We start from the raw sequence: 72,089 nt of genomic DNA on the forward strand, positions 1-72,089 counted from the left end.
TACTAGGATGAGCTCTTGGCAAGGGTGAGTGAGCATTCTTGCTGTAGGTCGTCTCTCCCCTTCTCTGGATTGGGCAACTTTGGCCACTTCCCCTGATCTCTGCCACAGACGTGCCGCTGTGCCTCTGACAGAGCGGACCACATCCACCAGGATTTAGCACATGCGAGAACAGACTCGTAAAGCTCATTGTCTTTCTCTGGAAACTCTACCAGTCCCCTTGAATGGGTAGAGGGAAGCTGCTGAGGACACAGACTAAAGACGGCCAGATCGCAGCCAGAGGCAGGAGCTAAGCCAGGAAAACTGCTCAGGAGCAATTCAAACCCTCCCACCCTGGTATTTCCAAGTCTTTATGTGTCACGTCACCAGATGAAGCCAGTGCGCCAGCAGGTGGCATATCTCTGTGAGCATAATCGACTCTCCGTTTGGTCACATTCCTTGGGCTGCTGTCTACTGCCGCAGTAGATGGAAAGACAAAGCTCATCCAGCCCCATCTCCCTCCACACCCTTCCACAGAGCCTGCATCCCCAGCAGGTGCATCTTGGATCAGAGATTCATCAGAATCCCTTCCACCTCTTATGCTCTCTGACTATGGGTTTTGATCGAAAGATCCCACCTTTAGAGGACATCCTCCAGGGAGGAAGATCTGTTGTCCAGGTTTTCTTCTTTGAGGGGTCCTCTATCCAGCCACATCCCTGACTTTGGGCGCGTACAGAGCCCATTCCACTGCATGACTAATCTTCAGATTGTGTGACAGTATCTCCAGAGACCACAGGCACATTGCTGAGGGGTTGAAGCCCAAGCATCCAGATGCTGACATGCCAAGCCCACATCCTTGGCCTCTCTGAGTCCTGATGGCTTTCCGGGCCCTTCTGGTGCTGACATTCCATTGTTCAGTTCAGCACATTCAAGCATGCTGTCTCCTATTACTAGCATAGCTTGGCACACATTCAAAGCACTGCACCGTCACCCCCAAGCTTCCCCTTCCAGACACCATGTCCTCTTACATCTAATCTTTTTTGGTGGAAAGGGAAAGGCCCTTCTCAGGGGGTCTGGGGACCTGCCATTGGTGGGCTGTTGGAAGAGTATTGATCCTCCAAGTATACAGCAGTCCTCTTAAAAATTGCCAATGTCTTCTACATGGAAGGGAACTTTTGTGGACACTCAAAAGTTAAAGGAATAAACAGAGCTAGGAAGGTTTGCCTAGCAACACCAGGGCTGCTCCGTTGTACCAACCTAGGTGGTACCACTCACATGGAATTTGCTGGGATTTGCACTCTGTGGAGTTGAGCCCTGCTACCTGCTGATTCTTTCCTAATTCTTCATCTGGTCTCATTGCCCTTTGGGACACAATGCCCTACCTCTTTGGCAAACTTCAAGTTAGTCTCTTAGAATGGGAGAGCCAGAAGGGACTTAGGGTTTAGTGTCACACTATTACCTCATTTTGAGATGAGGAGACTGTAGCCTGAAGAGGTGAAGTAACTGTGCAGACATCCCAGGAGGAAGAGGCAGGAGTGGCTGCCAAGGCTCTTGACTTCCCCTTTACCTTTGCTCCCAAAGGATAGTCTAGAGACCAGCAGCATGAGCAGATCCAGGAGGCTGCTGCAAAGGCAGTGTCTCCAGCTTCAGCCCCAGCTGAATCAGAACCTGCCCTTAAGACTTCCTGGTCACTTGCATATGCACATCAAAGTTCACCATTACCCAAGAAGGAACAGTGGAGACCTCTAAACGTACTCTCGTTTTCAGCATAACTCAAATCCCCCCACTCTGGGAGGAAAAGGATGGATGTTGTATGTGGAGGAGGAGGGGCTAAGATGTGTGCATTTTAGGAATCTGCTCATCTGGAGAGGCTTACCCTTCCAGGTAGATGGCCTCAGAGGGGACATCTGTGGGACATGCTCATGTAAGTCTGGGGAGTTGTGACCTCACGTCCTCGCTCATTCTCTCACTTGAGCAGGTTTATGTTTTGCCTTTTGGTCTGCCTGACTGAACAAAGGCACAACCTCTTGGCTCCTCACCCTCTTGATGTCAAGAACATGACCCTTTGCAGAGGGGGAGGCCCTAGAGAAGCGAGGGGCCTGGGATTTGAAGCAGCTCAGCTACTGTCTCCTGGAGCCATTACTCTGCAGGAAGAAGCTGCAGCTCCTGGGGTGCTGTGGACTGAATATTTGTGTGCCCCAAAATTCATAAGCTGAAACCTAACCCCCCATGTGATGGTGTTAGGAAGTGGGGCCTTTGGGAGGTGATTAGCTCAAGAGGGAGGAGCTCTCATGAATGGGATCAGTGCTCTTATAAAAGAGACCCCAGAGAGGGATACCTGGTTGGCTCAGTCGGTTGTTTTTAAGCCACCCAGCCTGTGGAATTGTTATAGCCACATGAATGGACTAGGACATGAGGCACACCCCGCCCTCCCCACCGAACTCTGTAACTCTTTGGACCTCTCTTTAGGTTCAGTTTGGTTTATAGAAGTCAGCCCCACATCTCCATTATATCGCAAGCTGTTTTGAGGAGGGACTGCTTCCAATGCATTGTAGCCTTAATTGCATTTAGTAGATAGGTAGTGCTGACCACAGATTAGTGGAGAGGGACTGGTGAAGAAAACACGTCTGGAGGGTGGAGGCAGCCACCTCCTGGAGGCCAGCATCTGGGGGCTTGACCAGGTCTGCCCTGGGCCTCCCTTGGTTCCGGGAAGACTGGCCCATTGTTATGGACTGAATGGTGCCCCACTCACACTCATTCATGTGTTGAAGCTTTAGCACCCCAGTGCCTCAGAATGTGACTGTATTTGGAGATAGTACCTTTAAAGAGGCAATCAAGTTGAAAGGAGGTTAGGGTGGCCCCTAATCCAATCTGACTGTAAGCCTTATATAAAGAGGAAATTTGGACACACCAAAAGACACCAGAGCATGCAGACAGAAGAAGTCTTACCAGAAACCAACCCTGCTGACACTTTGCTCTTGAACTTCTAGTCTCCAGAGCTGGAGAAAGTACATCTCTGGTATTTCAGCCACACAGTCCGTGGTATTTTGTTATACTAAGTCTTGGCATACTAAGACACTCACGAACATGCATAGCGACCCAGATCCTGAATCACCGAGAACTAAGTATCTAAGCACTTACCATATTCCATTTCCATGAAGAACAGCAATTTCTAGGCTCCAAATGGAAAGAATTACTTTGATATAAACAAGTGATAGTAGGAAGTAGAAATTTGTGGACAAAACGTAAAATGTTCTCTCCACCGGAAAAGAATCTGCAATGTATCTGACTGTCTTATGGCTATGGTCTTTATTAGCATATTTTGCAACAAAGAGTGTATATGCTCCCTTTTCCAGCATAATTAGATTTCCTTTAAAGCTGGAAAACCTACAGTCTGGATCTGATTTGATGTTTTGCTTATCAGCCCACCACCACTATTTCTAAAACTCTATGCCTAGGAAAACAACACTTAAAAAAAAAAAAGCTAGTTTTAGTTGCATGCAATCTCTTAAGTGCATGCCTGCATTCGAATATGTAAATATGTGAGTCATATTTGTATGACCAAATTATTTTTTTTTAAGATTTTTAAAATTTATTTATTTGAGAGAGAGAATGAGAGAGAGAGAGAGAGAGCACATGAGAGGGGGGAGGGTCAGAGGGAGAAGCAGACTCCCTGCCGAGCAGGGAGCCCAATGCGGGACTCGATCCAGGGACTCCAGGATCATGACCTGAGCCGAAAGCAGTCGCTTCACCAACTGAGCCACCCAGGCGCCCTGTATGACCAAATTATTATCCTATTTTGTGATTCTATCTTATTTCTGTATGTCCCTCCTTAGGCTTTTCTTTTTTTATTTTTATTTATTTTTTATTTTTTATTTTTATTTATTTTTTTTAGATTTTATTTATTTATTTAATTGACAGAGAGAGACACACACACAGTGAGAGAGGGAACACGAGCAGGGGGAGTGGGAGAGGGAGAAGCAGGCCTCCCGCCGAGCAGGGAGCCCGATGCGGGACTCAATCCCAGGACCCTGGCATCATGACCTGAGACGAAGGCAGACGCTTAACCGACTGAGCCACCCAGGTGCCCCTTTACTTTTTATTTTTAAAGATTTTATTTATTTATTTGACAGAGAGAGAGAGTGTGCACGAGCAGGGGGAGGAGCCGAGGGAGAGGGAGAAGCAGGCTCTGTGCTGAGCAGGGAGCCCGTCGTGGGGCTCGATCCCAGGACCCTAGATCATAACCTGAGCCCAAGGCAGATGCTTTACTGACTGAGCCACCCAGGTGCCTCAGGCTTTTCTTTTTTTAATCAACAGTCATATTACAATGTCAAAGAGGCTCCCCATCCCTATTACAGAAGGTCAGTTCTTGCAAACCTGGAGCTGTTGGCGAGTCCTGTATTCATGGCCCCTCCTTAACCACCTATTTGTAGATACCAGTTGTGATTCCAAGGTAATGGGGGTCACCTCTGGTTTCTTTCCTGACCCAAGATTCGAAGTTTCCCCCTTTCTCATTCCCGTGTCCTCAAGTGGGGGCAGACTTTGAGACTCAAGAGACATAGCACTGATTTTCCTAGCAGGGGAAGAACACAAACTCCAAGCCCCAAGAAGATGCCTGTCACTGAGGGAGGGGACCCCTCACCCATACATATGGGTCAAACAGAGTGCTTTTGTCCACCCACGGTGGCTGGGTCCTGTAGCCAGCAGCCCCCTCTTCTACCCTGTACATCCCTGCTCAGTTATCCTCTGAATCAGTCTCTCTGGAGCCGTAACCCACACCAGCCATCAGAATAGAAAGAATTTAAAATAAAGACTTGCTTACTAGGTATAAATTGGTAAGTGGGTAACGGAAAGGGAAAAAGAAAAACCCTCACAGCCAGTTGCCATCAGTATGTGTGTGTGTCTGGGGGAGGGGGGGTCCTTCCCCTTCTCTTCATGTCTGTGGGGTAGAGTGAAAGCCCTCTCCTTCCCCTCTGCCTCAACTCAGCTCTAGTCTCTGTGAAAACCTACACAAGGCCTGCCCTCTCCATCACCTGCTGGAAATTCCTCTAAAATTGACCTCTGAGGATAGATTTTTTTAATAATCACTGCTACCTAATGGTGGTTCCACCCAATCTGGGCTCGAGTAGGAATGTTTACTGCATCCTGAACTCTTTCTAAGACACAGGTAGTTCCAGAGTTTCAACTGTTCTAGGTTTTTAAAAACTTTTTTCTACTACAGGTTTTAATTTCTGGGAGAGAGAGAAAAGCAATTGCCTTGGACTTGTCTCCCAGACAGCAGTCCTCAGCTTTCTTTCTACCATCTATATATAGCCATACGGCCTTCTCTTATCTTCTAGCTCGAGGCAAAACCTGCCTTTTCCTCCCTGTGATGCCAAAAGATAAAGATCGTGGTCATATAACTTGTCCCCTTTCCAGCAGCAAGAACCCTCATGTTTCTTGCAGGGTGAAAAATAAATGAAAGAACTTTTATATAGGCTATGCAGCAAGGCTTTAAAATAGAGATTTAAAGTGTTTTTTCTCACTGATGGTATCCAGGATACAGTCTTACCCAGATTTTGTGGATCATTATCGATTTTCTCTTTGTCCCTAATGAGATTAAACTGTGAGGTTAGGAGAAGGGAGGATATCCTGAGTTTTGACATGGTACTTAGATAGAGGAAAATAAACCAGCACAAATTCATACTATTCCGGGTAATTCAATTGGAAGGGAGAGAAAGGCAAAAGAAACAAAAGACCAAAATGTCAGTTGATAACACTGATTGCATGTGATACCACGTTTTCAGAGAAAGTGAGGAATCGCTTCTCAATGGTCTTCTTGACATCAAAGTGCCGATGTTGTTGTATTTTGATAATAATAACACCTCATTTATCCAGCATCATCAGGCATGAAGTGCTCCCCACACAACACATTCCCTGATGTCATTGGGCACAGAAAATGTTTTATTTTTACAGTTTGGATGCTGTGCATTCTAAAATGAGCATTTCCCTGTTTTCTTAAGCAGAGCTTACTAGCTATAATTTAACATTTTTAATGAATCAATCACCACTTATGACGATCGTAACGTCATTCTGGCAGGATACATCCCCCAAGGAAGAAACCTGGGGATAGGAAAAAAGCTACTTGAAGTTGGCATGACCCAGCTGAGATGGGTGTAACAGAGTCTGTCTCGGGCTTTAGTGACATCAGCCCAGAACTGGATGGTGTACAAGGGCCTTAGTGCAATCATGCCAAGAAACAATCCAAAAGTAAGCTCTCCTCCTATGAGACAAAGCAGTGTTGGGTTCAAATAATTAATAGTAATAATAATAATAATATTTGCTTTGGAGAAATGTGCTTGCCCACAGATAATGTGCAAGGCCACACAATTCTGGATCTGAGTATAAGAGCATTTTAGTCTCAAATTGTTTTCCAGAAACACCGTCTACTTACTAGCAAGAATGAGAACTCCTGTGATGCTGTTTTTTGTCTTTTAACCAAAAATGGATATTATTCTTTTCTATAGTAGGTGAATGGGATCAGATTATTAACATTACCATCTTGCACTGCTTGCTTTCTTTTTGCCATTTTTCCTTTCACTTTGAAAAAATTTCAAACTTGAAGAAAAGTTGTAGTAATAGTAGCTGGGTGATTCAATCGGTTAAGTGTCTGACTCATGATTTCAGCTCAGGTCATGATCTTAGGGTCGTGAGATTGAGCCCCATGTCAGGCTCCGCACTCAGCAGGGAATCTGCTTGAGATTCTCTCTCTCTCTCTCTCTCTTTCTCTGCCCTGCCCCTTACCCATGCTCTCTCTCTCTCAAATAAATAAATAAATCTTTAAAAAAATTATTCTAAAGAAAAAAATCAGAGATAGGGACAAAGATATCTATATAAGAATATTCTCTACAATGTTATTTATAATGGAAAAAAATAGCATCATCTAAATGTCTAATAATAGAATAATGGTAAAATCAATGATAGTGCATTTATACTTAGAATACTACGTAGGCATCTAAAGTTGTGTTTTCGAAAACTATTGTATTCTCTGCCCACTTCACAGTCTTCTGAGCAACACACCTTCTTCCCTGCTCTCCTCTAGAACTAAGTCCTGCCCTGAACCAGTCTTGCTGTCTCTGCTGGTAGCATCCTGCCTAACCCTTTCCTGGGAAGATGGATCTGCTGTGACTTCAAACCCGTGATGGAGCCCATTGGCTAGACTAAGGAACATGATGAAAGACTGTTTCTCCTAATATTAACCTCCCAAACCAGTAGCTCTTATTTCTGAGTCTCCTCTAGTCCTCTTGAGTCTACCCTTGGTGTTTAAAGTTTTTCTTTTCTTTTGGGCATCGATTCTGATTTTCTTTCCTGGATTCGTATTAGTATCAGCCTGAAGCCTCGTGCAAGGACTCAAAACTCTGCCCCAGCTTCTCCCCCATTTCTTCTACTCCACCAGTGTTGGTGCCTTCCCGATGGACAGCTCCGGGTTACATTCTTCAGGCAGTTACCATATCGCCCCATGTCAGTGCCAGCTCTGACTAACTTTCTAAGCTTTGGCTGTAGTTAACTCCACTGCTCCTGATAATAACAAGGTAATTTCATCTGGGCAAAACTAAGGTTTAGAGGAGAGAGATATAAATCCAGCAAGATGTTAATGAACAGCCCTTACTTGCTGTCAAGGTTATATAGAATTATGTTGTTTACTTTCCAAATATTCGGTGATTTTCCAGATTTCTTTCTGTTATTGATTTCTAATTTAATTCCACTGGGATCAGGAATAAACTCTGTATGATTTCAGTACTTTTAAATTTATTGAGATTTGTCTTGTGGCTCGGGATCTGGTCTATCTTGGTAAATGTTCCAAGTACACTAGAAATGAAAGTGTACTCTGATCCTGTTGAGTAGAGTGCTCTGTAAATATCAACTTGTAAAGTTGGTTGATATGTTGTTCAAGTCTTTTATATTTGCCTGAGTTTCTCTACTTGTTTTATCAGTTATCAATAGAAGGTGTTGAAATTTCCAACTATAATTGTGGATTTGGCTATTTTTCCTTCAAGTTCTATCAGCTCTTGCTTTATGTATTTTGAAACTTTGTTGTTAGGTAAATAACAAAGTTGTTACGTCCTCTTGATTACTTAACCACTTTATCACTACACAATGACTCTCTTTACCCCTGGAAATACTCCATGCTCTGAAATTTACTTTGCCTGATATTAATATAGCTACTCTTTAGGTTAAGATTTGCACTTACGTATTTTTCATCCTTTTACTTTTAACATACATGTGTCTTTACATTTAAAGTGGGTTTCCTGTAGACAATGTATCATTGGATCTTGTTTTTTAAAATTGAATCTGGGGACACCTGGGTGTCTCAGTCAGTTAAGCATCTGCCTTTGGCTCAGGTCATGATCCCAGGGTCCTGGGATCGAGCCCCACGTCAGGCTCCCTGCTCCGCGGAGAGTCTGCTTCTCCCTCTCCCTCTTCTGCTCCCCTTGCTTGTGTTCTCTCTCTCTCTGACAAATAAATAAAATCTTTAAAAAATAATAATAAATAAAATTGAATTTGATAATCTCTGCCTTTTAATTAGTGTTTTAGACCATCTACACTTAATGTGCTTATTTATATGGTTGGTTTTAAATCTACTATCTGGTGTTTTTTGTTTTTTTTTTTTTCTATTTTACCTTCTGTTATTTGTTCTTTTTTTCCTCTTTTCCTGAATATTTAGGATTTTGAGTTTTTTTAATATTCCATTTATCTTTTTAAACCTAAAACCTTAGGCCCAGGGTCATCTCCTCCAACCTCCTGAAACCCATGTGCCCCTGGGCAGGGGACCTCTTTCCCTCTGACTACCCCTCTGCACCCCATTTTTATTAGATATATCTCTATTTGTTTCTAGTGGTTGCTCTATGGTTTATAATATACATCTTTAACTTATAACACTCTACCTCCAGGTAATATTATATCACTTTAAGTATTGTATAAAAACCTTACAACAATATACTTCCATTTCCTCTGGCCTTTGTGTTATTGTCATATATTTTAATTCTACATGATATAAACCTCATGTTATAAACCTCATTGTTATTTTTGTTTTAAACAATATTTTAATTCTCACTCACCTCCCTCCATCAACCCTCAGTTTGTTCTCTATCATTAAGAGTCTCTTATGGTTTGCTTCCCCCTTTCTGTCTCTCTCTCTCTTTTTTTCCCCTTCCCCTATGTTCATCTTACAACATTTTACAATATGATGTTTTGGTATGATTTCATATACGTATACATTATGAAAGAATTTTCTTCCATCAAGTTAATTAACTAATATATTGATTACCTCAAAGGTATCAATTTGCCTTTTTTAAACTAATATTTTCTTTTGTAGTATCTATTCTATTGTTAATCCCATCTGAACATTAAATCTTGAATCTCTAGAAGTTCTCTTTGGGTCTTTTTAAATTTTTTCCATTTCTCTCCTTATGTTAATGCTTTATCCTATCCACTTTAGTGTTTAGAGTAAATTTATAATAGCCATTTTAATATCCTTGTCTATTAATTCTATCACCTGTGTCATTTCTGGGTCTCTTCTATTGATTTTTCTCTTCGTTATGGGTCATATTTCTCTGTTTCTTTGCATGCCTGGTAATTTTTCTTTTGATATTATATATTGTGAATTTTCCATTGTTGGGTGCTGGATTTTTTTATTCCTTTAAATGTTTTTGTGTTTTGTTCTTGGATTCAGTTAATTGTAAAGACTTTGATCCTTCTGAGGCTTGTTTTTAATCTCTGTTAGGTGGGTGGTCTAGGACTATCTTGGACCCACTACTAAGGCAATATTCTCCTGAGGACTCTACTTGATGCCCCATGTGTAGGAAGGTTTTTCCACTCTAGCTACTCCTAGCTTGATGTGAGATTTGGGGATTTTTCTGCCTGCTCCTTTCCAGTGGTTCTTTCTTGGTAGTTTCATGTATTAATCAGTACTCAGTTAAAGATTTGAGAGAATTCTGCTTCATATCTCTGGAGCTTTCTGTCTGTATAGCTCTCTTCTCCACAGTAATCCACCCTATGAATTTCAAGCATCTTGGATTCCCCAAACTCTGAACTCTCTCTTCAACTCAAGGAGACTGTCAGGCTCTGTTTGGATTCCCTCTCCTTGTACAGTGGCCTGGAAACTCTATCTAGGCAGCAGGATGGGGCAATTGTAGGGCTTACCTTGTTTGTCTCCCTTCTTTCAGGGATCATTGTCCTATACTATTTTCCTATACCTGAAAACTGTTGTTTCATAAATTTTGTTTGGTTTTTTAGTAGCTTAACATCAGAGGGTAAATCTGGTCCCTGTTACTCCATCATGGCTGGAAATAGAAGTCCTCCACATCCCTCACTTGAAAAATAAACAGTGAAACTACGCAAACTGCAATGTGTGTGTTTAGAAGTTTAAAATGAAAAGGACCCGAGACCCACTGAGACCCATCTACATGGATGAATACTTTTTTATCTTACTTAGGCAGAAAACATTAAAATAAAAATGGAAGGATTTTAAATCCTAGAATTTCAATGCAGCAAAAGACTTTTTTAATCATCCAGTTCACTTCCTTCTTTTGGTACATGAGGAAATGAAACCTTAGAAATGTTAAGGAACTGTCAAAGGTCATATTAGTACTAGGTAGAGGTGGGATCAAAACTCAAGTCTTCTGACAAACAACCATTAAAACATGCCGCCCCTATTCTGCCCCAAAATAACCATTTATCAAGTGCCATTAAGTACCATGTGTCAATACTTTTTAAGCATGATTTCAAACTTCCTGACAACTCTAACAGTGTCAAGGTAGGTATTACTATTATTGCCATTTTACTTACAGATAAATAACCTGAAGCTCAAACAGTTTAAATAATTTGCCCGGTAGTTCTCAAAGTGTGGCCCTTGGAACACTTCTGGGGGTCTCCTAGGCCAGACTATTTTTATGATAATATTAAGATGTTGTTTATCTTTTTTTTTTTTTTTTTTTACCATGTTGACACTTGCACTAAAGATTTAAAAACAAAGGTGGACAAAACCACTTGCACCTTAGCATGAACCAAGGTGGTGGCACCAAACTATACTAGTAACTATTATTTTTTTTCACTGTGTACTTTCAGTTTTTAAAAAAGCAAGTTTCACTTAAGAATGTTCCTAATGAAACAGTAGAAGTTATTAGTTCCATTAATTATTGATCCTTAAGAAGATGCTATTTTGTGATTTTGTGTGACAAAAAGGGCAGTGCACTTAAGACACTTCTACTACCTCAAGGGAAAACACTTGTATGATTGAGTTGTCAGCTGAATTTGACTTTTCCCCCATAGAACATTATTTATACTTGAATTAATAACAGACAGACAAACTATGGTTAATCAAAATGAGCCTACCACTTCAAAGAAAGTAACTGACAATATTTATTGCCAATCATAAGATAAACTTTTAGGAAAAAAATTAGAATTTTATAAAACTTGTATCTGCCTCCATGAACTTAACAGCTTCTTGAAGAATACTTCAAGACTTCCCTGATTAAGTTGGTAGAGATATTAACAAGTATGATTTTTTAGGATATTATATAATGAAATATCAGAAGATCTGCTTAATTCAGTGAACAAATATTTTCAAAATGACTGATGCCACAGAATCACGCATTGGTAAAGATACATTCAAATTGTGAGATAGAAATGTATTTTAATGTAACAGAATATAAAAAAGTTCACCAATATGATTTCAGATTCTATACTGTAACTAGCCTTTAAGAAACTATCTTTTGTCAAGATCATAGTATCAAAGAACAATATCCAGAAATTATTTGAAAAGGCTATTAATAGTCTTCCACATTCCAACTCTATATCTGTGTGAATCTGTATTTTCCTCGTATACATCAACCAAAAACATATCGTGACAGAATGCAGAAACAGATAAGAGAATCCAGCTGTCTTTTATTAAGCCAGAGAATAGATTTGCAAAAGTGTAAATAATGTCACTCTTCTTGCTAAATTTTTTGAAAATAGTTTTTTTCATAAAAATATGTTTTTATATTAATATATAGTAAGTTTATTTTAAATGAATTAGTAAATAATTGCTTCCAATTTTTGTCAGTTTTAACTTTGAATACAGTAAATATCAACCCACATCAACAAAAGCTCTTTAGAGTTCTCGATAAATTTTCAGAGTGTAGGGTCCTGAGATCAAAATGTTTGAGAAGTACTGATCTTAAATAACACTCCTGGGAAGTGGGAAAGCCAGGTCTCTCGTCCATCTGGCTTTAAACCCATGTTGCTTCCATGGCACAATGTTACCTCCTCACCCAAAAGTCTCATTAGTATTAAAACGGGAAATAGAATTGGGTCCTTAAAGCTTTATTTTGCAATGTTTTTTTTTTTCCATAATATTTATTTTTCAATGTTTAGATATTTTTCTTTGCTGAAGCATGAGTTTCTTATCCCTAAAACTTTAGAACTCCATTAGGGACTCAAGATCACTCTTTTTGGCTATCAAATAAAAATGAAATGATGTTGCTCAGCAGTCAGCTGATGCCAGAAGTAACAATATTTTGAATTTTATATTGTATATAAAGTCCAAACGGTTGGAAGATGTTCTTTATTAGATTTTTAAAAACAGAAGTGATTCTGGTTCTTTAGCATCAGGCTTGTTTTTCATCTACTTGGTGCTAAGCCCTAAGAATTAAATTTATGCTTTGGGGGGAACAGCTTTGCTTGGGGACATTCTCAGAAGGAAATCTTGCATGCCCCTCCGCAGTACTGCATTCTCAGCAACCTCCCTCAGGCTTCTGTGTAGCTTTTCCATCTCCTTGTATTCACTTTTGACATCTACAGAAGAGCAAAAGTATGCATCAGGAGTTAGTGTCATTTTCAGAAATGTCCCCAGAAAACAAATTTCCTGAGGACCTCATCACTTCTCCCAGAATGTGATATCTGGAATGAAACTTAGAGATCAGATAGTCCGATCAATTTATTTTACAAAAAAACCTGATCAAACTGGGCACTCTTGCTCTTACCTTAAGGCTTATCTCAGCATAGGGGTCACCCTCAAAAGAAACACAAACCTACACATAAAAAGATCCAGGAGATCACTGGGTCATTACTAAGTCTTCACAAGAGCTCAGTGAAAGGAGATCCAAAGCCCACCACACAATAAACCTCCCTAAGTCCTCTCCAGGCTTCTCTCTCCTTCCCCTGACCCTCTGCTCCTAGCAGTTCTCATTCTAGGTAAATTTGCTCTGTTTTGGCCTCTTGGGTTTTCACCTCATGAACGGCAATCAAATTATATCCTTATGATGGTGAATTTTAGGTGTCAACTTGTCTGGGCTATGGTGCCCAGATATTTTGCCAAACATTATTCTGGAAGTTTCTGTGAGCATAGTTTTGGATGAGATTTACATTTAAATCAGCAGACCTTGAGTAAAGCAGACTGTCCTCCACAATGTGGGTGGGTCCCATCTAATTAGGTAAAGGCCTGGCCAGGTCAAAAGTTGGTGTCCCCCAAGCAAGAGGGAATTCTCCAGCAGACCACCTTTGGACTTCATCAGCAACATTAGCTCTTTGGACTTCATCAGCAACATTAGCTCTTCCTTCTTCTACAGCAAACTGCTTTGGACTTGAACTCAAGTCTTTCCTGTGTATCCAGCCTGTTGGCATCCCCCATCAGATTTTGGACTCAGCAAACCTTCACATTCATATGAGCCAATTTCTTAAAATAAATCTACCATCTATCTATCTATCATCTATCTATCCATCCATCCACACATATTCATATCCTATTGGTTCTGTTTCTCTAGAGAACTCTGATTAACACAGTCCTCTTTGAAGGAACACTTCAGACTGACCCTGAGGTTGGTTCTGGCATTGCTCCTGAATGTCTTTCCAATCCACCTTGGCTCTACACGTTCCATATCATTACCTAGACTCACCTACCCTGAGCCTGGCCAGCGATGGCACTCATGACCAAGGAGGGAATCAGAACCTTGAGTCTATTTGTCTTGCTTCTGAGTCTGGAAAGTCTCCCTTCTCCTCACTGCTTCATAAATCCAACCTATCCTTTCAGGCTCTACTCCAGGACCCAGATTACATGAAACTTCCCCAACATCCTGGCCCTGAATAACCACTGTCTTCTGAATAATCTGGTGGTCAAGTGTGTTCCTTCTGTCAGGTTTTTTTTAAATGTCACATTCCCAGTGAGACCTTCCCTGATCACCATGTCTCCCACTCCCAGCCCTCCCTCTCCCCTTTCTCTGCTTTATTCTTCTCCATTGCATTTATCACGTTTTGCGTGCCACATATTTTATTTATTGTTCTGCTTAGTGCCTGCCTTCTGACCACTGGGCTGTAAGCTCCATGAAGGCAGAGATTTTTGTCTTTATTGGTCCACTGCTGTATCCTCAACACCTAGAATACTGCTCAGTACCTAGGAGGTAATTACCATCACTTATGCAGTGAATGCATACTATCTACTAATTTAATTTACATGCTCACACATCTTGTTTTACCAAGCAGGTAAGACTCAGAGCAGGGACTGTTATAGACCTCTTTGGCCCCTGGCACAGTACTCCCTACATAGTATATATCTGCTGTCGATGGAAAGAAAGGGAAATGATCTTAAATTGTGGCAGGAGCAATTTACATCAAATTCAGGTGAACATTTTCTGTGTGGGAGATTTGGACAGTTGGAAAACCTTTGGTGAGTAGGAGTTCTTTACTTTTTTTTTAAGATTGTATTTATTTATTTATTTGAGAGAGAGTAAGAGAGCAGGGGGAGGGGCAGAGGGAGGGGGAGAAGCAGACTCCCTGCTGAGCAGGGAGCCCAATGCGGGGCTCGATCCCAGGACCCTGGGATCATGACCTGAGCCAAAGGCAGACACTTAACCAACTGAGTCACACAGGCACCCCAGGAGTTCTTTAAAGAGGACATAACTGGATGACTATAATCTTGTAACAGTTTCCTGTGAAGTCCTAGTCGGAAGGTCAGGAGATAGTTCAATAAAGGATAGGGTGAGGGAGTTATAGCACCTTCCTGAGAGATCATTAGGAACAGGTTAGAGGTCCGTCTTACCAACCAGAGATGGGAAATAATAAGTTCCAGGGCAAGAGACAAGTGTAGGACAGATGCTTAGAAGCAGCAATGTGGCTTTTACTCTGGAAATAGCTCTGACCACTTTCACTCTGACATACAGCAATGACATCAGATCTATTTTTTTCCAGCAGGCAACTGTGCCCACAGTTTAAAGTTTAAAAGGCACAAAACAGGGGTGCCTGGGTGACTCAGTCGGTTAAGTGACCAACTCTTGATTTTGGCTCAGGGTCATGATTTCAGGGTTGTGGAATTGAGCCCTGCATTGGGTTCCACACTCAGTGCGGAGTCTGCTTGAGATTCTCTCCCTCTCCCTCTGCCCCTTCCCCTCCCCCCCACACTCATGCTCACGCACGCATGCTCGCTCTCTTTCTAAAATAAATAAATAAATCTTTAAAAAAATAAAAATAAAAGGCACAAAACATACAGAGTGCAAAATAAGGACCCTCCCTGTCCTTCAGGCTCCAGGTTCCTCTCCTTAGAGACAACCAGTGTGGCCAGTTTCTTGTGTATCTCAGGAGATTTTTATGCATATACATATGTGTTTCCTTTTCTTCCCTCACAGATGGCAACATACTACACACAGTTTTTCACTCTGCCTTTTTTCACTTTACAATATATTTTGGAGATGGTTTCATACAGCTACTCTGCATAAAAAAAGCCGCTTTATTCTTTCTAACAATTGCATGGTCCTCCACTAGTTGTGTACCTAAGTTAACTTAACCAGGGCTCTACTGATGGAGATTAGAGTTGTTCCAATGTTTGACATCATAAGCAATGCTGCCCTGAATAACTTCATCCATGTGCCATTCTGCACATGTATGAGGGTACCATGGGATAAATTCCCGGAAGTAGGATTGCTGGGCCAAAGGATATGTGCATTTTTAATTTTGCTAGGAATTTCCCGATTGCTTTTTGCACTTTTTTACACTCTCCGGTTTACACCAGGAGGTCTGGGGGAGCACACAGCATGGAAGAGAGATGATTACATGCAACAAGGCATGGGCAGCTGGTAATGCATCCCCAGCCTCCTAGTAGACAAAGAGAAACCCTTCTCCACCACCACCAGAAAATGAGGCTTTTCATGAGAAGGTATCTACTTCGAAGAATGGGTTTATGGAGACTGCAGAACGGAGTTATTGATTTGAATTTGCCACTTTCCAGCTATGGATCCTTGGGCACGTTATTGAATCTGAGTCTCTGTTTCTGCACCTGCAAAATGCAACATTACCCTCTGAGGGCTAACATGAGAATGCTATGAGATGCTGCACACAAAGCCTGAGTATAATGCGTGGTCTCCAGTGAGTGCTCCGCGAGGGCGGGGCAGTCATGATCCTCTCCATTCCATGCCCTGGAAATTCTTCCTAACTTGATTTCTTTAAATCCAGCAAAGGGCAACCACAGCTAGGGGTGTCTGCAAGGTCACTGCTTATGCAAAAGTTTCATGAATTTACCTGCAAGCTCCTTGTAGAGACCATCCCCCTGGGATGAAGCAAGGGTCAGCATGGTGGCAATACTGCCCTTCACCTTCTCCGTGATTCCATTCTGTACAATAAAGCAGGGTCATTCTGTTAGGATGGCACAGCCCAAGGGAAAGGTTAGCTTATGAAAGGGACCCCACTAATCCCCCAACCAGAGAGTGTACAGACTGGGGTTGCCAAAATCAAAGTCAATTCCAAGAGTGGGCCACCTTAGAGTACAGGGAATGGCTCAGGAGTCATCAGGGCAACATTTCTGGGGGATCCCACTTGTCTCAGCATCTCCTTTCCCGCCTATCAAGACTCATGTGGGATTGGACCTCTGGTGCTGACCAAGTGAGTCAGGAGCTAAGGAGGCTTCATGGAGGTGGGGGAGAGAACAGCAATTGCAGAGATGGAAAAAGAGGAGAAGTGCTGGTCACTAGCCACCATCTTATTGTTCATTTAGTCACGAGATAGATGTTTATTGAGTACCTGCTTCGTGCAGCACACCACACTTGACCTTCCTGATTCTCCGTCTCAGCTGCCTGAGATACGCCTTCTTTCTGATTTCAGTCCTACAACCAATGAAAACCCTTTTCCCTCTTCTAACCATCTCTTGACTACCTTTGAAAAATACCTGACTCTTCCCTCTAGCCTGACACAGCCTCGTTTTAAGCGTGGATCTACTGACTCTTGCTTTTTTTCTTCAACACACCAGGCCAAGAACCCTAAGCTCTAGTCTCAGCTCTAGTTGTGAGCCTTGAGCTAGTAACGCAGGCCCTCAGCCCCCTTGTCCATAAGATCAGGGAATGGGGACGCTATGTGGCCTTGCCCAGTTTCAACTTCCTACATTTCTGTCATTTACGAAGCATTTGTACATGGTCAATGTACAAATCACTTTTTTTTTAGTGGAACTGTTTTGGGGGGCTCCTTAAGGGCCAATTTCTATATACTCAATGGGGACTGGGTGCTATAGGGTTTGGCCAATTATCTGCAAGTATTTGTAGACTGTGACAATATGTTAAATGACAGAGAGTAAACTGCTACTGGCAAACGAGATGCCTCTTAGCCTATTCCAAGAGAACTTATATGCTTCATATTGTGGAGAAAGGTGTTTTCCAAAATTGCAGTGGGGCGGGGATGGAGGCACAGGGCTGAGCAGAAGCAGGTTGGAAACATTTCAGGAAGTAGGTTGGTTCAGAGGTGAATGGAAAAACTAGCCAGGTTCCTTAGCTGCTTAGGAGAGGGTCAACTAAGTCCCAACCGAGGCAGAAGAATTTGGGAACACACATGGCCAGGAGGGGCCAACAGTGGCTTGGACTAAAACAAAGAATTTTTATTACTTGGGAGGGTGGTGGTGTGGAAAGAGACCCAGAACTGAGACAAGATGGCCCAAGGGTCCTTGACAGATGCTTTAGGTTCAAGGAAATTGTTAGGAACTGTTTTCTGAGATAAACAGAATCCAACATAAATCTCTGCTAGGTGTCATAACTGACTGACCTATAATAGTTCACTGGCATTTATTTATTGATTGATATTTTATGTAGACTAGACATTTCCCTCATTAAAAAAAGAAAATTCTGTCTAGAGATTATGCTATTGTTGGAGACCCTGGAGCCAGGTTATCTAGTCCCAAATCCTAGCGCTGCAACTTCGTAGCTCTGGGGCCTGTTGCTACACCTCTCTCTCTGCCTCAGTTTTCTTATCTGTAAAATGAGAACAACAATAGTCCCTACCTCACAGGCTTGCTGGGGGAGTTAAATGAGCTAATGTATGTCAAGAGCTTAGGGACCCCATCTGCTATCACAGTGGTTCTACTGATGACCCAGTAAAGAGGAAAGACGTGAGAGAGAGGCGGAGGGGCTGCATTCCTGAAGTCACAGCCCCACAGAGACCCCAACACCAGCATGCAGGGGCAGTGAAGGGACAATGCCCAGTGACAATTGGCCTTCTCTCCTGGCCATGGCCATGGGCTGGGCCCCCTCTGCAGAAGGCATCGGCTCTACATGGGCCCCAGTGACTACTACTTCACCCATCTTCTGTACCTGCTTCTTTGGCTCCCCCAAGGGGCCCAGACTATGGATGTAGTGTACCTTCAGTTGCTGAAATTGGTGCTGCATCCTTTCTTGAGCCCTTTCAAACATGCCCTCGTCCACCTGCCGGTCCACTCCTCTTCTGATGACATCTTTCATTCTCTCACACGCTTTTTTGCCAGCGATCTGAGCTGCCTCTGGCAAAAATGATAGCTGCGGTCACACCACAGTAAGGACTTGCTTAGAAATCTTTAGCATCAGAAAGAAAAGCAAGCAAACAAAAAATATATATACACAAACATAGGTATACATCCACAAACACACACACACGTATTCATATATATAGCACCATTTTCCACACAGTGGAAATTGTTTAATAATCACATGATAGAAAAAAAATCAACACTCTCAATATTTAGATAACTATTATTCAGAAAATCTAATGAGTGAATTAAGCAGAAGTTTACAAAATTCCAGTGCCCCCCACCAGAAAAAAACAATGGGACGCCAAAACGCGAAGGAGCTGGAAAGGGGGTTTACAAATAATTAAAGGGAATAAGAATGAGAATTGGATAAGGGATTTTATAGTTTAATTAGCTGAGATGCAGCAAGGAGAGGAGAAGCAAGATGAATAGATAAAGAAAGGGTGGACAGAAAGCACCGGAAACACACAGATAAAAAATGACTCACGGATCACTTCTCCCCCCACCCTTGCAATTACTTGGTTTTCAATTTGTGGAGTAAGAGTCTGAGAGGGACTTAGGATACAGGAGGACAAATACTCTGAGGGGAAAGCAGAAGAAAAGGATGCCGAAGAAAAAGCTGACCAGAAAGACTCCAGAAGGAGTGGACAGGTTGCCCTCTGGAGCCCCCACCTTCATAACAGGGCTTCAGGTCATTCTGGACAGAGGTGGTGAGAGACTCATAGATCCTCCTCTTCTTTCTGAGGATGTAATCCTCCAGGCCTCCCAGGATGGCGCTTATCTGCAAATCCACATTAACAAAAGGCCATTTGTGCCAATTCCTTTGATAGAAGCAGGGAACACCTGCTGTTCCCGTGCGTGGTCACCATTTCCCTCTGCCTTATATTATGCTTGGCTGTCCACATGTCATTTCCTCAACTAGGCTGTGAGCTTCTCATAGGCAGGAACTTTGTCTTAAGGGGGGAGGCACAGGACTGTTCTCTAGTGTTGCCATATAATTCGGGCTGGGCCTGTGCCATGGGATGAATACCTGTGTCCCCCAAAATTCATATATTAAAATCCTAATCCCCAAGGTGATGGCATTAGGAGGTGGGGCCTTTGGGATGTTATTAGGTCATGAGGAGGGAGCCCCCAGGCTCTCTTTACAGAAGAGATTCTAGCAAATTCCTTTGCCCCTTCCACCATATGATTTGACAGTAAAAAGACAGTCATCTATGAACTGGGAAGGGGACCCTCACCAGACACCAAATCTGCCTGTACCTTGACCTTGCACCTCCAGCCGCCTACGAGGAATACAGGTTGTTTATAACCTGCCTCGTTTATGGTATTTTGTTACAACAGCCTGAACAGACTAAGACAGCCTACAGGAAAATGGCTCACAGACAAGAATCTTGACTACTCAAAAATTAAAAATGATCTGCAAAAAATGACACGTCTTTAAGCTTCACTGCTTTAGATAATACTTCATAGTATTGGCAAAAATGATAGGTTAGTGAAAGTGTTACAAGCACATTCAGACATTTGTACATCTCAGGATTCTTTGAAGATTCTTCCTAGGCACCGAGTCTCCTTCCAACCTCAGCACTTCCTGCCTCCCGTGGCACGGAGCCGGCCCGGGGTCCCACCCCCCCCCCCCCCCCCCCCCGCCCCCGGCGCCCCCCCCCTCCCCCCCCCCCCCCCCCCCGCCATCCCACCGTGCTTTGTGTCCTGGAGCACCTGCTATGAGACATGCCCAGACCTGGGCACTCCAGGGGCACAAGGGGGGTGAGACCCATAACACCTCCAAACTCATGCTGGGAAGAAAGCCACTGCCCAACCTCACTGCCCTCTCTCCCCTTTACAACCATCTCACCTCCTGGATCAGGAAACTTTTTTTGTAGCTATCATATTTCCAGCCATTTCTTACTCCAATTTCCATCATTTTCTCCTGCAGAGAGTCCTTAAAAGCTTCTATGTGAGGCAGCAAAGTGGAGCCCGTGGGCTTTCCAGTCCTACGGAAGAAACAAAATAAAATGTTGAGACAACAGCGGCTACTGTGGGGCTAAAACGAAGAAGGAACTAGCTGGTGCCCCTTTTATTCGCTTTTAAGCCAGGGGGAGGAGAACGAACAGTTAATCCAATTCCTATCATGGGCCAGGCACTGTGCTGTGCCAGGTCCTGGACATCAAAACCTATGAAACCAGTCTAGTGATGCCCATTTTACAGACAAGAAAACTGAGGTTCAGAGAGGGTTGCTGATGGGTGCACAGCCACACAGCTAGTAAGTGGCAGAGCCAGGCTTTGGACACTGATCTGTTCAACCTCAAAAGTCAGTCTCCCCACGCCAGGGGGTTGCCACTTGAAAGGGTGAGACTTGAACTACATCTTAAAAGATGGGGAAGTTTTGGGGAAGCAAAAAGGAGGAGGAGTTATTCCCCATGGGGACAACATAGCTAACAAAATTTCAGAACCTCCCAACAGTAAGAAGCAGCAGGTTATAGAGGAGACGGCATAGGTTTGAGATCTTGGCTCTCTACCTGTGAGCTGAGTGACACTGGAAAAGCTGCATCCAGTCCTCTGAATCTCAGCTTGTTCCCTTGTAAATAGAAGCTACTTCAGAGGGTTATTGAGAGGATCTGATGAGATCATGCATGCACAGTGCTTAGCACAGCTCCTGACACATCTCAGTTCCTCCCTGCTACCCTCCAGGCTGGCTGGAGACGGAGGCTGGCACTGAGAAACAGGATGGGGAGAGAGTGGGAAGGCCACTTGGAGGCAGGTGGAATGTCTTGAATTGCATTCTTTTTTTTTGTTTATTTGAGAGAGAGAGAAAGAGAGCTGGTGGAGGGGCAGAAAGAGAGAATCCCAAGCAGACTCCCTGCTGAGCATGGAGCCCAATGTGGGGCTGGATCCCACGACCCTGAGATCACAACCTGAGCTAAAATCAAGAGTCCAGACGCTTAACCAACTGAGCCACCCAGATGCCCCTTGAATGCCATTCTAAGGAATTTGGAGTTTATGCTATAGACTTGTAAACAGGGGTAGAGTAGATGGAATGGCATGATCCCAAAGGAGTTTAAAGAAAGATGGGGGCAGGGCAGGGGAACACTGAGTAAGAATCTAGCAAAGGTAGAACTGTTCAAGTAGCAGCAGGTGGCAAAATGCCAGAGGCGAAAGAGGGGGCCTGGGGGTAGGCTCCTGCACTGGGGGATGAGGAGAGTCTGCTTCTGTTGATCGAGAAAAGGACTGAAGGTCAAGGAAGGAAGGAGGCATTGTGAAGCTCACACAGCTAGTAAGTGAGTGAGCACGCAGTATATCAAAAACAAACACAAAGTCATGGGTCAGCCTCTTTGCCTTTTTGCATTCAGGAAAATTTATAAAGCCCATGTGTTTGCTTAACTCCACACTCTCCAACCAAAATAACCTGCCCGGGGCTCTGAGCCACAAGAAAATGTATCCCTTGCTGCATGTATAAGATATTTGAAAAATACTGGAAATCACAATATTAGTCTGAAAGCAACATCTCCATCTGCACTCCAGGTCACCGTGAGGAATTAAGTAAACCAAACCAAGAAGGCTTTTGTGTTTTGCCAGAGACTAAGCTTTCCTCCTCAAGTTGCAAGCTACTCTTTACACTTCCAGATCCAAAGTACAAATTCTTCTAGAGATGAGACTTGGGCCCAATGCTCTTCAGTTGTTTGTTCACGAAGGAGCAAGAGAAAGAATCCTTTACCTAAAAATGCCTCCAAAAACGGGATCGATCTGGTCATAGATGGGCTGAGTGATGGCTTCGTTCAGATCTATTCTTGCGAGGGTCCTGGAGGCATAGATGCCATTCTTCAGGCAAACAGCTTTCAGAGTCTGGTGAAAGCCCTGGTTTCCTCTACTCCTCTAGGTAATTAAACAATAAGATAGTAGAGTTAGTACATTACTCTAGTTAATACACGTTAACTAGAGTGTCACGGGATCAGAATCAGATTGCCTTTGGCCAAAGCCTATGACCAAGGATCACAGGGAAGAGGAGGGATGACATGATCTTTTAACATATGCTTAAGCTAGACAGAGGGCACAGTGGTCATGCCTCAAGCTCCAGAGAAGCCTTTGATCACGATCTCCTCATACAGCTTATAATTGTCTGTTTACTTATTGCGCTTCTCTGCCTGAACAGCAGCTTGTTGGAAGCGGCACGGTGTCTTATCCATCCTGATGTTCTCACCATCTGGCGTATTTGTTAAAGGAGCAATTTTTAAATGAAAATGTGCTACGACCCTACTGGGGTGTAGGTTTCAAATTTTCCAAGCAAGCCCAAAGTTGTTTTTTAATACTTTTTGTTACATGTCTAATGAAATGTAATTTGATTTGTACATCTTCATAATACTTCTTTCCCAGAGAAATAAATTCACAAATCAGAGGCAAAAAAATACGATGAAGTGAGAGCCACAGAGACATTGATAAATCTTACCCAGATGGCGATCCTTAGTAAAGAGAATAAAAATATATAGGCACTGACCAAAATTTCAGTAGAGGTTCTTGTGATCAATGATATATGCTTTAAGGAACTCTGTTTCAAATGCAAGGCTGTGTTGCAAGATATGATTGGCATCATACCATATATGTTTTAATATTCTGTCCTTTTCACTTAACATGGGCATTTCCTCAATTCATTGCAAATACTTTCAAAAATTATTTCAATATCCACAAAATATAATATCATGTGGATATAACCTAATTCATGTCACCACTCTCTTATTATTACACATTTTAGGTTATTTTGCTATGTTACATAATGATATGATGTCAGCATATAAATGTTTGCCCAAATTTCTGATCATAGAGGAAAGTGGCCTATCAAAGACACCTTAGACATGTTTGTAGTCACCGAGAAAAACGCCATTACAGAACTGATGAGACAGGAGAATTCATGGGAAAATTTGTGAAGGCCTGGAGATGGCCGAACTGCTCCTTCCTTTCATGGAGACCAAAGGAATGGTCTCCATTTTGTGTCTTCACCTTCGCAGAACGCACTTACTCACTTTTGGTGATCTGGGGTCTTTTAGCATCATACAGAAGCCGTTCTCCCCCGGAGTGACTTACTTATCTATTGCTATGAAACAAATTACCTCAAACCTAATGGCTTAAAACAACAAAAAACATTTATTGAATACCGCTCACTAGTGTTGTGGGTCAGGAATTCAGATATGGCTTGGCCGCTGTTTCGCGGTTCACAAGATAGCCAGGCTGTGCGTCTAAGATTAAAAGGCAGAGAAGAGACGAGTGCATGATTCAAGGTCACCGAGAACAGACAATCTGCACACTAGGCTCAGGTGGTACAGCGTTTACTGACAGCAAGAGGAGAAAAAATGTGCACAAGATCCAGCCTTTGCAATGCATGGGTCCCCTACGGCCAGCAGACCCACACCACAGCTACTGCGGGTGACGCTCCTGCACACATCCCACATTGTGTGCAGTACAAGGACCCGGGATCTGAAATACAGAAAACTGGGAGCTTGCCTAAGGGCCTTGGACGCCTATGCTAAGCAGAACAAAGAAGTACTCACTGAGCATAAAGCAGAGAACAATATTCCCAAGCAAGGCGATAAGCCCAGCACAGGCTGAGGGCTCTTTTATCTCTCGGTAAGGAAGTGTTCCAGGCCCAAAGCCCATTTTTATGTGGCCAAGTTATGTTTGTGTGTGTGTGTGTGGGGGGGGGGGTGTCGAAAGACTTCATGCCCGGGCTGACCTTTCCCCACAGCTGGCCAGTGCTGGCTCGGGGCTCCGCCGTGAGTCTCCATCAGACGTTGGCTGGGGTTACAGTCACCTGAATGGGGCTGGAGGTTCTGCTCCCAAGGAGGCTCACTATGGAGCTGGCAAGGTAATGCTGGCTATTTGTGGACCAAGCTTCACTACTTTTATGGGGATTGACAAATTTTAAACTACATGACTGGTTGGCAATTACAAGTAGCTGCAATAGTTTGCAGAGCACAGTTGGGGAGGTGCAATAGGCAAGCGTAGGGCTTGGGCATCCAGGCTCTTAAGACAGGCCTGTGGTAGATATGGATCCCATATGTGGCCACAGAAAGCTGTTCAGCCACTGTAAGGCTGTAAAATTAAAATAATAATAAGAGTGGTTACCACCCAGAATTGCTATAAGGACTGAATCAGGTAATGTACAGTATCTGGCACCAGAGTAAGCATTTTATCCACGTTTGCTGAATGCATGAGTGAATGTATGTGACATACTATATTCATGGACACTCAGCCACCACCCCCCCAGCCATGTGGAAGGCACTCCACCTCTCATTCTCCTGTGTCAAAATTCTAACAGTCCTCTCCAGTGACCCCAGAATCATTCCCACCTCTATACTCTTTTAGCCCATGGAAATGTAGAGCTCCATTACACACCACCTCCTCACTGCTAACATTCTAACTTTCCAACTCATATTACAACAATGCCAACAACATGCAATCTATGCACTACTCCCAGCTCTAGAGACTTCTGTATCATCCTTGTCCCGTGAGCAGTGTTGTTCATCATTCCTTACTCTTAACAGGTGTCATGGAGTGACCTGTATCCCTCTGACTTGACATGTTGAAGCTCTGAGCCCCAGTGTGACTATATTTGGAGATAGGGCCTTTAGGGAGGTAATTAGGGTTAAACGAGGGCATAAAGGTAGGTCCTAAGCCTATTGGACTGGTGTCCTTATAAGAAGAGAGAGATGCCAGGGATGCACACAGAAAAAAGACTGTGGGAGGACACAGCTAGAAGGTGGCCATGTGCAAGCCAGAAAGAGAAGCCCCAGGAGAAACCAACCTTGCACTGCCTTGATCTTGGGCTTCTAACCTTCACAACTGTGAGAATAAATGTCTGCCCTTTAAACCACCCAGTCAGTGGTATTTTATGTTATAGCAGCCCTAGCAAACTGATACGAGAAGCCTCTTTTTTCACCCCTTAGCCTTAGATAAATACAGCCTGGCACTTACATCTTTATCCTTCAGCTACCTCATATAAGTAATTAAGAGATAAAACAACAATTTGCAGGCCCCTTGAGAGGTTACAAGATGTTTCCTTATTATGTAATCTAATTGGCATTTCTATCAACCCTAAGATAGGTAGGGTGAGTATTTAGCATCCCATTTTACAGAGGAAAAAACCCACAATCTTAAATGGGTTGAAGGTCTCATCCAGGGCTACGCCGTGCATGATGGGTAGAGCTGGCACTCAAAACAAGACCCTCAGTTCTCTCCTGGGTCCTCGCGATGCACAGTCGGACAGTTCCCTGTATGGGCTTTCCTGTATACAATTTTCACTCTCTCCTACTCTCGTTTAGCTCTTTATTTCCTTCAAAAGCCATGGAATAGTGCAAAAAGAGCATGGAGATAAGGCAGATGTCACCGAATATCACAGGTCCTCCCTGGAGAGGGTCACTCACCACCAGGCATGCCCCAAGGATCCGTCGGTAGGAAGTCCTGGCATTTTGGACTCCTTCTTGCAGAGGCTGCTCTATGTGGGCAAAGCACTGGTCAATGGCCTTCTCCAGCAGCTGTATCTTCTCTTCCACAAATCTCCGCAGTCCACTCATGTGCAAGTATTCGTTCTAGGGACAAGGGCCATAAGAAGCATGAGGCCACCCCCTCCCTAAGGGCACTCTCTCTTCAAATTTTGCTTCCTTTATGCTTGTCCACCAACACAAGGTTTGGCTTGAGCTAATCACCCTCAGTTGACTTCTTTTGTCCCAGTAAAGCATCCCTCAGTGGACAGACCTCCTTAAGCTTTGTGGGTTGGAGAGCACAATATATATATGCCTCCTGCAACTTACTTTAGGTGTCTAATCCATTAGGCTATTTGAGGGAATAACTAGTCAAATAAAAATCCAAATGCTGTTAAAACATATTTTTTCAATGACATCTGATTCCACAAACATTTAGTAGGCTTTGTGCACAACGCAGTTTTTGAGAATCTAGTTTCTCAAACTTTAACATGTGTATAAGTCACCGGCAGAGTTTGTTCAAATCCGAGGACCTGAGATTCTACAATTCTAGCAAGCCCCCAGGTGATGCTGATCTTCTGGGCCCTGGACCACACTTTGAAGAACAAAGCTACAGGACGCAATAATAAAGACATGGTCCTTTCTTCAAAGGAGAATACCATCTAGTCGAAGAGGAAAAGATCTACTCAATTAATACAAGGGAGAGACAGCCTTGACCTCTAGATTTCAAACTGGGAACTCTGTAGTGTTATTCCCTGTGTGAGAATCTTGAGAATCACAATGCCTACAGCAGATGGAAGCCACACTACTTAGCTCAGCACTGAAGGGCTCATCACAGCAAGGACTCAGCCAACTTCTCCAGCACCACCAGCTCTTTGCCCAAAACGTCATCCCATCCCAGGGTAGCTGCTCCTGAACTTGCTACCATTCTCCAAATGCGTCATCCCTTTTGTACCCCATGCCTTTACACATGCTTCCCATCCTTCCAGACAAAGCTCAAAAGCCACTCCCCATGTGATGCTTCCCCTGACCCCACTGGGTGGAATTGGGGCTCTCTTTCCTGTGCTTCCACTGAATCTTGTACATCCCTGCATTACAGCCCTCCTCCTGCTGTGCTATGTCTGTCTCACTCCATATCTCCTTCCCTGGACTAGGAACTTGCTGAAGGATCTGCAGACTGTGTTATTCATGTTTGTTTATTCCAAGGCATGGCACAGAGTGCGCAGTTGATAAACATTTTGGAGTGAATGAAGGCCACCGAGAAACTGCTAGATAATGTGGGGTTTTAAATTCTATTCCAAATTTGATGACGGAAATCGCTCTCAAATTGATGTGTGACCTTACACAAACGACTTAGATCTTTTCTAGATCTTGACTGCACTGAAGTGAATGAAGCTGAATCTTCCTGAAAACAGCCTCAAACCCCCATACTTCTCGAGACTTAGAATACATAAGTTTTAGAGTTTATGGAGACTATTCCACGGATTCTCATAGTTTTTCACTGGTAAGAATTCTATAAGTCATACTTTTCTTTCAGAGTGCCCTCTGGATTCTTCTGAGTTTGTGGTGTTACTGGTGATCAAAAGGAAATAAGAAAGATGTCACCAACAGAAACTCTACGGGCAAGATTCTCACAAAGTCTCATACTCAACAAATCGTTGTTAAATAAACAAAAGAATGATAAGAAAGGGCAGGTCTGGGAATAAAAGAACAGTAAGAAGGGGAAAGACTTACATCTCCTACGAATAAACGCAGGGCTCATTTGACATTAAGATGTCATAATCAGCTTCCTACTGATTCATAAAAAGAATGACTAGATCCCTGTTCATTTAGAATCAATAACTACCCAGTCTACGACCATACCACCCTGAACGCGCCCGATCTCGTCTGATCTCGGAAGCTAAGCAGGGTCGGGCCTGGTTAGTACTTGGATGGGAGAATAACTACCCAGACTCTATTTTTTTTTTTTTTTGGTCTGAATCATAATCTTAAGAATTGATCAATCACCACATTTTGTCAGAATGCAAAGGAACTGACAAAACTCTTGCCTTCCAACTTCCCATCAATGAACTAAGACTGAGACCAATATCTGAGGCCAAAGGGTTTTGAGGAAAAGTGCTGGCTGACGCCCATGTGAAGGGCTACCCCAGAAGTGCTAACCAGCCCCCTCCTCTGTGTTTTCTGTCACCTACAGCCTGGCCCTGAGGATGGCACAGAGTCCCTCCACGGGCTGCCCCTCCCCCTTAGCCGAGAAGAGCACCGGGCAGGCACTTCTCTGATTGCAAAATGCCTTGTCCTTGTGTTTGTAAAACAAACCAACCACACACAGCACCACATCTGATTTGTTTTCCATTAGCACTTCCAAAAGCAATCTTTTGCTGGGCAGAGAGGCAATTTTCACCCTGAAGAACATTTTCGGGAAGTTAGAAGGTCAAATGCTTCCCTGATATTTCAGAGGACAGTTAAGTTAGAAAATCTCAAGATTCCAGCTTGTTGCTGTTGTTTTTGGTTTTCCTTCAAAGAACTAGGCCAAAACAAGGCATAAGAAATATGATAAAAAAGACAGGGAACCTTGGTCTCTATGTCACTTTTATATAGAATTTTTTAAATGCAGACATTTGACCAAAACTGCAAAGACTGTCAACAGTTGGCATTACTTACTTTTCACATTGAAGTCAGGTCTCCATTATCTGCCTCCCCTGGCCACGCCATAGGGCCAGCCCAGGGGTACCCTCCCACAGTCTCAGAACCAGCCCCTTGAACCCTCAGGGAGCCCTTTTCACTTTCTTTGCCCCTTCCTTGTTCGGCATAACAAAAAGTTGGACAATCTGGTGGGGCAAATCTGATGGTTGATAGCAAGTATGGAAATAAAGACCAGCCAGATGAGAACAGGCGAAGGCTCTTTATCCAGAGCTTGCTAGAGCAAGAGAGTCAGCCACCATCACTTGTGTTTGGCAGAGATTCAAAGGCAGGCGGAGGAGTGGGAAGGCTCCAGGCACGCCCCCATCAGAGGCCACTGGCTTAGGGGAGCTGTGGGTGGGCTAATTAGAAGCGGGGATCCTATGTGATTCATTAGGGTGCATTAGTAGCCCATTCGGGTCTGATTGTTACAGACATCATTGCTTAGCTTCTTGGATTGTTACTAGAGATGGCAGTCTGACTCCCTATGAATGTAACTTACAGCAGGCTGCCCTCCTGCACTGTTTGTTGTAGATAAGAGGTTGGTTTCCTAGGCAGGTTGCTGCAGGCTGTTTTAATATATGATTGCCCGATTGTATATTCAAATGCAATTCAAATGCAAATGACTCACAGAGAAGCAGTATAGTTGGTGATTGAAATGACAGATTTTTTTTTCGAAAACTCTCCCCTGCCTCTAATTTAGCAGCCAATCCATCTTATTTTAGAGTAAAAAAATAAATCATCCTGGGGTGCCTGGGTGGCTCAGATGGTTAAGCGTCTGCCTTCGGCTCAGGTCATGATCCCAGGGTCCTGGGATCGAGCCCTGCATCGGGCTCCTGGCTCAGGGGCAGGGAACCTGTTTCTCCCTCTCCCTCTGCCTCTCCCCTTGCTCATGCTTTCTCTCTCTCTCTGTATCTCTGTGTCTCAAATGAATAAATAAAATCTTTAAATAAATAAATAAATAAATAAATAAATAAACAAACAAATAAATAAATAAATAAATCATCCATCAAAGAGATAAATTTGCCCATTCCTGTGAGAAGAGTATTTGGAACTGGTCATTTGGAAGGCCAGCATTCGAGATCGTGAAGATATATATCTAAACTCTTTGCTGAATGTCCCTGCTAGCTCCCTTCCTCTCCCACATTATTGTACCAGGCTGCTCTGAGTTTGAGATTCTGACAGCACCAGGGCATAAAGGAAATGCAGAGACAGATGAAACGTTTTGGACTGTGTGCCTAAGCACGCCTCTGCAGGATAACCAAGAATTGCTGGTATTCTACGAGGGTGAAACAAATCAATTCTGTTATTGCTTAAACACATTCCATCTTATTCAAGGTCCCAGGAGAGGTGAAAGTAGCTGCTGATCGTTTCTACATTTTCCTCTCAAACCCTCTGTCAGGCAAAATATTATTCCTTTCTTTTTTACTCAAACGTCACCATTGTAACCCTCAAATTATCTCTGTCTTCTTTAGATATTCTGAGCTTACTATCTTCCTTTGATATGAAAAGAAAAAATATTGTAAGTTATTTTCCAAACTTGGTAAAAGGGAATGTTCTGCCCAGGCTGGGAGGCAGAGCACACACATAAGTATCTCCCATACCGGCAGGTTTTCCGTGCAGTTGAAACTGTCTGTGAGGAGCAATAAACCAAAGGCTTCAGTCACATACTTGGTCACCATCCTCCTCTTCTTGTCCAGGAGCCTTTTCCTGATATAGCCTCTTAACCTGGGGATTTCTGGAATTCACAGGCAGCACAAACAATTTTAAAAGGCCAGAGTTCACAGCAAAGAGAATTCACAAAAATGAACAGATCGGAATGGCAGTCTGAATTAGCTACAGCTGAGGTCCTACATGGGCTGACTGCCCGCTACACCAACTTTTCTGGGGGATGTTTTTTTCCATGTCTAGGATCAACAATAATGAATGGGCAAGTCAGCAATGATGAATATTAATTTTATTTAGTGGTACAAGTCCAACTAAGTAGAAAAGTGCAGGCTGGTTAGAAACATTGGTGCTTCCCTCGGGACTGCTACTTACAAAGGGTTGAACAAAAGGTGCTCACAATCCCAGAGTCTCAGCTCTTCCGTCCCCCTAGATTTTCCATGAGAATCTCTGCTGAATGGGATTTTAGATTAGAAATTCCTCTTAGTCCTAACCTTTTGTTGGTCAGAAGATAACAGGTGTCATCCTACTTTTCTCCTTGTTATTCCCATAAGAGGAAATTCTTCTGTATCATTCCTTGCGTATATTTCTTTTATATCCTCATATATTTCTTTTATATCCTTGTTCAAGAAGTTCCCCCATTTCTAGGAACACTTTACACCTTCTGGCCCTTCGCCTCCTCTCCCACGCAGACACATCAGGTAAAATGCATGCCCGTCTTAAGCCATTTTAAGCTCGGATCAAAGTCAAGCTCAGAGCCTGCCTGCTCGCCCACTTCACACTGAGTGCTCCAGTCACACAGACCTCTAGGTTCTCTGGGCTTCTATTGTATTCACAGCACCATTTAACTAAGTACTTATTTGTACCTTGATTTTTACACATGCCTTAGTACTAGCTCCTCGTCTAGATTTTAAGTTCTGTGAAGAAAGGGGTCATGTCTTCTGCTTTTTCCTCCTCAGAGACAAAGCATACAATAGATGCCGGGTAAATACGTCTAATACTTGTAGCTGGGTGAGTGATGAATTACAAGCCAAATACTTAGGAAATGACAACCCAATCTCTGACCTCTACCAACTCTTGGTAAAATTTGGATGAAAGAGAAACTGTGGTCTCAGGCACCACAACAATGCAGAGAGAAAAACAGATACATCTGCTAACAGGTATAGAAACTGCGACAAGCTGGAAATGACACAGAGAATTCTAGAGAGGTAATTCAATGTGCCGAGCTTCATCTTGAGAATTCTAGCGATTGAAACAAAAAATATATATAAATTACCGGTTTCCTCCTCAGTGAGGAGAGCCTGCTGCCAGTACTCCTGGGCGCTGACAGTGTACACCAGATCGGAAGCCTCCAGAACCTTGGAGTCAGCGGGCAGCTTTCTCTGAAGTGAGAGAGACACACAGGGAACAGAGTAACTCAAACATGGTGAAGGAAACAACGCGCAGGCCTTATAAGAACCTCCAGCAAGCTTCCGCTCACTCACTTTCAACCCGGCAAGAGCCCCTTAAAGAACACAGCACACCTGTACCTCAGGTGTTCCCACCTGTCCGCACCTCACAAGGATGGACATGGTAAGAAAACCGCTGCATAGAAACTATTCTCTTGGGAGTTAAGAATAGCAATTCTAGAAGGAAATGTGTAGAGAAAATAGTTCAGAGTGTACTGAAATGTTCAGAGAGAGGAAAAGTACCAGGATGCTTTATGGAAAAAACACAAAAAAAGCCCAACTCCGGCAAAGGCAGCAACGGGCTAGAGCCGGCTGCACCTGTTCCTAAGAGCCCATTCACAGCTCTCCCCGGCTCCGCCTTTAGTGACATCACCCTGGTAGCTTGAACTTGGCAATGGCGGGAGTATTACACCTTGGGAATCAGCAAATGCTAGAAATCAGGGCTTTTTTTGTTTGTTTCTTTTCTTTTCTTTTTAAACAGAGGGCTGGTTGTTAAATATTTACCTACACCACACAACACGGGGCAAAGGTGCTGTGAAAATGCAAGTTTCTTAGCTGGGTGCTTAGTGAGTAATCAGACACATTTAAAAGCAGAGCGACGTTTAAGTAAATCATGGTTTTCAATGTCAAGGACTTAAGAATGTGAGGAAATCTTTTTTATGATTAGAAAAATCATGATCACAGAGAAGTCACACTGGGATTAGACACAAATATTGTTCCATAATCTTTCATTATTCTCACTTAAAAGAAAAGAAGGGGTGCCTGGGTGGCTCAGTCAGTTAAGCGTCCTACTCTTGGTTTCAGCTCAGGTTGTGATCACAGGTCGTGAGATCGAGCCCCGCATCGGGCTCTATGCTGAGCACAGAATCTGCTAAAGTTTCTCTCTCCCTCTCCCTCTGCCCCTCCCCGCCTCTCTTTCTCTCTCTCAAATGAATAAATCTAAAATAGAAAGAAAGAAAGAAAGAAAGAAAGAAAGAAAGAAAGAAAGAAAGAAAGAAAGAAAGAAAGAAAGAGAAAGAAAGAAAGAAAGAAAGAAAGAAAGAAAGAAAGAAAGAAAGAAAGAAAGAAAGAAAAAGAGAAAAACCATAAAGGGTTGTGTGTGTGCATGAGTGTTTGGGGGCAGCAGAAAACTGTAGAGAGTTGTCAATCTCTTTCTGATGCAAAGATACAAAAGAGCTGAGTGAGTAGTCCACTGGGAGAGGCGAGAGACCACATGTCTGGCAAGCTGTAAGCCCATGCAGTCAAGGCTGGAATAGAGATGCCTGGGTAAGCTTCCAGCAGCCCCACACACTACAGTCAGGGCTGAAATTATACAAAGGATCTGCCAAGATTAACTTTCCCCCCCTTCTGATAGAATTTTGACTCTAGCAAAAAAGTTTAGGGAAAGTTGAAACTGTTTTCTTTTTTTTTTTTTTTTTTTTTTTTTAAAGATTTTATTTATTTATTTGACAGAGAGAGACACAGTGAGAGAGGGAACACAAGCAAGGGGGAGTGGGAGAGGGAGAAGCAGGCTTCCCGCGGAGCAGAGAGCCCGATATGGGACTCGATCCCAGGACCCTGGGACCATGACCTGAGCCGAAGGCAGTTGCTTAACAACTGAGCCACCCAGGCGCCCTGAAACTGTTTTCTATTGGGAGATAAAACTGATGTGGAATTAAATTTAAGTAGGGTTTTAGAACAATTGAAAGAAAGGAGTATGCCTCACTGTGTCTAGGTGTTTACATTATTTAAAATCTTGCTCTAAATTCTGTATACCTCTTCTAAAAATTATTGACGATTAGTTAACACTTATGTTTGTTATTATAGTACAGAGAAATATTTTTACAGTGCCAGTGAAGTGACTACAGTATGCAGGTTCCGTATTATTACAAAAGAGATGTAGAAACAGTTACAGCTAGAAAGTAGGATCCAAGAGGTGAGTGGATATTCATCCAATTATCCCATGGAAAGATGGGTCACTGTTACAATTTACACACATGGTTGGTTAGGACAGTGTATAACACCACAGATATTAAAGTTTGTAAGAAGATATTATATATGAGAGAGGAGAAAGCCTGTACTCAAAATAGAAGGGATACTAGATAAAAGCAGAATCAAAGGGGGATAATAAAGCTGGAGTTAGCTTGAGATCAGTAATATAAATCATGACCCCATTTTCAAAAAAAAAAATCTATCTTTTCTAGCTTTGTCATTAAAATACTTTTGCAGTGATATCACCCTGCCCACTTCTTTTGCTTGTATGAAATCATTTGATATGGACCCCTAGCACCCCAACTTTTATTTTTAGTATTATTTTTTACTGAAAGAAACCCAAGTTTCTTTGAGAGTAGTAGGTCCATATCTTGGGGCAGGGAAAAAATAAAAGGAGCCTGAGTATCTTGTTGTTGTCAAAGAGCAAAAATATTTTTGAAAATCTCTGGGTAAGGCTAAAAGGAACCAGCTTAAATTACAGGCTCCCATTGGCCAAGAGGTGAACTGGAACATCAAAAAGAACACAGTAATTCTGTGAAAAGCCATGAGTCTATTATAATCCTCAAACTAAGTAAAATAAGTAATAGTAATAAGAAAAAAAATGTATATGTATTGGTCTCTTCCCCCAGTTTCTGACACAGGGGGCTCCTAAATTCCTTATAAATCAGGGTGCTAGGACAATATTTGGTTCTAACATTAGTCTTTGTCCCCAGTTCTCAGCACAGAGCTCCTAAAACCACTGTGATTTCCTAAGTGATAAGAACACTAGAAGCATCTCTTGTCCTAATATTTGGTCTTTGACTCAGTACCTGACACAGATCCTAAATCCCTTGGAATTTCCTAAGTGATAGGAGTGTCTTCTTTTTCTAATGAGGCAACTCTGGGTGAGCTCCTGAATGGGGGCTGGTCACAGATCAGGTCATTAAAAGTTTGGAATTTTCAGCCCCACTCCATCCCACCCCCATTTTCCAGAGAGGGTAGAGGGGCTAGAAATATAGTAATTGATGATGCCCCTGTGAGGAAACCTCCATAAAACCCCAACAGTATGGGGTTAGGGAGCTTCCAGGTGGGCGAACACATCCGCATAACGGGAGGGTGACATACTCCAACTCCATGGGGACAGAAGTTCTTGCATTTGGACTCCTCCCAGGCCTTTCCCTATATATCTCTTCATCTGGCTGTTCATCTGTATCTTTTATACTTTATTATATTTTTAAAAACTGGTAAATGTAAGTGATTATTTCATTGCATTCTGTGAGTCATTCTAGCAAATAATTGTATCCAAGGGGGAGGAGGTCATGGGGATCTTCAATTTGTAGCCAAGTCAGAGAGAAGTTGTGGGTAACCTAGGGACCTACTATTTGCAGTTGGCATCTGAAGTAGGGAGCAGTCTTGTGGGACTGAGCCCTTCACCTGTGGGATCTGATACTATGTCCAGGAAGATATTTTCAGCTTGGGTTAAATTGTAGGATGCCCTACCCCATGACCCAGTAATTGTACTACTAGGTATTTATCCAAAGGATACAAAAATAGTGATTCAAAGGGGCACATGCACCCCAATGTTTACAGCAGCAATGTCCACAATAGCCAAAATATGGAAAGAGCCCAGATGTCCATCAACAGATGACTAAAGAAGATGTGGCATATGTATACACACACACACACACACACACACACACACACACACACACACACATGGAATATTACTCAGCCATCAAAAAGGATGAAATCTTGCCTTTTGCAACAACGTGGATGGAACTAGAGGCTATTATGTTAAGCGAAATAAGTCAGTCAGAGAAAGACAAATACCATATGATTTCACTCATATGTGGAATTTAAGAAACAAAACAGATGAACATAGGGGAAGGGAAGGAAAAATAAAATAAGATAAAAACAGAGAGGGAGGCAAACCATAAGAGACTCTGAACTATAGGAAACAAACTGAGGGTTGCTGGAGGGGAGGTGGGTGGGGGGATGGGGTAACTGGTGATGGGCATTAAGGAGGGCATGGGATGTTAATGAGCACTGGGTGTCATATGCAACTGATGAATCTCTAAATTCTACCCCTGAAACTAACAGTACACTATATGTTAACTAAAAAAAAAAAAAAAAAAAAAAAATCGTAATGTCACAGAGAATTGCTTAGGGTGGGAAAAAAATCCCAACACAGATGTCAGAAGTGTTGTTAAGTGTGTTAGCATGGATTGGAAGGATTAATATCATTAAAATGTCCATACGGCCCAAAGCAATCTACAGATTCAAGGCAATCCCTATCAAAATACCAACAGCATTTTTCACAGAACTAAAATAAATAATACTAAAATTTGTATGGAACCACAAAAGACCCCAAATAGATAAAGCAATGCTGAGAAAGAAAAACAAAGCTGGAGGTATCATGCGTCTAGATTTCAAAACATATGACAAAACTATAGTTATCAAAACAGTATGGTACTGGCACAAAAACTGGCACATAGATAATGGAAGAGAATAGACAGCCCAGAAATAAACCCATGTTTGTATGGTCAATTAATCTACAACAAAAGAGGCAGGAATATATAATGGGGAAAACACAGTCTCTTCAATAAATGGTGTTGGGAAAGCTGGTCAGCTACATGCAAAAGAATGAAACTAGACTACTTTCTTAAACCATATACAAAAATAAGCTCAAAATGGATTAAAGACCTAAATGTAAGGCCTGAAACCATAAAACTCCTAAAAGACCAGATAGGCAATAAACTTTTGGACGTTGTTTTTGTTTTTGTTTCTGTTTTGTTTTGTTTTTGGATCTGTCTCCTCAGGCAAAGACAACAAAAGCAAAAATAAACAATTGGGACTACATCAAACTAAAAAGCTTTTGCCCAGAGAAAGAAACTGTCAACAAAACAAAAAGGCAACCTACTGAATGGAAGAAGATATTTGCAAATCCTATATGTGATAAGGAGTTAATATCCAAAATATATAAAGAGCTCATGCTTGGGCACACCCCCAAAAAAACAAATAATCTGATTAAAAATGGGTAGAGGAACTGGATAGACATCATTCCAAAGAAGACATATAGATGGTCCACAGACACATGAAAAATGCTCAACATCACTAATCACCATGGAAATGCTAATTACAACCACAAGATATCACCTTACACCAGTCAGAATGGCTAGTATCAAAAAGATAAGAAATAGTTAAGTGTTAGTAAGGATGTGGAGAAAAAGGAACCCATGTGCACTGTTGGTGGGATTGTAAATTGGTGCAGCCACTGTGGAAAACAGTGTGGAGGTTCCTGAAAAAAATTAAAAATAGAATACCATGTGATCCAGCAATTCCCCTTCTGGATACTTATCTGAAGAAAATGAAAACACTAATTTGAAAAGATCTATGCACCCTCCTGTTCACTGCAACATTATTAATAATAGCCAAGATATGGAAGCAACCTAAGTGTCCATTGATGGCTGAATGGATATTCCACATACAGTGGAATATTACTCGGCCATAAAAAAGAATGGAATCATGCCATTTGCAACAACACGGATGGACCTACAGGAAATTACACTAAGTGAAATAAGTCGGACAGAGGAAGACAAATACCATATGATTTCACTTATAAGGAATGTAAAAAACAAAACAAATGAACAATCAAAACAAAATGGAAACAGACTCACAAATACAGAGAACAGACTGGTGGTTGCCAGAGGGGAGGGGGATAGAAGGATGGGCCAAATAGGTGAAGGGGATTAAGAGGTACAAAGTTCCAGTTACAAACTAAACAAGTCATGGGAATGTAAAGTACAGCATAGGGACTATAGTCGCTAATACTGTAATAACATGGTGACAGATGACAGACTTATTTTGTGGTGATCGTTTTGTGATATATAGAATTGTCAAATCACTATGTTGTACCCCAGAAACTAATATAAAATTGTGTGTCGACTGTACTTCAATTAAAAAAAAAGAAGTGTTGTGAGTGTGTTAATAGCATGAAAGGAAAGGAGAGACACACAGGAGGAGTAGGATGGTTTTCGTTAAAGGTACCCTAAAGCAAAGGTAAAATGCTATGTAATAACCAGCTCCAAGCATGTATCTGAGAATGTAAACACCCAGCTCTCTTTCACCTGCCACATACAAGTCGTCATCCAGTCTTGTGGATGTGAATTCACTAACATCTCTCGAACACATCTCCTCTCCTCTAGTCCTATGGTGACTGCCTTGTTCAGCTCTTAGCACTTCCAGCCGGATTATAGGAGAAGCCTCCCGAATGGTCTCTCTGCATCCAGTCTTCACTCACCCCTCCCCGCATCCATTCTCCTTAATGCTGAGAAAATAATCTTTCTAAAATATATAGTATTACTAGACTGAGGTCTACAAATGGAGTCTCAGGGGTCTGTCATGTTTCTTACAATATGTTTTCCTAATTTTTATTTTTATAATAAAAAATAAGCATAGGAGAGACTATGGACTCTGAAAAACAAACTGAGGGTTCTAGAGGGGAGGGGGGTGGGAGGATGGCTTAGCCTGGTGATGGGTATTAAAGAGGGCACGTTCTGCATGGAGCACTGGGTGTTATACGCAAACAATGAATCATGGAACACTACATCAAAAACTAATGATGTAATGTATGGTGATTAACATAACAATAAAAAATTTAAAAATAAGCATAGACATCTATATGAATGATTGCTTTATAATCAACTTCTGCCTCACATTTCTTTTTTTTTAAGATTTTATTTATTTGTCAGAGAGAGAGAGCACACACACAAGCAGAGAGAGGGAGAAGCAGGCTCCCCACTGAGCAAGGAGCCCGATGTGGGACTTGATCTCAGGACCTTGGGATCATGACCTGAGCCGAAGGCAGATAAGTAACCGACTAAGCCACCCAGGCGTCCCTGCCTCATATTTTCTATGATTAAGATTAAATTTGCTCCCTGCAGTACAAGTGAAGGGTTGATTCAGACTGAAGTAAAGTGGTTGGAGAATTAAGGTATCACCTGGCCCTCAGAGGTGTAGGTGTGTAGACCTAAAAAAGACTTATATGATAATAGAACAATAGTCCCCCTGCAAGCTGACTCACTCTTGTCCAGACCCTATCTCATACACACCAAAGCGCCATATTTATTAGTGATATAGTTGTGAATTGTATATTGAAGTATTTTGTTTTTGTTTCCAGAAACAATATGATGAGGTACTCATTAAATGCATATTTCTTGAATGCCAACAAGAACAACTGAAGAGAATAAGAACAGCTTTGCTCAGTTATTGCCTCATTAAAACCAGCATTTAAGAATTGGTTGGTCAAAGCCTTTGGCTTAAGTACGAGGTCTGATTATTCTGAATTAGAGACAAAAGCTTTGAAATTTTCAATTCCACTTTGTACATCAGACGTTTTCTGCATCAGTGTAATTGAATTCAAACGACAGAATGCAATTAAATATAGAACTGGACATCAGGCCATATGTTTTTACTATTACGCTGCACCAAAGATTTAGTTTCAGCAAAACCAAAACATCTATCACATTATACTAACCCTGATACATCTCTTCTATGTTTTGTTTACAGCTTATCTTAAAATTGGTTTCAGTTTTATCCTTGTATAAGACAATTATAGTAAGGAGTTTTATGTCTGTAACTATTTTAGTGGCAGAATAACAAAAATAATTTAAGAAAATGCCAAGATTCCCACAGAACAATTTCTCAAGCTTGAAAAACACAGCTCGGGGGGGCGTCTGGGTGGCTCAGTCAGTTAAGGGTCTGACTCCTGATTTCGGCTCAGGTCATGATCTCAGAGTTGTGAGATAGAGCCCTGTGTCGGGCCCTGCACTGGGCGTGGAAACTGCTTAGGATTTTCTCTCTCTCTCCCTCTGCCCTTCCCGCCCTCCCACCCCCATCCCCCTGCACCTCCCTGCTCAGGCTCTCAATCTCTCTCTCTAAAAAATAAAAAAATAGCTCAGGCCTTATCTCCCAAGGCTCCTGCAGAAGGCCCTTTCTCCCACTTCCTCACCTTACTAAAGACTACTGGTTCTTTAAAATTCTTCCCAGGAGCATGAAGAGTTTTCCCTGCACCTCTCTGCAACACCCCTCCCCGCCTGCCAGCACGATCTGAGGAAGATCGTGGGTCCCCACAGCACCCTATGCGTTCCTCCAGCGAATCACCCTCAAACAGTGTGGTGATCTCTGATTTTACCTGCACGTATTTCTCAGTGGACCATATGCTCATCCCATCCTTCCAGGAACCACAGGAGGTAGATGTTATCATTTCCTCATTTTACAGATGAGAAAGTGGAGGCTCAGACAGGAACAGTAATTTGCCTAAAGTCACAAAGTTATTAACCAGTAGGACTAAGTTAACTCCAAACTGTCTGCTCCAAAGCTTTTGATGTGGCTACTACACAGAACCCAACAGACATTTGTTTCTGAAAATTTGAGTGGTTGAAAAGCCGAAAAATACATAGGGAAATCTGTTAACTCACCTGGAGTTTTTCCTTGAGAATTCTATTCCATTGTAGTTTTATCATTTCATTTCTTTCTAGAACAGCCTCCCGCTGACTTGAAATAGTTCGCTAGATTGGAGAAAGAAATGAAAGCATGGCAAAGGGTCCAGGGTTATCAAGAGTGATATGGTGATAAGCTGCACAATTGTTTTTGGCATATCTTCATTTGGGCCAGACAAATGTGTATGTATTTGAATTTTATAATATTAATCATAAAAAGTATTATTAAAAATAACTAGTTCATGCATATGTCCAAACTCATTAAGTTGTTACATGAAATGTGTGCAATTTTTTGTATATAAATTATCTACCAATAGAACTTAAAAAAAAAAGTAACTAGTCCATACTTACATTTCCCACTTTTCTTTCCCTGAAATGAAAATTGTAACAATTACTTACCTCATTTTATGTGTCACAGCAGCCTCAACGTTCCCTAAAAGCAGCGTATACAGTGTGCTTTAACACCTTTACATAAGCTCTCTTTGGTCCAAATGTCCTCTCTTCTTGTCCACCTGCAGCGTCCACTTGAAACAAGTGTCTTTATTTCTCAGTGCTTTGTTGGTGGTGGAATTTTCTGTGACCCCCGCCCCCCTGGCCCAATCAAAATGCAGCCCCCTCTCTCTGGATCCCCATAGCCACTTTGCTTGTTCCTCTTTTATAACCTTTAACCTTCTTATAAGACAGTGGTCTCAGTGACTAGGCTCTATGCCCCTTTGAATCTGCAGTGTTCAATAAAGGTTTCATAAATCCCACTGAATCATGTTCAGTTGCAGAGCTGACACTGGAAGGGAGAGCTAGCGATACTATTCTGGGGCAGGGGACAGGGTGAAGGGAGCCTGCAGGTGAAAAAAAAAAATGAAGCTTTAGTTCCAACCTAGCCCATGAAAGCAAGAAGCTGGGGGAAAATCCTTGGCCTATTTCTTTACCAAGGAAGTTGTCTCTGCTTAGTGAATTCGTGGAGACACGGATTCAAGTTTCAGTGGGTGTGGGGGAAGGGCAGAGATGACTGGTGACCAGAAGGATGCTCTTATTAGAGAAGCATTAACACGTTATATCTGGTGACTATGTGCCCCGTGTTCCCAGGACAGACCAGTTGATACTTGCAAAGTGTGCCGTTAGAGAAGAGAAGTTACAGCTTTCTTGGTTATGGAGGTACAGAGATCCATGCAGAAACCAGCATATCTTAACATCTATTAAACTCTAAAATGCTTACCTTCCACTAAAATTTTGTCAGAATTTGACTCTGTAAGAATGCTGTTACTTTTGGTCAAATTCTGAAACATCGAGAACCTTGCTCCAAATGGGTTTAAAATCTGAAACAGAATCTGACACTTCAAAGCTGTGCAGTGCCAGACAGTATTATAGAAAGTGTCTACCAGTTGGGGAGGCGTCTACACATCCCATATCTGCAGGGGCGGGCACACCTCCAGGAGGTGCTCTTTGCATCTCATACACACGAGTGGCACCCTGTATAGGGTCAGCCTACTGGGTATTGAGCAGCTACTCTGTTAGAGGGGCCACAATGTTCAGATTCCCAAGACAATCTACCCAAGGGTCCTAATGTCCTAGGAAGTTACCCAGACTTCTCTTTCATCCCCAACAGTCATTTCCCTGGGTCTGGAATGTCCAGGGGTCAAAGCTCTGTTGTTGCGGAAGTCGGGACCCACGGAGGAAAGCCCACAGGTCCGCGAGCCCAGCCCAGTACCTTAGATATTCCGGCAGGTGGAGTTTGTCGGTCTTAGTGACCACCAGGGCAACGTCCCGGCAGAAGCCCCTTTGGCAGGCTTTGATGCTCTCACTCAGAAGGTCTGCATGGGCTCTCCCTCCAGAAACTCTTTCGATGTCACTGATCACCCAGATCACTGAGCATTTATCAATGGTCTGTGGAACATAACCACAGTAGGTTTAGGAACATAAGTGGCGTCTCAGTTGTAGAGGACGTGACCCCTTAATGTATCATTCATGTCCTCTGTGCTCTGCCCCATCTCTCTTCCAGTCCTACCTCTCAGCTCTCCCCACCGCACTCTCCATGTACCAGCTCAAGGCTGAGCTTCTTGAAGTTCCTCACATGTAACTTGCTCTTTTATCCCTCAGGACCTTTGCACTTGCCACAACCTCTGCATGACCTCCGTTTGCCCTTTGAGACTCTGCTAATGACCACGTGAGGATGGATTGGACACCCCACCTCTGCATCCTGCAGCACCTGGACTTACCTACTTACCTCTCAGAGTTATTGTATAGGATCGGCTCTCTGTACCACCCCACCCCACCCCACCCCTAGATTGTGAGGTACTTGATGGGAAGAGGCTGCACTTTTCAGTGGAAAATTCACAACACCTTAGGCACAGTGCTTGGCCCCTCTTAAAGGATTCATAGATATTTGTGGCATTAGTGATTGATAGAATTCAAGAAATCAGACCTTCAGCCCCAGATCCATCACTGGCTTGCTTTACCTCAGTTGTCTTCTAGAGAAAATTATTTTTTTTCCAGAACTAGTTCTGGTCATGCATCCAGACCACAAAGTTATCAGCAGAGGGCATCATTTCCATGTTTGACTGCCCCTGCATATTCAGCACACTGCCACCATGTGGGGGCAAGGAGCCAGGACCTTAGGATTCAAGTTGCAAAGGGCAATGGACAAGAAATTACAATTGATTAAAATCATAAAGATTGCTCTATTAGATATGCAACTTTTAGGTGACAAGTAATCGTGGGCTGCCTTGTGACATTTCTCTTACTGTACTGTTTCACTTGTTTTACCTCTCCATATAAATGAAAAGCTGGTCCAGCTCAGGGATTGAGTTTTTTCTGAGGTTCCTCAGGACAGCACTTTGCTCATAGGGGTGTAACAAGTTTGTGACTTGCTAATTAAACCATTATTTTACTTTATGCCAATGGTTCTTAAGTTGAGGCAATTCTGTACCCCAGAGGACATCTGGCAGCCTCTGGAGACATTTTAATATATTTTTTAAAGACTTTATTTATTTATTTGAGAGAGAGAGAGCATGCAGGGGAAAGAGAAAGAGAGAGAGCATGAGCAGGGGAGGGGCAGAGGGAAAGGGAGAAGCAGGCTGCCTGTCAGCAGGGAGCCTGATGTGGGGCTCGATTCCAGGACCCTGCGATCATGACATGAGTGGAACGCAGATGCTTAACTGACTGAGCCTCCCAGGCACCCCTGGAGACATGTTTAACGACTTGGGGTAAGCTAGTGGGTAGTGGGTAGTGGGTAGAGGACAAGGATGCTGCTAAACATCCTTCAGTGCCCGGGTCAGCAGCCCCACAACAACGAATTACCTGGCTCAAAATGTCAACAGTGCTGAGGCTGAGAAATCTTGGGTTTCAAGTTTGTTTTTGCAGTGGACCCTTTTCAAATGAAATATTAGGAAGATTTCCAATTGATTTTTAAAAACTGAACTGCTTTAGTTGAACTGGAGATGGAGGGTTTGGAGCCCCCACCTGCTCAGTATCCTCAACCCTCTGTCCATGGATCTCTTGGCTTTATGGATCATTATTTTAAAGCCATCAATCTTTAGAGTTAGACAAACTTCACTGTTTTACAGAGAGGATAATAGACCCCTGAGAAGCAAAAGATTGGTTTAAGGCCATACAACTATGGGTCCTGAACCTCCTCCTTACGTGGATGGATTCACATTTAGGCAGGAAAATAAAAACAACTGCTCCCTCCCACTTCCCAAATTATAATCTATCCAGGGAAGCTTCTTGCTATTCAATCAGGTTGTGGAAGATCGTAGGCTACCAGGCTGCAAGCTCCCCCAAGGGCAGAGCCTCTTTCACCTTCGTATTCCCATGGTCCCGGGCAACTGCAGGTGCTTCCTAAATGTTTATTGACATGAGAAGAGGACTGCAAATTTCAGGCCCTACACAAGGCTCTGACTGCCAGGATTTGGTCAAGTTAGAGTGGCAGAAGACATAAAAAAGCTTACCTAGAGCAACCGAATTTAGGAGTGGGTGGGGTGGCATCCCCGCCCCCCCCCCCACCGACTCCCTCCCATGATGAGAATGGGACCTCAGAGAGTTCAGGTGGCATGCCTAAAGTGTCATGACTTCAAGGTGGCAGACAGACAGACACGTGAATTCATAATAGTCTTAGCTTAGGGAAGGCATGGCTGGCAGCTAGAGAGACGGGGGAGGGGGCATTGTGCTCTGTTCTCCCTAAAAAGTGGGGAGTCTTTAGTCACTCCCTGTGAGAGAATCTCACAAAACCGCAGGAATGCAGGGGAGCTGAGGCCAAGCAGAGGAGGCTGGAAACCATCCCTTCCCTATAGCCCGACCTCCTCAGAGAGGGTGCTCTGAGCCAGATCTGCTGGCTCCTTTGTTCTGAGTGGCCTTTGATAGGCTGCCCAGCTTATCATAACTGGCAGTGACCATGGCTCCATCCAGGGAGAGAGGCTGGCTGCCTCCCTAGGCTGTTGCTCTCCGGGCCTAGCCTGTACTAGCCAAGGCTGGCGATTGCACTCCCAGAGCTGAGACCCTGGCCCTCATGTCAGGACCTGAGCAGACTACCAAGGGGAAGGACATTGGGACTGCCTTTATCTTAGAGAACTATTAGGGGAGGTGCTGTGGGGAGAGATAGAGCCTCAGCCGGGAAGGTAGGAACCTGCCCTCTGTTTCAAATTCTGCCATTCAGTAGCTGTGTGGTCTTGGGCAAATTACCTCCTCTCTCTGAGCCTTTATTTCCTCGTCTGTAAAATCAGGGCATAGGCTGATTATCTGTAAGCTGTCATCCTGATCCTATCATCCCAATCTTGACTGCAAACCAGTCTTAAAGCTCCCCTGGCCCATAGTCAGAATCTGCAGAATTTAAAGTTTGCATCTAGCAGAGAATCAGTGGTTCTCCAATGGAGCCTTCTACAGCGCTGGGCTGATCATGACTCAGTGATCCCAGCCCTCCCTCCCAGTCCCCTTCCAGCTCCAGTCCTATGCCTTGTCCCTGTGTTCCCACCCTGTGCTCCTGAGCTCCTCTGCCTAAAGACACACTTTCTCTATCACATACCCCAGTCCCTTTTATCCTTTGAGCTTCCCCAGGAAGAATAGTATTCAAGCCCAACCCCCAAGTTTTCCAGGCTTACCTCTGTGCCCCTCTCCTCTACACCCCACACCCCTTCCCTCCAGCCACCCTGGAAGACTCATCCTTCCCCCAACACTTGGCTCCTTCATTCCTCTGGGTCTTTGCTGCTCTCTGGCCTAGAACAGTGCTCAGGGGTCCCATTCTCAACAATCTTCTCTGGTGACTGCTGAGCTCAAGTGCCCTCTCTGAAGCTTCCCTCACATGCAAAAAGAATTCATCACTTTGTGCCCTCATAATTAAGTAAAGTGGTTTGTTCATTAATATGACAATTAGATTCCCTTCCAGACTACAAGACTGCCAAGGGCAAGGATTTTATCTCTGTACATCCAAAACCTAATGCAAAATTGAGGAGAGGCTCAGTGGGTGTTTGCTGAAGGAATGAGGTCTCTTGTTGAAGGTAATTTCTATTTTTGAGTGTTCATAGCGCCTTGGACTTCTCATACATCATGTTCTGCCAGGGATTTAGTCATCTGTAGGTGTCTTCTCTCCTGTTAGACTCTAAGCCCCTTGAAGTAAGGCTCTGCTTCTCATTCAATAGTGGTTTATTTTCCTTTCAGCTTTTTAGTTATATAGGTAATACATGTTCATGCAAAATATACAAACAACACACAGGTGTGCATAGTAGAGTGGTAGTAAACACAGAAACTCTTGTTAACAGTTGGGTGTGTATCCTTCCAAAGGCAAGATTCTACTTTTGCTGTTCATTTGCAAACATTACACACACATACAGGCACACACATACATGCTTCTTAACATTAAAGATCATGCTCTGCATCTTTTAATTTAGCTTTGTTTTACCATGTAGGATTATAGTAGGGTTTAAGAGCAGAGAGGCTCTCGAGCATCCTGCCTGGGTTAAAATCCCCAGGGTGATAATGGGCAACTGACTTCACTGAGATCAGTACCTAGCACAAAGTAAATGCTTGGTAAATGTCTGCTATTATTATTATTAGCTATAATCTTTGCATCCTCAGTGCTAAGTACATTGTCTTACATATTATGTGTTCGATGAATGAAAAACAAATGAACAAAGAGATAAATTCTTAAAAATATTTCGACCTCTAATCATTAGGTACAGATCTAACTACCCCAATGCTTAACTCACGGGCTGTGGACATATCTGGAGGTGCCTGCTCAGCTCCAACTTCATTTGCTAGGAATTGAAACCCTACCCAAGATTTTGGCTGAAAGTGGACTTTCAACCACCACCCTCAGCCACAGCTGATTGCACTAAGGATACTTAATCCAGAGAGGGTTAATCATTAGCTGTGCAGTAATTGGTCCCGTTTTCCTTCTTAGGAATGAACTAAAGCACATAGAGACTAAAGTCAGACAGTCATAGGTGTATGAACTACAACGTCATTAGAGACAGGGGTAGGGTGGTCATTCTCCACAACGTGGAACCTAAGGACTACGTAGAGAAAGCTAAGTGAAAAGCAGGACTCTGCAGAGCAATGCACAAAGAGAAACAGTCACAAGAACCAGGCAGAGGATGAGAGAGAAAATGGCAGCTTCTGTCCTGATAGGTGGCCCTGAGGTCTGGCTGTCTCAGGAGATCCTTGGATACTCTTTTGATTAACCCCTCTTAGCTTGGGATTGCTTTAGCAGGTCTCTGTGCCTTACAACTAAACACCTTAGCCCCCTCCTGGTTCCTTGGTGCTAGGCTCTCAGCTTCTGCACTTTGTACGCACCCCTTGGTCTCCCCTTCTCCCCCTCTGTCTGCATTTCCTCTGCTTACTCCTAGACCGGTCTACTCGGTTGCTGACTTTTCCCCTGTACCGCATACTCTTGTTCTAGCTTTCTGGCCTACCTCATGATTCCTCTCTCCCCAGTTTCTCTGGCCACCCCTCTCCTGCCATTGCCCTGAGGCTTAGAACCTAGAAAGTAGAAGAATTTAAACCTCCTGAGCTCATACAATCCCTGCAGCTGAAAGCAGAGCATTCTTTGTTGCTTTAGAAAGGGTGGAGGAGTTGAGGGAGGAGGGAACAAAGTCACACGAAAGAGAATCACCTTTTTCCACATCTCATCCCTCTTGCTGTTGAAGTCACCTGTGCCTGGAATGTCCACCAGTACAACGCCTTCTGGAATCAGCTCTGATTTGGGAAGAGTCACTTCCACATGTTTGATCAAGGGCCAGATTTGTGTCTCGGCTGACTCTCCATCCAGGTCTCTCCTCTGAGTCCGGATGTAGGGGTCCAGCTTGACAGACAGCTCTCCTGCCTGAGGAAGAAGGACAAAGTCACACACACCAGACATTCTCCCAGTTCCTCGGTCCTGGATCAGCTGTGATTCAGGTTCAGCAAAGGTACACTGAATAATGGTAAGAAACAGCACTGGGCAATGGATACCAGGAGGCCTGTGATCCCATCTGCAAGGGTCTATGCTCTGAGAGCCAGAAGGGACCCTGAAGATCAGAAAGTGCAAGCTCCTTAATGTACAGATGAAAAAACCAGAGCCAATTAGAATGGGGCTTCAGCAGAGTTATAGCTTCACTGGATAACGATTTCATCCTTGAAATTCCATTTCAATTCTTACTCTTTTTTTTTTAGATTTTTTATTTATTCATTCAAGACACAGAGATACAGAGAGAGAGAGAGTGCATGAGCAGGTGGAGAGGCAGAGGGAGAAGCAGGCTCCCCGCTGAGCCAGGAGCCAGACGTTGGGCTTGATCCCAGGAGCCTGGGATCATGACCCGAGGCGAAGGCAGACACTTAACCATTTGAGCCACCCAGGCGCCCTCCATTTCAATTCTGAAATTAATGTTATTAATATGCAATTGTCTACATTTTGGAGAGAGGGCATTCTTCCCCCATGGCTAATGCAAATATCGGGATTACCAGAAAGCCCTGACTAGAAAATTGATGGTGATATAGTGACCATATTTTCCAAATTGAAAATTGGTCTGAAATTGATCTTTAAAAAGGTTTTTAAAATTTCTCTTCCAAGTACAAAAAATATCTGGACGCATAGGCATTTCTAGAATGTTATAATGATGGGGGGAATGGGGAACTGTTCTCAGCCCACTTTCCTAGCGAAACATATCTTCAGGCAATGACATATTCAGGCCAGCAACCATGTGTGACAGCAAATCTCTACTGGGATACTATTTCAAAGAAGATTTGGGATATATGGTGGTCATTTTTTTAAAAGATGTATTTATTTGAGAGAGAGAGACAGCACTGAATGGGCGGTGGGCAGGGGAGAAGGGCAGAGGGAGAGGGAAAGAGAGAGAATTTCCAGCAGACTCCCTACTGAGCACGGGGCTGGATCCCATGACCCTGAGATCACGACCTGAGACTAAATCAAGAGTTGGACGCTTAAGCAACTGAGCCACCCAGGTGCCCCTTCGGTGGTCATTGTTAAAAAATATCTATAGAATGGTCCTGAGAGAAAGATAAGAACAGAAATTCTTAAGAGAGTTGAGATTAAATCAGGGGATTTGTTGCAATCTGGGTAGGGAGTTACGGAATTCATCGATTCTAATCAAATAACAAGAAATTGTGAAAGAAAAGATGATAAAAGTTCTTTAAGATATTTAATTTAAAACTAAAGCAGATACTGCGGCGCCTGGGTGGCTCAGTTGGTTGGGTGTCCAACTCTTGGTTTCAGCTCAGGTCGTGACCTCATGGTCATGAGGTTGAGCCCCGTGTCAGGCTCCCTGCTCAGTGCGGAGTCTGCTTAGGATTCTTTCTCCTTCTGCCCCTCCCACTCGTGCTCGCTCTTTCTCTCTCTCTCTGAAATAAATAAATAAATCTTTTAAAAAATAAATAAAGCAGATACACTAAGGGCAATGTGAAAAAAAAGCATGGCCTTGAAAAGTCCCTTTGAATAAGAAGAAGGCTCAACCCAATAAACTGGCTCAGGACAAACCATTCTGGGAGGCAAACTCAACTTCCTCATTCCAGTCTAGAATCCTGGACTCAAACTTTGAATCTGTGTCCTCACTCACTGAGATGTAATTGTGTTTCTTTTTTTTTTTTTAAGATTTTATTTATTTATTTTTGAGAGAGGGAGAGAGAAAGACACAAGCTGGAGGGGGGAGGGTAGGGGCAGAGGGACAAGCAGACCCCCTGCTAAGCAGGGAGACCAGGCTCTGATCCCAGGACTCTGGGATCATGACCTGAGGTGAAGGCAGAGGCTTAACGGACTGAGCCACCCAGGTGCCCCTGTAATTGCGTTTCAGTGAGTATTTCAACTCCTAGTTTCAAGGGGTAAATTTATAACATTGGGAAGGAATATTTCTACATACAGAGTAGTGAAGAAATGGATACTATATTGATACCTTGGTGTAACACTTGGTTTAAGTTGAGTGTGTGCAGATAAAGTAAACAGTTTTGTAATCATTGTTTCTCTGGACATGCTCAGTCTATGTTTTAGACATTATTTTGAACAGTAATACCCATTTAAATGTAAGAAGTGACTATTAGATTTGTTTGATTTCCTAGATATACAAGAGCTAAGTGCCTTGAAAGATTTCATTTATTTGACTTCTAAGTGTGCCTGATCGAGTATTTAAAAATTTTTGAGAGAACAGAATATATTAAATCTGAACTGTAACACAAAAAGTCTAAGGAAAGTTGATTAATTATATAAGTAAGCATTAGCTACTTAAGGAGGACTTGCTATGTTAACCTTAGGAGATAATTGAACATTAAAATTTAGAACAAGTGTAAGTAATTATTCTTATTTCATACAAAAAAATTCCAGATTTATAAATAGAATAACAATATTTTAAACATGAATTTTAAGAGACAAGAAACACTAGGTTATAAATGTATAATGTAAGTTACATATTAGTTCCATAAGTGTTTTACTTTAATTTAAAATGAAATAATAAAATGAATATTGATAATAGAAGTGAGGAGAGCGTTGTTCTACTTGCTGCATATCCAATATCCAGCCTGTCCTTTGTCCATGCTAACAGAATAGTGCTTGTTTGTTTGTTTGGGCAGTGGATTGAGATTGGTCCCAGCCAGTCATAACACATTTGCTTCTTGCTTTAGACTCCCTTTCAGCTAGGAAAGGCCATGTGACTGAACCAGAGACCCGTTCTGAACAAGAAAATCTACCCAGAAGTTTGTTGGGGGTGTTTCTGAGAAAGCTTTTACTTTCCCAGGAAAGGGGAGATGTGGTTGGTGCCAACTTTTATCCATTTCTTTCTTCCATGAAGCCAACTGTGAAGTCCAGCACTTCAGTAGCCATCTTATGAGTATGAGGCAACAAGTTTGAGGGAAGGCCAAGGAAACCCAGGAGGTGTTGATCTTGACATTGATGAGCCATTGAACCAACCCACAAACCCAACTGCTTCCAGACTTCTTATGTGAGAAAATGAATAAATCCCTACTCATTTAAGCCATTATAAATTGGGTGGTTTTGTTTTTAAACATTTGCAGCCAAAGCAACCTTAGTTAATCCTCAAGTAACTGTAAATAGTCTTCCCTGTGCACAAAAGACCCCCCAGTCAGATACTATCATTTCTCATTTGACAGCCATAAATAATGAAAAAGAACTTGGGCAGGGATACTTCTGAGTCGGGTATCAACTCATTTCCAATAAAAACACTGTGCCATGAGCAAATCTCCTAAATGAATTCAATTCTTATACTTGTGACTCATGATAAAATAAAGAAAGAGATCTCAAAGCTACCTCTTCTGCCTTGAGGGTGATGATTCTGGAGGTGGGGATCTTTCCTTTAGGCTTTGCCCTTAGTAACTCTTCATAGTTCTTTCTTTCTGCTCCATTTCCATAAAACATTTGTAGCTTCCAGATGGCTTCCTCCACGGCATCATCCCTGTCCCACGCATCTGCCTCTTCTCTGTCTAGTTCCTCTGTCCTGTGCAGGAGTTTAGTCAAGTTCTTCAGCTCTTCCTTCCACTCCTGCCAAGGGAGAGTAGGGCCAAGCCCCTCATGACACAGATATGGAAAACAATGAAAAAGGGAAGTAGTCCATTGTTCCTGTGGAGGCAGTGAGGGGCTGCATATAGCCAAGAACTCTAAAATCATCTAATCCTGCAAGGGATCATCTAATCCAAACCTCTTGTTTTGTCATTAAGGAAACAGGGACCCAAGGAGGGAAATGGCTTGCCCAAAGTCCCATAACAACAGTGAGAGGATGCAGGCTAGAACCTCCATCTCTCTCTACGGAACTTTCTCATTCTGTACTTGTTTTTTTTCATTCAAGTGTGCCTGATCAAGTATTTAAAAATTTTTGAGAGAACAGAATATATTAAATCTGAACTGTAACACAAAAAGTCTAAGGAAAGTTTCATTCAACAATGGCATAAACTATATTTACAAGGAAGAGAGAGGGAAAAGGAAAGAAAAGGAAGGGAAGAAGAGAGGGAAGGAGGAAATAAAGGAGGGAGAGAGGGAGGAAAACAGGGATGGGAAAGAGGAAGGAAGGGAGGAGGGAGGGAGGGACAGAGGGAGGGAGGGAGGGAGGAGACACTTACCTGGTCAGAGAGAAGGTGGATTTTGGCCTCATACTGCTCACAGCAGCCCGAGCTCACTTGTACAATACATGAGGTACATATACTTTCTCCAGATACTGGTAGAAACATTGCTTGCTGGATGATGGCATTGATCAGGGAGCTCTTCCCAGCCCCCGTGCTTCCAAATAATCCAATGTAGATCGGGTCCAATGACGGTTTTTCAATCAAAGCAAGAAGCCTGTTTCTAGATTGATTTTTTAATGCACATTGTAATGGTCATCAAAGCACAGTGGGAAGGATATAAAAATAGAACACGAAGGAAGTAAGTTCCAATCCTAGGCAAGTCATACATCTTTTTGAATCTCTGCTACTTTCTTGATCAGAAGGGAATATTAGTCCCTGCTTCCTACACAGAGTCGTCATTAGGCTCAAAGGAGATTATGCAAAAATACTTGGTAATGATAATTCTATACAAACTCTGTAATGCCTATCCAGATGTGAAGCATCCTGGTTTGTGTTCTTTGGAAATTACATAGTCTTGATCCTAGAAATAAATTTTAGGCAGAGGTAAAGTATTATTGGGAGCAACCCAGAGACTTTCCGAGCAGGAGATTCAGCCCTGGCACCAATCAAGTCCTTCAAGTCAGCTCAGCCCAGTGGTTGAGGCCACAGGCTAGAGTTTCACACAGCCTGGGTTGGATTCTGGCCCTTTAGTTTACCAACAGTGTGACTTTGGTCAATGTCTTGGACTCTCTAAGCCACAATTTCAGTAAAATTGGGATGATAATAATAGTTCTTCCTTTATAGGGGTATTGGGACAATTAAATGAAATTTTATATATGTAAAATATTTAGCAGGTTACCTAGCAAGAGTGGCAACCCAATGAATGGCATAAATAAATAAATAAATAAATGCCCATAGCTACATAAATGTTTAGCCTTCTTTGCTTAGTTTCTAATTGAAAATTCCCTTTCATTGTTGGAGAAAAGCATCTACAATCCCCTAAGGAAAGAATGGATGGAAGATTTGATGGGTAGCTGATATCAGACTCACATGAGATACTTGACTCCATTAGGAATGCTGTCATCCAGGAAGACAGACTGAATAAGTTTCTGATACGTGTTGCTCAAAACCCTTCTGGTCCGTGACTCCAATTTTTCATCTGGAATCAACAGGAATGTATTACCTGGCACGTACCTGGCAGAGGTCAAGTACTACATCTCCAAAAGAGGAATGTGCTCAATATCACAGAGAAAGGGAAAAAAAAAGAAATGAAATGAAAAGCCAATTAAATATGATAGCAAGTTATGTGATACTAGCGATAATTGCCCATAGGAGATAGCAATTACTGATTGAGAGCCTCCCAAGGAGCTAGCCTGCTCTGAAACTCCTTGTAACAGAAGTCAGCATATGCTTTGCCATGGGCTATATATAGCCCTTCTAGATTCTTCTCTCCTGTGGTCATAAAAAGAAAAATTGCCGGGGCATCATAGAAATATTCACCAAGGCACCAAACCAACCATTTTCACAGTCTTTGTTCTAATCAGGAAGAGGTTATTTTGATAACAACCCTCCTATCCAGAGACTCCTACAGATGAATTGTCAAATTATAGATCTCTGTAGACTCTGAGGCCTCCTTTTCTGGATCAGGATCATTTGAAAATATTTCATCCTTCTTTCCAATTTAACCTTCTCCTCCTTTGAGCATTTTCACACATTTGGAAAAGAACAGAGCCACACTGGAAGAAGCCACATAGCAGTCATAACACTCACATTCCTTAAGAGCACTTTGTTCCACGGAGGGAAATGCTCGGAACCTCTGGTCTCTATCTGAACGTCTTCTTTTTTTCATTGGTTCTTTAAATACATCATCATCAACTAGACATAAACAGAGGTTATATAAAATTAGAAGTCTTGGGGCATAGTATACTTGCCTGATCTCTATCAGTACACAAACCCAGAGAATCTAAGAAGGCTCCTGCCAGCTCTGTATGCCTGTAAACTCATATCAGAAGCAGGCACAGTTGGGCCATTCCAGTCTGGTTGCTAATTCCCAGAGTCATAGCACTTTGCATCTAGCTCCAAAATGCCGTCTAACATATCTCCCCAGAAATGAAATGAAAAGTTTGGAAATCCCGAGAAGCCAAAATGGCTGGATATTCTTCACTAAATGCCAACTGTGTACAGAGAAGCCCACGATAGGACCAAGTGTGGGGTGAAGAAAGGCCTCTGGGAGGTCTTTTCAAACTGGGAAAGAAATTGATCAGGAGCCGAATGCAGAGGAAAGAATGGGCCGCATAACCAGGGCAAATAATTTCTCCTTGATCATCTGTAAGATGAGAGGGCCGACAAAAAATATACTCAATGTAACAGTGTGGGAGGGTGTTCTACCAGTGGATGCCCTTCAGAGGTTAAATTTGGAAGAATTTTCCCCCTTCTTCATTGAAAGTCATTAGCAGCTGCTTCCTTACATAAAAAGGAAGGGAAATCTCTAAGAAGCAAGTCTTTGTAGTTCTCCAGAGATTTATTCACTTTAATGGTTTCCTTTGGTTATGAAGTGAAGGGCTGGTAGGGTCCATAACCCTTGGGAAAGGGCACAACCAAAACACTGTGTTTTGGATGAGTTTTAGAAAATACCCCCTGGTGGTCTCCACCTGGTTAGAAAAGGGCCATAAGTGGGTCTTTGGGGTCAAGGTGATTGGAAATGATCCTAACCCAGTGCTCCTGGGATTGGGAAATGGCCATGAGATGAACCCTAAGAGTTGATCCCCAAGAGTCATGGCACTCCAAGCTCATACAGGAGCGTGAGGCCCCAAAACTGAGCATGACACTGGGAGGGCATCTTCCCTGAAGAACCACAGAGAAGTTTCACTTTGGGACCCAGGATACCAGCCTGTGCAGAAGGCCCAGCCTCCACCACTGGGCTCCAGACAGCAGGTCTTCCAGACGGTTCAGCCTTACGGCTTCCAGGACAAATCCTGCCATGTCCTGGAGCCAGCTCACACCCCAGAAAGTGTTGCAGTGCAGTGGGATGCTGTTTGCCAAAGCCCAACTCTCTGCCACTTCATGTTCATGCAGTGACAGGGAGTTGAAAGAGCTTGTATTTCAGACCCTTCTGTCTCAGACATTCCAACTTCTTTAATCGAGCTCAACTCAAAGAATTCATCATGGCTTAGTTTAAGGACTGCATAGAATTAAATACCAAGTTGCTGGCTCAGTGGTTGGAGCTGGAGAAGAAGAAGCAGGGAAGAAAAGAATCTGCCACTCAGGCCACCCTAGACCAGCTACAGGCCGAAGAATACTTTAGTCCATGTTATAAAAGGTGTCTCAGGATTCCAACCTTCGTGTCTTAAGTGAAGGATGTCAGGCTTTGGTCTCGACTTCAGAACTCAGGAACTCTTCTTTGCAAACAGTATGTGCATAGTATCTTAGCCATGTGTATAAAACAAGGGATGGGCCCGTGTATCCATGGCCTTTATTTCAATTTTATAAGCACTGGCAATTAATCTGATAAAAGATCGGAAGCTTATTTCTCAACCAAAGCAAAGGCTAAGAAGTCAGATAAAATAGCAGGGTTTTAAACTTTTTCTTCAATTTCTAAAATGAAAAGCCCCTTGGAAAGGAGAAAGTATTCTATCTGGGATTTGGACCATTTAAGGGTACTCTTGCTATATAGATTGTAACTGGAATGAACTGGTCTGAACTGGCCACATCTCTTCTCATTCCCTGTAACTGCTCAAGCACTCCCTCTCCTTTTCCAGCATTTTAAACTGAATCACCCTAGAAAAAGAGCAGGGGTGGGTGGGGGCAGTCCAAAGCTAGTCCACTGCTGCTGTTGCTTCTTGCTGCCACAAGGTGTCGCTTTTGAAAAACTGATCCTTAAAAGCCGGACACAGGATACGGGCTCATTAATCCTGAGGGTTGCCAGACAGAGAGTGCCATGGATCTTCCAAGCAAGCTCTTTCAGGGCTAAGCTCAACCAAGGGTGCCCCAATGTTATCGTTCTTTCAGTTTACGTGACCAGCCATGCCTTGGATGCTAGCCACCACCCCACTGACCCAGAAACCGTGTATTCCTTGCACCTCAGGGATTTCATCCCCTGTGAGTGAGGAATTTTTCCTCTCAATTCTCAAAACACAAAGGATGTGATACTCCCTGTTTTCTGTACATAGGGGTTACTTTCCTGCCTCTTCCTAGGGAAGGCTCCCTCCTTGGCTCCAGGGGCTCTACATCAGCCTTCTAGGGAGGGAGGCCGCTCTCCCTGACTGCAAAGGCTTTCACCCTGTATCTCCCCTTCTAAGAAAAGCACCTGATATGATTCCAGGGGCCTTACCTTGCCCATTCCAAGAGAGACTACTCTCAGAAAATCCAAGATGGGTTTCTGGAACCTCCTTTTAAAAGGGCTGTGTGTATGTGTATACAAATATAATTGCTGGTCAGACAATCTACTACATTATGAATAGCCTATTTTAGTTGTTGAAATAATTTACATTCATTCACTATTATACCATGTCATAAGAAATCAGCTTTTGAATAAAGAGGAAGGAACACTGACTATAATTAAATACAGTCTCAACCCATTGGCCCTTCATTATATAATGATAAATAGGAACAATTTATCCCATCAGGGAATATTGTAGGGATGTTACCTGGATGTGCCCCCTGACCCACAAAATCCTCAGTGTCTTCCATCTTCTGTTATGCAAATGCCTGCTTTTGTCCACTTAGGAGAACCAGCCTGAAAATACATACAAAGTACAAGGGTGGGGGTGGGGATAACAGCAGAAGTTGTAAATACAAAAAGCAAAACAAAAACAACAACAATGTGTAAATCTGCTTATGCTTTGTTTCCCCGACTAGATTCCAAGCTCCTAAAGGGCAGTAGCCATTCTAACTTGTCTTTGAATTCCTCATAACATATGCTACATGTCTATTTAAACATGACAAAGATCCATGTTGGACTATTGGTTTTCAATAGTCCTTACATCTATAGAACTTTAAACTGATATTATCTGAGATCTTTAAGACTGCCCACTCTGAAATAACCATAAACCTCCAGTGATCAGAGCCATAAAGGTGAGATTATATGGCTTTACTCCTTTGGGTGACATAAGTGGCCCAATCAGGTAAGCCTTGGGTTCCGTTATATTTAGTTCCAGCAGGTCTCAGCAAGAATCTGGAAGATGGATGGAACATTTGATATTCCTAGGGTTCCCTGGAGTTGCTTTGGGAGCTACGGAGTCGGGCAGGAGAGCTGCGATAACTAGGTTCTCTGGATCTTCTTTTTTTTTAAAGATTTTATTTATTTATTTGAGAGAGAGAGAGAGACACACACACACAGAGAGAGAGAGCACAAGCAGGTGGAGGGACAGAGGAGGCAGAAGCAGACCCCCGCTGAGCAGGGAGCCTGACGTGGGGCTCGATCCCAGGACTCCAGGATCATGATCTGAGCTGAAGGCAGACACCAAACCAAATGAGCCCCTTCTCTGGATCTTCTTTGCCACCTCACTCCACTTCGACGAGGAAGACACCCCTACTCGGGTCTATATGCAGCACCACAGCTTGGGGTATCTGCAGGGTTAGGGGGTGGGGGGAAGAGAGGCACATCCAAAAGGAGAAGTGTCAGATCCCACCTGCCTGCAGCCCACAGGCCGACAGACCTTGGACATGGAGAGAGAATGGGGCCAAGAGAGGCCCAGAACAGAGTGCACTGCACAGACTGGGTAGGGATATGCTATCCTGGAGCTTCTTTGTCTCCACACATAGAGAAGAATTTGAGGAACACAGGTGGGGAGCTTCCTCTCCTTATCTGATGTTGCTGTGTGGATCACTCAGCCATGTATTTCAAAAGCAGTCACCGGCCCTTTTGAAAAATGCAAAATCCCACCTGATCTGTCAACTGCCACTAGACTCCTGGGCCGTTAGAGTCAAAACAGCCTCTTCTGCTTAGCTTGGCTGGTGGATATTAACTGGCCAAATGGTTTCTGTACTTGGTAGGTGTTGGCTGGATGTGGTGGGAATCCCTACTATGTGCAAGGTCCTGAGGCTGAGTTCCTCATCTCTCCATTCTTTATCCTGAGGCTCCCTCTCAGACCACCCCAAACTCCCTACAGTTCTCCAAGGCAGGGCCTCCTAATCATTCATGCAGTTTAGCGTAGGCTCTTCTCTCTGTGTAGGGTACCCTTCCCCTCTTCTTCCTGGTGAATTCCTACTCTTTCTTTAAGACCCTGTTTTAGCATTTCCTCTATGAAACTGTCCTGATTTCCAATCATTCCCCTCTTGTGTCACCACTGCTCCAAGCACACCTCTGTTATAATCCTTTCTTGCCCCTTCCTCCTTTCTGAACCATGAGCTATTGGAGGTTCTATCTACATTTGTTTCAATGTTGCATTTCCATCATGAAGTGCAATGGCTGAAAATAAATGTTGATTGAATGAATGAATGAATGAATGAAATAAGGGATGGGAAGCTTCTGATGAGATTCTACACCATAGGATGTTTTAAGCCAATTACTTTTTTTTAAGTTTTTATTTAAACCAAATTAGTTTTTGATACAATTAGAGTCCCAGCTTAAAGAGTAAAGCAAAGAGTAGGAACAAAAGGACAAGTATGCAAATGGAACAGCAACAACCATGAGTAGTGTTGGGAATGCTGAACTTGACAAGGGGATGATATGGCAAAGGCAGAAGATGTGGATAGGACTTCACAGTGGTCTTCAAATACATGACCTTAGAGTTGCATATACAAGAGGGATGATACATGTTTTCTGTGGTCCCAAGAGAGGACCACTAGGGCACTTAGCTTTCGTGGAAGGTACATTTCAGCTTAACATACTCTAGTAGTTAGAGTTGTCCAAATGCAATGAGCTCCCTTAGAAAGTAATGAATTTTCTGCCACTAAAGGTATCTGAACCTATACTGGGGTGACCACTTAACAGCGACATCCGACTAGATGAATTTTAAGGCCTCTTCAAATCCCAAGATTCTATGTTCTTACTTGAATTGTTTGCCAGCAAAGCTAGTAGTAGAAGTCCTCTACGAGGTCACAAAAATTCACGAGAGACACAAGCAGCTCCTGGTTTGTAATGCTGAGTTGGAAATGTTAAGTCACATCAACACCTAGGTAAGATAGGAAAACAAATGTGTAGATGAGCTATAATGTGTGCAAGTATATGGCAATGCCTATCAATAACTTGATTTTTTTTTTTAAGTAGGCTCTATGCCCAACATGGGGCTCGAACTCATGACCCAGAGATCAAGAGTGGTGCTCCACCGACTGAGCCAGCCAGGCGCCCCCCCATCAATAACTTTAGATACGGAACTAGGAATTACCCCAAGAAAGAAAGCGATCTGTTGTTTTCTGAAGACAGCAGCTCAATGAGCCACAGTCACACGAAATGTTAGGCACCATATCAGAGGTGTATCCAGCACAGAGCTTGACACTTAGTAGGTGCTTAACAAATGCTTGCTACAAGAATGAACACACTCGGGGCGCCTGGGTGGCTCAGTCGTTAAATGTCTGCCTTCGGCTCAGGTCATGATCCCAGAGTCCTGGGATGGAGCCCCGCATTGGGATCCCTGCTCAGTGGGGAGCCTGCTTCTCCCTCTCCCTCTGCTTGCCACTCCCCCAGCTTGTGCTCTCTCTCCGTGTCAAATAAGTAAATAAAATCTTAAGAAAAAAAAAAAAAAGAAGGAGATTTAGAGGAGAAGCAGACATGTTCACCAAATCCTGTGCACTGGTTTTTGGCTTCGTTTAGGTTTGCAGGGACTTCAGTTCATCTAACTTCATTTATGAAACCAACGGTACACAATGGCTAGCAAAGGCTAGCCAGGGTTTGGCCTGGGCTTTGCTGCTGCACGCAGTGGGCACACCAAACCATGAGCCTCCCGATGCAGGGGCATCTGTGGTACCAGTGCATGAGTAATTTGTGATCCCTCACTGAAATGTGGAGAAACTGGAAATGATTTGAGCTGTGGTGGTGGCAAATTGGGCTTCCAATCCCTTCTGCCAGTGTCCAAAGACTGGCAGGAAGAGACCATTTGATCAGTAAACCAAGACACTGGAAAGTGGGAAGGAATCACTAACAAAAAGGCTGAGAAAGTAGAATGAAAGAAACACCAGGCACTTAAAAGGAAAGCTTATAAACAGATATCTCAATAGGGAGGGTAGTATGGTGCAGACACTCAGTCCATAGTCACTGAGCTGAACTAGGTGATGGTAAAAAGGGCAATAAGCCACCAGTCAGGTGTGGAATGTACAGTTCTGGCTTTTCCATCAGTCAAAGGAGCTGTAGGACTTCAGACAAGTCATTTTTATTACCCTCGGTCTTAGTTTCCCCATCTATGAATGAAAGATTGATCTAGTCCTTCTCTGATTTAGTTGGATGCCAAAAGGATTAAAATTCTTAATTTGAAATGTCACCTGCCGTTGAAACCAAGACTGTACCAATGATTAGGGCTCCTGTGCAAGCAAAAGCAGCACAACCAAGATTCCTGTAATTTCAGGTTCATTTCGCTTTCAGGAGCAAAGGACCCACGGGTGCACAGTCCTTCCTCGAATTATGTGGGGATCGACTTTATCCCCAAGGAGAGGCAGTAATGGTGGTTGCATCTTGTGAAAGTTTGGCTGCTGTGGAGAAGCAATTGAAAACAGTTCAAATTTATTGCTCATACAGGCAAGGTTTTCACATGTGGTTTATTTCACTTGTATTTCAACTGCGCCGTTAGCACTGAAGTTTTGATTTTAGTGCTTATTTACATTCATGTGCACTGAGCCTAAGAATAGCATCTTTTAAATGAGACTCTCTGCATATTTAGCTAGATATGGGAAGGTTGCACAGAACCCATTTCCTGTTAAACAATTGTGACTTTTGACAGTTATTCTTGCTTCTCCAATTCTCCCTTTCTTGTTTGTGTTTACTTGATGTCTTTTTTTGACATCAAATGCACAAATGCATTTGCTTGATGTCTTTTTTTGACATCAAATGCACAAATTCAGTAGTTATCCCTTTATTAGAACAGCTTCATATACTGAAATTAAATAAAGAATGCTCTTGAGCCCCTTCTTCTACAGATATGGACACTGAGGCCCAGCGAGGGAAAGGAACTTGTCCAAGGTCAGAGCAACTCCAAGTTTAGTGTTCTCTCCATTCCACCAAGCAGCCTCTCATAGGTACTATATAAATAAAGCCTCTGGAGCTTAAGTGCAGGAGAATGGAGGGAACAGCGCTCACAAATGAGGGGCTCCTTCAAATACATAACAAAGGCATTTTGGAAATGAAGACTGTTGAGTAGGACTGAGAATAGCCACTCGATAAAATTGTACTTGGGACTCAAACTGAAGCTTTTGATTGAACATTCATTCTTCAGTGCCCTCAGAAGTAAAATAACCCAGCGTGTGTGTGTGTGTGTGTGTGTCTGTGTGTGTCTGTGTTTGTGTCTGTGTGTGTGTGTGTGTGTGTGTGTGTGTGTGTGTGTGTGAGAGAGAGAGAGAGAGAGGTGGGGGGGGAGAGACTGAGTAGAACACTTTCACTGCATTCCTTCTGTGTCTGATGCAGAATTGAATGTGCTTCAGAATTGCAAACATCCTGTCCTCTTCCCCCTAGCTCTTCTCCTTCAGCCAGAATCTCATCTCACCCCACCTTGCTTCACATCATTAACCCTTCCTAACATGATTCTTGTTATCCTTGCATTTCTGTCTCCTACCCCTACCCCCACGGAAGCACTAATAGGAAAACAGCAAGATGCCTAACTTAGCAAACTTCCTTTACAGGGTATTTTGATCATTAACTGGTTTACTCCCTACTTTTATTGAATGTGGGAAGGGCTTGGTCCATAGTAAGCATTGAGTACATATTTGTTGAAGGAATGAGGTGTTATCTTTTAAATGTATCTTAGATGGTAAGATTAATAATGGCAGGAATTACATTCATTCATTCATTTATTCAAATATTTGTTGAGTGTCTATTATGTGCCAGGTATTCCTAGGTGCTGGGCCTACATCGGGGAACAAACTGGGGAAGGTGTCTACACACACAGGGCTTACATTCCAAAATGTGAACGGTGTAGCAGAAATTACTCAGGATTTGGGGATCATGTTCCAGGACTCCAATGTAACACTGAACAAATCACCTAACCTCTGTAAGCCTCAGTTTATCCACATATAAAATGAGACTATAAAGAGACCTATATCAGGAGTTCATTGTGATGACTAAATGTAATATTTCATGCACAGTTGGTCTGTAGGCACTTAAGCATCTGTACAAATGTTATTTATTTTTAGAATATTTGGTGAAGACACTTAAATTAGAAATCAGTACAAGTATTCACCGGGGTCAAGTCTATTTAGTTTTGAGAGTACATATGCCACCTTCACTGATAAACTGACTCCATTCTTGTCCACATTGATCAGTCAATAACCTTGAGAGTTCTATCTCATTGTCCTTCAAGAGGCCTTGGTAAAGTCTTAACCTCTTCCCATAGAGATGTGGGCTGGAGTATGAAATAAGGAGAAGGAGATTCTTAATAAACTTATGGAATGCTGGTGACGTTTAGGATTTATTTCCTTTCTTTTTAAGTTTTAAGCACCTTTGGTATTGGCAACATATCCTAACCACTTTATTGGACATTGCACTGCTCTTCCAAGCTAGGTATGTGCCAAAAAAGCAATTTAAACACATTAGCTCCGAAGCAAAAATGAAACAAGGACCTGCGAAACCCCAAAGGATAAGAGTTACATTTTTAGCATTAACACATGAGCTAGTATGTGCAACCTGAGAAGCGCAGCCCCCAGAGGTAGATATAGCAAAGGAGTTACTAGAATAACATGAATTTCTCCTTCCTTCACCCCCCATGAGGAGGTAAGTAAAATAAGCAGATATTTTCATAACGTACATTATCAGAGGCAAATGTACAAACAAAATGAATTCCAATCTCCTCATACTGCTCCCCCAAGCTTGCCAAAGCTAATGAGGCATAAGATGACATTAACAGGGCACCTGGGTGGCTCAGTTGATTAAGTGTCTGCCTTTGGCTCAGGTTATGATCTCAGGATCCTGTGATCAAGCCCTGTGTCAGGCTCCCTGCTCAGCAGGGAGTCTGCTTCTCCTGCTCCCTCTGCCCCCCACCCCCACGCTCATGCACTCTCTCTCTCTCTCTCTCAAATAAATAAATAAATGTGACATTAATACTACCCCTGATGATGACTGAAATTGCTGTTTTTTTTGGAAGGGAGGAATGATTAGAAACTTGCCTAAGATCACACTCTTACGTAAAATTCAAGCTAAAACCTGATTCTCCAGATTCTATTTCATTGGTCTTTGCATAGCCTTAAAATTCACTTAAAACAACCAGAAAGTGAAACCCACTTTCTTTCACACACACACAAAAAAAACTTACCTTAAGATGATTAAGAGAGGGAGAAGAAACAAGTCTTCCATATAGAAAAATTCCAAATAAGTTATGTAGATACTTTACCCTCAAGGAGAGGGAACATAACCCCCCACTCCTTAAGTGTGGGCTTTGCAGAGTGACTCCCTTCCAAAGAGGGCAGTCTGGAAAGGAGGGGAGAAAAGTAACTTTACAGTAGAGAGACCTGACACACATTGCCTCAGCCAGGTGATGAAGGTCAACATCAACAGTCACAGATCAAACTGTCTGTATGTACCCTTGACCTGATAAGGTGAGAGCAGCACTTTAACTCTGTGATCTTCCTCCCCTAAACCCATCACTCCAATCTAATCATGAAAAAAACAGATACATTTCAATAGGGGTTAAACCTACAGAATATCTGACCAGTACTCCTCAAAACTGTCAAGATCATAAAAAACAAAGTCTAAGAAACTGTTACAGCCAAGAAGAGCCTAAGGAGACATGACAATTAAATGTAATATGGTGTCCTGGATGGGATCCTACAACACAAAAAGGAAAGTAGAAAAAAAAAGAAAAAAAACTAAGACAATCTAAATAACGTATTGCCTTTAGTTAATAATAATGCTATAAATATGGGTTCGTTAATTGTGACAAATGTACCATTCTGATGTAAATAAGAGAGAAACTTGGGTGTAGGTTATATGAGGACTCTTAGTACTATCTTCCCAATATTTCTATAAATCTGAAGTCTATTTCTTTAAACCAACCATACATTACAGCAAAAATTACATAAGAGATACAACTCACCAGATGTCACGTTTTCTGCTTCGGCTTTGGGAGTCCACAGAAGAGATGGTGACAGTTTCTTTGCCTTGGTAAAGATATGTGGAACCAGCTGGGGTATATAGCCCTTTGTGGCCACAGTCACAAGCCACATTCACACAAGCAGAAGTGAAACTGACTTGCCATCCGAGGGCTGTTTATGACGATCTCCCCCTTCTGAAATTGATTCATGCTATTTCCCTCTCTCATTTAAACTTAAATTGTGTGTGAACTGGGGATCTTACATCCTTCTCTGCCTTATTCCTACAAGCAGGCAGGTATTAGTAATTTTTTTCTTTCCAAATAAATTGCAGCATCCATCCTGCAGCATTATTTCTTTGAGGGGGAAATTTATTCTGATGGATCTTTTTTTTTAAAGATTTTATTTATTTATTTGAGAGAGAGAGAGATCACAAGCAAGGGGGAAGGATGGAGGGAGAAGCAGACTCCCTGCTGAGCAGGAAGCCCAACTCAGGCCTCGATCCCAGGATCCCACGCAGATGCTTAACTGACTGAGCCACCCAGGTGCCCTATTCTGATGGATCTAACTTATTGAGCAGATAGGAAAAATGCCCCAGTCCCAAGAGAGACAATGCACTCGTTCCTACACCTCCAAATACAAGATCACTGCTCAAGATACATGACGTAAGATGGTAAAGATAAACTGACTCTTGGTAACAAAGTCTTGAAACTCACCAAAAACCAAACAACATTGGGTTGTTTGTAGAAATGAGGGTCATAAAGTTTTAAAGATCTCTTTGGAACTTAAATTTTACATCCATTAAAAAAAAGAGAGAAAAGAAAAACGGGGCGCCTGGGTGGCTCAGTTGGTTAGGTGTTCTACTCTTGATTTCAGCTCAGGCCATGAACTCAGGGTCATGAGATGGAGCCCTGTGTCAGGCTCCATGCTCAGGGAAGTCTGCTTGAGATTCTCTCCTTTCCTCTCCCTCTGCTCCTCCCCCCCCCCCCCCCCCGTACTTGCTCTCTCTCTCTGTAAAAATAAATAAATCTTTTAAAAAACCCAGAAAAACAAATATTTTTAAAATGCTGTCCAATGGAGAAGAAAGTATAACATACTCTACTTTGCTGTGTTTGGCAACCTAAACAATCACATCACGTACAGGGAAGAAACAATTTTTTTAACCTTCAGCTTCAGGTTGTGTTTGACCTTTAAAGGCAGACTCAGTCATTACTAGGATAACTCTCAGTAACTGTAGGTATTTTTTAGTCCAAAGTGGGGATTCAGAAAGCAAAGAGGTTAAAAAGAATTAAAGATAAATATTTAGACTGTGATCTTAAAAACTGCTTTGAACTTTTAGCAAGATGGTATGCCTCATCCATAAGAAAACCATGGAAATACCAGTATAAAGTTCAAAGCAAAGAATATCAATGTGAATACCATCCCTAGAGTTGGATCTTATGCTTCTGGGCAAAAATCACAACTTAGTCTTATGTTCACGTCACATATGCTCAGGTCTCCCCCTACTGGCTGTTTCTTTGCATTCTAAATCAGAGGTACTACTAAAGTACTTAATAACTAAAATTAATTTTGATCATTTTTAAAGATGCCTGGGTTATTTATGGAGGTCCTTCATACCTGCTATTGGACACCCAAATTCTAGGGCTGTTAAAAGTTTGGGAAATCTCCCAGGCTGCATTTTCATTGAATTCACTGGAAACACTGAAGCAATTGAGAGAAAACTTGCACAGAGCCCCATCATCACACCAACCATCTATCAGAATCTGCACTCATGTGCTCTGCCTTCCAGCCTGTTACTAGAGGAACATCAAAAGCAAATCCCTTCTACACTATATCCTACTTAAAGGGTCTATCCAACAAGAAGATCTAACAATTGTAAATATCTATGCCCCTAACATGGAAGCAGCCAATTATATAAGCCAATTAATAACAAAAGCAAAGAAACACATCGACAACAATACAATAATAGTGGGGGACTTTAACACCCCCCCTCACTGAAATGGACAGATCATCTAAGCAAAAGATCAACAAGGAAATAAAGACTTTAAGTTTTTTGTTTTTGTTTTTGTTTTTGACAGAGAGAGAGACAGCGAGAGAGGGAACACAAGCAGGGGGAGTGGGAGAGGGAGAAGCAGGCTCCCCGAGGAGCAGGGAGCCCGATGCGGGGCTCGATCGCAGGACCCTGGGATCATGACCTGACCTGAAGGCAGACGCCTAACGACTGAGCCACCCAGGCGCCCTGGAAATAAAGACTTTAAATGACACACTGGACCAAATGGACTTCACAGATCTATTCAGAACATTGCATCCCAAAGCAACAGAATACACATTCTTCTCTAGTGCCCATGAAACATTCTCCAGAATACATCACATCCTAGGTCACAAATCAGGTCTCAACTGGTACCAAAAGATTGGGACCATTCCCTGCATATTTTCAGACCACAATGCTTTGAAACTAGAACTCAATCACAAGAGGAAAGTCGGAAAGAACTCAAATACATGGAGGCTAAAGAGCATCCTACTAAAGAATGAATGGGTCAACCAGGAAATTAAAGAAGAATTAAAAAAATCATGGAAACAAATGAAAATGAAAACACAACGATTCAAAATCTTTGGGATACAGCAAAGGCAGTCCTAAGAGGAAAGTATATAGCAATACAAGCCTTTCTCAAGAAACAAGACTCAAATATACAACCTAACCCTACACTTAAAGGAGCTGGAGAAAGAACAGCAAATAAAGCCTAAACCCAGCAGGAGAAGAGAAATAATAAAGATCAGAGCAGAAATCAATGAAATAGAAACCAAAAGAACAGTAGAACAGATCAAAGAAACTAGGAGCTGGTTCTTTGAAAGAATTAACAAGATTGATAAACCCCTGGCTAGACTTATCAAAAAGAAAAGAGAAATGACCCAAATCAACAAAATCATGAATGAAAGAGGAGAAATCACAACCAACACCAAAGAAATACAAACAATTCAAAGAACATATTATGAGCAACTATATGCCAGCAAATTAGATAACCTGGAAGAAATGGATGCATTCCTAGAGATGTATCAACTACCAAAACTGAACCAGGAAGAAATTAAAAACCTGAACAGACCTATAACCACTAAGGAAATTGATGCAGTAATCAAAAATCTCCCAACAAACAAAAGCCCAGGGCCAGACAGCTTCCCAGGGGAATTCTACCAAACATTTAAAGGAGAATTAATACCTATTCTTCTGAAACTGCTCCAAAAAGTAGAAATGGAAGGAAAACTTCCAAACTCGTTTTATGAGGCCACCATTACCTTGATCTCCAAACCAGACAAAGACCCCATCAAAAAGGAGAATTACAGACAAATATCCCTGATGAACATGGATGCAAAAATTCTCACCAAAATACTAGCCAATAGGATCCAACAGTACATTAAAAAGATTATTCACCACGACCAAGTGGGATTTATCCCTGGGCTGCAAGGTTGGTTCAACATCCACAAATCAATCAACGTGATACAATACATTAATAAAAGAAAGAACAAGAACCATATGATCTCTCAATAGATGCAGAAAAAGCATTTGACAAAGTACAGCATCCTTTCTTGATCAAAACTCTTCAGAGTATAGGAATAGAGGGTACATACCTCAATATCATAAAAGCCATCTATGAAAAACCCACAGCGAATATCATTCTTAATGGGGAAAAACTGAGAGCTTTCCCCCTAAGGTCAGGAACATGGCAGGGATGTCCACTATCACCACTGCTATTCAACACAGTATTAGAAGTCCTAGCCACAGCAATCAGACAACAAAAAGAAATAAAAGGCATACAAATTGGCAAAGAAGAAGTCAAACTCTCACTCTTTGCAGATGATATGATACTTTATGTGGAACACCCAAAAGGCTCCACACCAAAACTGCTAGAACTCATACAGGAATTCAGTAAAGTGGCAGGATATAAAATCAATGCACAGAAATCAGTGGCATTTCTATACACCAACAACAAGACAGAAGAAAGAGAAATGAAGGAGTTGATCCCATTTACAACTGCACCCAAAACCATAAGATACCTAGGAATAAATCTAACGAAAGAGGCAAAGAATCTGTACTCTGAAAACTATAAAATACTCATGAAGGAAATTGAGGAAGACACAAAGAAATGGAAAAACGTTCCATGCTCATGGATTGGAAGAACAAATACTGTGAAGATGTTAATGCTACCTAGAGCAATCTACACATTCAATGCAATCCCCATCAAAATACCATCCACTTTTTTCAAAGAAATGGAACAAATAATCCTAAAATTTGTATGGAACCAGAAAAGACCCCACATAGCCAGAGGAATGTTGAAAAAGAAAAGCAAAGCTGGCAGCATCACAATTCCAGACTTCAAGCTCTATTACAAAGCTGTAATCATCAAGACAGTATGGTCCTGGCACAAAAACAGACACAAGGATCAATGGAACAGAATAGAGAGCCCAGAAATGGACCCTCCACTCTATGGTCAACTAATCTTCGACAAAGCAGGAAAGAATGTCCAATGGAAAAAAGACAGTCTCTTCAACAAATGGTGTTGGGAAAATTGGACAGCCACATGCGGAAGAATGAAACGACCATTTCCTTACACCACACACAAAAATAGACTCAAAATGGTTAAAGGACCTAAATGTGAGACAGGAGTCCACCAAAATCCTAAAGGAGAACACAGGCAACAACCTCTTCGACCTCAGCTGCAGCAACTTCTTCCTAGAAACATCGCCAAAGGCAAGGGAAGCAAGGGCAAAAATGAACTATTGGGACTTCATCAAGACAAAAAGCTTTTGCACGGCAAAAGAAACAGTCAACAAAACCAAAAGACAACTGACAGAATGAGAGAAGATATTTGCAAAGGACATATCAGATAAAGGGCTAGTCTCCAAAATCTATAAAGAACTTCTTAAACTCAACACCCAAAGAACAAATGATCCAATCAAGAAATGGGCAGAAGACATGAATGGACATTTTTCCAAAGAAGACATCCAAATGGCCAACAGACACATGAAAAAGTGTTCAACATCGCTCGGCATCAGGGAAATCCAAATCAAAACCTCAATGAGATATCACCTCACACCAGTCAGAATGGCTAAAATTAACAAGTGAGGAAACGACGGATGTTGGCGGGGATGCGGAGAAAGGGGAACCCTCCTACACTGTTGGTGGGAATGCAAGCTGGTGCAGCCACTCTGGAAAACAGTATGGAGGTTCCTCAAAAAGTCAAAAATAGAGCTACCATTCGATCCAGCAACTGCACTACTGGGTATTTACCCCAAAGATACAAATGTAGGGATCTGAAGGGGTACATGCACCCCCATGTTTATAGCAGCAATGTCCACAATAGCCAAACTGTGGAAAGAGCCAAGATGTCCACCGACAGATGAATGGATAAAGAAGATGTGGTATATATATACAATGGAATATTATGCAGCCATCAGAAAGAATGAGATCTTGCCATTTGCAAGGATGTGGATGGAACTGGAGGGTGTTATAAATATAAAAATAATAAAAATATAAATAAGTCAATCAGAGAAAGACATGTATCATATGACCTCACTGATATGAGGAATTCTTAATCTCAGGAAACAAACTGAGGGTTGCTGGAGTGGTGGGGGGTGGGAGGGATGGGGTGGCTGGGTGATAGACACTGGGGAGCATATGTGCTATGGTGAGCACTGTGAATTGTGCAAGACTGTTGAATCACAGATCTGTACCTCTGAAACAAATAATACAATATATGTCAAAAAAAAAAAAGGAAGAAGAAGATAGCAGGAGGGGATAAATGAAGGGGGGGAAATCGGAGGGGGAGACAAACCATGAGAGATGATGGACTCTGAAAAACAAACTGAGGGTTCTAGAGGGGAGGGGTGTGGGAGGATGGGTTAGCCTGGTGATGGGTATTAAAGAGGGCACGTTCTGCATGGAGCACTGGGTGTTATACGCAAACAATGAATCATGGAACACTACATCAAAAACTAATGATGTAATGTATGGTGATTAACATAACAATACAAAAATTTTAAAAAATATATCATCTGGGGAAAAAAAAAAAAAGCAAATCCCTTCTGCTGTGCACCTCTCTCCAGGACTAGGAAGAGTATCTTCCTCTTGTAATTCATCTGATTTTCACTCTCCATTGGATTTTTCCCATTGGCATAAAAACTGGCTGTTATTTTATGTTTTATTTTATTTTTAAAGATTTTATTTATTTATTTGAGAGAGAGAGAGTGAGCATGAGCAGAGGGAGAGGCAGAGGGAGAGGAACAAGCAGACTCCATGCTGAGCACAGAGCCCAATGTGGGGCTCGATCCCAGGACCCTAAAGTCATGACCTGAGCCGAAGTTAGATGCTTAACTGACTGACTCACACAGGTGCCCCTGTTATTTATTATTTTAATAAACACTTCCTTTGACACTATTTTCTCTGTCAGCTACTACCCCATTTCTCTGTACTTCTTGAGGGCAAAATCCCTCATGAGTTGTCTAAACTCACTGTCTCAAATTCCTCTCCTCTCAATCTATCTAAACCTTCTCTAGTCAACTACATTTTCATAAAACTGTTGTTGTCAAAGTCCCCAGTGATCTTAGTTTTCAACCCTCATCTGACTTGACCCTTCAGCAGCAGCATTTGACCCAGTGGATCACTCCCTCCTCCTTAACACACTTTCACTTGTTCCCCAGGTAACCACCACTCTCCTAGTTTTCTTCCCACCTCCCTGGGGGCACCTCCTCAGCTTCCCCTGCTGGTTATTTCTCTTCTCCTCAACCTGCTAAGAATAGAATGCCCCCAAAGCTTGGTCTTTAGTCTTCTCTTTCTTTTCCATACTTACCATTTCATAGCTTTAAATTTCACCTACATACCTGTAACTCTCATTTGGTATCTCCAGCCTGAACTTTTTTCATGGCTTACTGCTCATGAGGCATCCCAAACATGACATGTCTGGATTGACCTCCTTACACACCGCCACAAAACCCCACTCTGCCTACAAGCTTATTCATTTCAGCTAATGGCAACTACATGGTTCCAGTCCCTTTGTCTAAAAGCTTCAGTGTCACCCTTGATGTTGATGTCTTTCTTTCTCTTATATCCCACATCTGGTTGGTTGGGAAAGCTTGTTGAAATCTTCAAAATATTTTCAGGTTCTGAACACTTCTCATCACTTCCAAGTTATAATCCTGACTCAAGTTATAATCATTTCTGGACTCGTTCAGTAGTTCTCAAACTTTGCTGCCCATTGGAATCACCCAAGGATCTTTAAAACCTGACTGGCTCCCACCACTTGATATTTTTATTTAATTGGTATGGGATGTGATCCGGGTGCTGGGATTTTTCACTACTCTCTAGGTGATTCTAATGTGCAGCCAAGTTTGGGAATCTGCAGCAAAGTTATGATAATAGCCACCTAACTGATCTCCCTTCTTCTGCCTGTCCCCACCTCCCAGTCTATTCCCAACACAGCAAATAGAGATAATTTTAAATTATAAATTAGATCACATCTCGCTTAAAACCCTCCAACAGCTTCCTACACCATTTAGAGTAAAAGCCAAAGGTTTTACAATGGCCTAAGAGGTCTTATATAAACTGCTCTGTCCTCCACCCCACCCCACCCCATCACTTCTCTATTACACATCCCTCACTAAGTGCTCCATCGATGCTCCTTACTTTCTGTGAACAACCAGGCATCCTCTCACCCCAGGACCTTTGCACTAACCATTCCTTTTACCTGAAATACTCTTCCCCCTGATATCTGCATATCAAACATTAACTCAAATATCACATTCTCAATAAGGCCTACCCTAACCTCATTTTAAAATTTACCACTGTACTACTCACCTCACTTGTTCTCTTCTGTGAGGCAAAAGAGTGATAGTGATAAAGTGGATGACAGTGACTTCAGATAAGGAAGAGTGGGAAATGAGCAGATTGGAGTAA

The 72,089-nt window shown here is 42.6% G+C and overlaps 1 protein-coding gene across 1 annotated transcript; it reads right to left on the reverse strand.

The window, feature by feature from the left end:
- Positions 1-12,652: 12,652 nt before the first annotated feature.
- On the reverse strand, positions 12,653-59,009 carry NUGGC (nuclear GTPase, germinal center associated). Its single transcript, XM_032389023.1, has 19 exons — positions 58,970-59,009; positions 56,623-56,711; positions 53,747-53,851; positions 53,027-53,135; positions 51,995-52,217; positions 51,189-51,419; positions 47,553-47,762; positions 42,159-42,334; positions 40,805-40,823; positions 40,433-40,522; positions 31,832-31,937; positions 30,495-30,628; positions 26,155-26,319; positions 22,458-22,615; positions 20,598-20,736; positions 19,418-19,526; positions 18,603-18,739; positions 16,504-16,594; positions 12,653-12,792 (listed from the first exon to the last, which is right to left on the reverse strand). The coding sequence occupies exons 2-19, from the start codon at positions 56,663-56,665 to the stop codon at positions 12,653-12,655; spliced, it is 2,385 nt and encodes a 794-aa protein (XP_032244914.1). The 5' UTR covers positions 56,666-56,711; positions 58,970-59,009.
- Between the last annotated feature and the right edge of the window lie 13,080 nt (positions 59,010-72,089).

This window comes from Phoca vitulina, unplaced genomic scaffold (assembly GCF_004348235.1).
Source record: "Phoca vitulina isolate PV1807 unplaced genomic scaffold, GSC_HSeal_1.0 scaffold53, whole genome shotgun sequence".
Lineage (NCBI taxonomy): Eukaryota > Metazoa > Chordata > Mammalia > Carnivora > Phocidae > Phoca > Phoca vitulina.

Bases quoted from the DNA above. Each gene is read 5' to 3' on its own strand.
- NUGGC (XM_032389023.1), bottom strand. From the start codon at position 56,665: ATGGAAGACACTGAGGATTTTGTGGGTCAGGGGGCACATCCAG. The intron at 19,527-20,597 runs GTGAGATGGTTG...GTGGATTTGCAG, and splicing joins AAAGTTTCCTGATCCAGGAG to ATAAGCGCCATCCTGGGAGG. The intron at 12,793-16,503 runs GTAAATTCATGA...GCTCTTCTGTAG, and splicing joins TCTCTACAAGGAGCTTGCAG to ATGTCAAAAGTGAATACAAG.